Raw genomic sequence first — 70,411 nt, 5'->3', positions numbered from 1 at the left:
ATCACGCGTTTGCTGCATATTAAAATGTAATAAATGAGCCTTGTGTTGCTCCAGCAAGGGAAGCGCGGCTTGGATCTCTCGTCTCGGTGTGTATATCTGGTGCCTAACATTGTTCTGATTTGGATACTTTGGAAGATGATGATTCACACTTCAGAGGTTCTTCACCCTCGGTTGGGCATGACCTCGCGGTTCCTTTTCCTTGCAGTGGTCCTACCCGTGGCCATGGGCTCTGTCTGCTGTGAACAGCATTTCGCTGTGTGCTCACAGGCTCTGGTTGTCACCATGACGTGGTTGGGTTTTTCAGGTCAGTGCTGTAGTGTCCTGGTTTCAGCTGGGACAGAGTGAGTTTTTTTTCTAGTGGTTGTTGTGCTTCGGATGTGGTATGAAAGGAACGTCAATAATACATATTGTTTCCGTTGTTGCCAGGTGATGTTTATAGTTTCAAGGACTTCTTTTTCAGCTTCCCATAGAAGCTGAGAAGAAGCTTAGACAGAAGGATGGAATGGTCGATGGAATATTCTGTACCATAGACCTCATGCTCGGTATATAAATGGGGGTATCTGGGGGGTGGGTACTCACCATCGCCGCTCGGGACGGTGCCAATTCACCGGGGGGTGAGAGCGACTCGTGTCATTATTTGTTATTGTTATTTTCCTTTTCTGATATTGTCTTTATCTCAGCCTGTGAAGGTTTTTTTCCCGTCAGCTCCTTTTCTCCCTCTCCTCCCTACCCTTCTGGGGAGGGAAAGGGGGTGAGCGAGCAGCTTGCCCGGTCCTAGCTGCCGGCTGGGCTTAATCCACCCCATGCAGGCACGGCAGAAACACACGCACGGAAAGTTTTTATGCATGCAAATAAAGGGATCTGCAGGGAAAGGGATGACTGCTCCGTGGCCAAGCTAACACAGTGGTTTGTGCCATATATTAAATTTCCTCTACCCGGTGCCAACTTCTCAGCCCTGCCAGGCAGCAGCTGCTGCCCCGTCCCGCTCCTGCGCACCCCCTGCCGAGGTGTCCACGTCCAGGCGGAGTGGAAAGGAGAAACGGTAGCTTCGGCGGTGTCTGTCTTCCGAAGCACAACGTGACTTCCAAGATCTTTTCGTGTTTGGTATGATTTTGCCCACGTCGTTTTTCCATACGCGGCCTTTCTCTAGCAGCAGGAATTCAGCTAATATCGTAGGCCCGTTACTTACAAAAAGAAGCAGCTTTTAATTGTGGTAAATCCTAGGGCCGGGTGAGGCCGTAGCAAGGGCAGTAAGGGAAGTAGAGACCAAACTGGATGCAGAAAATGGTTGAACCCTGCTGCTGGTACTTATGGAAGGACATCGCAGGTCTTTAAGGCAGAGCTGGGTGGAAAGAGGAGATGCTGGAGGAGGGCAAGGAGAGATTTCTTTGGAACTGTAAGACAAAGTTCCTCGTGTTAATCGATACAGGAGCATCCTCTTATCTGAAGAGAAGGAAGTTGCTAGAAAACCAGACCCGAGCAGTAGGTCAAGTCCCACCTTGCTTAAGTCAACAGAGTGTTCTACTCTCTGTGTGTGTGGTTTCCACAAACGCACAGGATCTTCTAGGCCGGTGGGAAGTTAGTGAATTTGATACTTCTGTATCTTGAATCTTCACAAAATACCGGTCAGGTCCTGTCTGAAAGAAAGAAATCGCTATTTCTTGCAGATCTTTCAGCATGTTCCTCTTGGCCCTGGGGGCATTATACTTCAGGCAGTTGGGAGCTATTACAAGAACGTATTGGAGTTTGGAGTTTGAAAGAGAGAGCTGTAGAAAGATAAGTTGTTAAAGATGCTCATAACGTTGTTAAAATTTTATTTCTACTGTGGGATTGTCTGCCTAGATTCTCCTGAGCAGCATCCAAACTGAAAAATGACTGATTTTGAGTCTGTCTTTCAAACTTGGAGCGCTGGTAGGAGCTTCCAATTATACAAACAAAGTTGAATCTAATTCTCAGCACTGTAATCTCTTTTTGACTCAAATTTAGGCATGATCTTTTTGCCCGTTTTTGAAGAAAAATGCAGCAAACCGTGAATACAATTAAGCTAGGGAGAACTAGAAGCAAGTTCGTACTGAAGTGCTGAATAGGCACAGAATGAGCTGGGAAAGTCGATACGCTTTCACCATGGTACTACAACAGCAGCCCAGCCCTGGTGAGGTTACGTCTCTGAATGGGACGAAATAATGGCCTCTTGCAGTAATTGTTGTTGTTCTGACACTTTTCTTCACCTGCAGAGTACCTTTATTGCACAAAAATGCCCCGTTAAAACGGGACGCTGTCTTTGAACAAGGGGCTGTAATGTTTTTCGGATTTTGAAAACGGCGTTAATAAAAAATAACTGAGATTGAGCACTAAAAAAAATTTCTCTTGGACATTAGAAAATAAAATTATATGGAAAGCCAGCCAAGAAAATAAAAAGTCAGGTCAAGCAAGACACAGACTAACTACACTACCTCAATACTTTTATAGCGGTAGAAGTAGTAACGAATATGAAAGATGAAGCTATAACTTAAGACACGCTGCAAATTAGCAGCAGATGCTTATACCAGCTTGCCACAGGATGTTACCACATAAAAACAGAGTTCCAGCCTAATAAAGGCAAGCTTGGTGGTGTAGCTTTTTAAAATTCATAATCATTAGAAGAAAGCGTTAAATTACTTAACATCAGAAGTGACCAATAAATAAGAACAGTTAATATGGGCTTTCTCAGACAGCATCCAAGACAGCCAAAGATGTTTTCTGGTGGAAAACATCACCTCAAAATTCAGTGGAGAATTTAATTTTTCTGTTTTCCACACAGGAAACCTGAAAACAGTTTTCACTGCCAGTTGAACTAGCATTGCCATTACTTTTGGTTTCTTTTGTCTGTTTGCTTGAATGAAGATTTTTAGCTAAATTTTTATTTTTTTATTGATTTTAATTCAAACCTAAAGTTTCTCAGTGGTTTGTTTGTTGGGTTTGTTTTGGTTTGTTTTGTTTTTTTAAACAACTGTCCAATATTTTTGCCTTAGGAAAAGAGACTTGGCAATTCTTTACCTGCCCAAGATCTCCAACAGTACAAAATGGTACAAACCGGTAGAGCGCAGCCCTCTTCACAGCCCGGGTGACCCAGAGCTGGAGCAGAGGTGTAAACGGAGAGCGCTGAAGGGCCGAGAGCTGCCTCTTGAGGGCAGAGAGCCAACCTTCCCGAGTCCCGCTCCTGCTGTTACGGGAAGGGAGATGTATGACAGAAACTTGGGGTGAGCAACATAGCACATTCCTCCTCACTGAGCTCGAGTGTTTCCTCTCGTTGCGGGGTCAATCCCGTTTTCAGCTTGTTTTCAGCTTTTTGCTTCGGGCCGGCCCCACGCGGCGCATGTGTTTCACAAGGTGCTGCTGACCCGGTCCCTAGACTTTTGCGGTGTGACCATGTTACCTACTTTCGTGAACTTTTCACTGGTTGGCCTTTACTCTGCGACTGCTGCAGGTGGAACTACGCGCTAATCTGTTTATGCCGTCTTCCTGCTCGGAAATCTATGGGAGAAGAGGGTTTGATAAAGGCTTTGAGTAAACTCCGTTTGGGTATAACAGAGAAGGGGAGGTTATCTCGGGTTATCTTCGTGTCTAAACTCCAGTCGCTGCTGTGTAAATAAATTACCTTCCTCAATGCCAGGCCAAGTAACTTGAAGGAAAGTTTAAAAAATAAACCTCACACCTTTGAAACAAATTGGCCAGAAAACAAAATGAGAGCCAAACAATTGATAGTATCTGGGAGGTGCCTCTTAGCGCAGCTCCGTGACAGTTATGGAAGCCTCCTACGTTCCCCCCCCCCCCCCCCCCCCAGGGCCTCGCAGCAGGCTATGTGGTTCGGGGCACCGGTGAGCAGGGACAAGCGAAGTGGGGACGCAGCAGGAGGTGTGCTGCATGCTTTTAACACCTCCCTATGGGGGGTGTCTCTTGTCGCATGGGTCGGTGAGCACGAACAAACAGGGCTCGTGGCACAATGGAACTGGTATTTCTAAGCAGGCATCCCTCCTCCTCAGCCCCTTCGTGTTCGGAGTATTTTAACTGGTGGTGCGGTGGCGATAGCCATAGCTGGAGGGCAGAGAGAAGCACAGGAGGCTGTACCGAGTGTCAGAGGAGAGGTATGGCCCAGCAAGGACAGGGACTGCCATCTCCTCCTGCCTGACAGCACGAAGCTGGGAGCAGTGATGCTGTGGAACAGGCCTGATGTGCCCACAGCTTTGGAGGATCACAATCATTGATACTGTCTCTCGCAGTATCCTTCTGGCTAAACTGTCCGGCACACCGCTAGACAAGTCCATCATACGTTGGGTGAGCAATTGGCTGACGGGTCTGGCTCAAAGGGTTACAGTAAATGGGGTGACATCAGGCTGGTGCCCACTCACCGGTGGGGTTCCCCGGGGCTCAATTTTAGCCCTTTGTGCTCTTTAATGTTTTTATAAATGATCTGGACGCAGGAATCGAATGTACATTAAGTAAGTTTGCCGATGATACTGAACTAGGAGGAGCTGCGGACTCCCTCAAGGGCAGAGAGGCCTCACAGAGACATCTGGATAGACCAGAGAGCTGGGCAATCACCAACTACATGAAATGTAACTAGAGCAAGAGCCGGATTCTCCATCTGGGACAGGGTAATCCTGGTTATATGCACAAATTGGGGGATGAGAGGCTGGAGAGCAGCCTCACGGAAAGATCTGGGGTTTGGGTTGATGGCAAGTTGAATAGGAGTCAACAGTGTGCCCTGGCAGCCAAAGGGACCAGCTGTGTCCTGGGGTGCCTCAAGAACAGCATCACCAGCCGGTCAAGGGAGGTGACTGTCCCACTCTGCCCTGCACTGGTGCGGCCCCACCTCAAGCTCTGTGTGCAGTTCTGGGCACCTCACTAATAAGAAGGGCATCGAACTATTAGAGTGTGTCCAGAGGAGGGTGACCAAGACGGCGAAAGGCCTTGAGAGCAAGCTGAGGTCACTTGGCTTGTTCAGCTTGGAGAAGAGAAGGCTGAGGGGGAGGTGCTGGTCTCCTCTCTCTGGTGACCAGCTATAGGACACGAGGGAATGGAATGAAGCTGTATCAGGGGAAGTTCCGATCGGACATTAGGAAAAGGTTCTTCACCGAGAGGGTGGTGGGTCACTGGAACAGGCTCCCCAGGGAAGCGGTCAGGGCACCAAGCCCATCAGAGTTCAAGGCACGTCTGGATGATGCTCTAGTCATACGGTTTAGTGTCAGGTAGTCCTGTGAGGAGCAGAGAGTTGGACTCGATGATCCTTATATGTCCCTTCTATGATTCTATGATTCATTTAGCTCAGCATGGACTTGCGGGGGAGGAGGCTTTTAAGTTTCCCTGTGTTCAGGACTTCCTGACAGACTCAGGAATACAATTATTTGGAAAAACAAGGACCTTAGCCAAGGAAAAACATTTGGAAAAACAAGGACCAAGACTTTAGCCTCTCAATTTGCAACCTAAAAGATTTGGCTTAGCTTGGCAGGAGGTTACTGCAATCTTTAAAGCAGTTAACAAAGCTTCATAGGATCCATTTAGTAGGTTCTGCGAAAATGTATATAACGAAATGTAACCTAAACTAGTCTCTGGCAACTTCCACGGGGACCTGCTGTGTCCCTTTTGGAAAACAAGAGGAATTTGATGTAGCCTTTTGGAATCCAGTTCTCTACTTGGTCTGCTGCACTCTTTGCTCATACAGAAATCTTTTGATCTGAATGTAGCTGCAAATAAAAAAGAGGATGTTAAATCTGTTAGGCGTCGCACGTGACAGATGGTGGTGTGGTTTAACAAAAAATTAGAAAAAGTCTGATATTTCCTTCCTGGTCTAAATAGTCTGATCCACAGAAAGCTTACGAGGCATAGAAATATGAAATTATTTGAGGTTTTTTAAAACAGAAACTAAGTAATAGGATTTAATAGGAGAAAATAAAATAGTTAAAGAAGGAAATTGATTATATTTTCTCATTTTGAGCAAATACAAGAATTAAACCATCACATTCTCTTACAAAAGCTGTATACACCCTCTGACTACCAGCTTAGGCCAACTATCAGTCCACTGCAATCCAACTTCTATCTTTCCTCTGAAAAGAGAGAGGGAAAAGTTTGTTTATAAAGAAGGTTTTCTTCACTGAGTGAGACTCTACCTCTGACTGTATCCAAGTGTTTTTTCACGAAAAGAACTGAAGGGGGACAGGAAGAATAAAATAGATAGAAAAAAGTGTTTTGCTGAGGATTGCTCCACATGATTTTTAGGCTGCAGTGGCATTTCATACCAGTGATGACTTTTGTTCACAGGCACAGCCAAACTACGCGTGCGGGACTTCGTTCCAATACCAGAATGTGGCTATTGAATAAACAGCCTTATTCTCAACTGCCGCTGAAAAAGCCCCTCGCCAGGGCAAAGAGCTGTTGTGCCCAACACTGAAGGGTTCCTCCTGTGCAGGTGCCTCCTTGGCAGAGGGCACACTTAGCACGCTCCCTTGCCAGGCGTTTCCAGTCGGTTTCACGGATTTCATGGAGTTTTAGAGTTGGAAGGGAGATCATCTAGCCCAACTCCCCTGCCAAAGCAGGATTGCCCAGAGCACATCACTCAGGACTGCATCCAGGCGGGTCTTGAACATCTCCAGAGAAGGGGACTCCACCACCTCCCTGGGCAGCCTGTGCCAGTGCTCTGTCACCTGAACCGTAAAGAAGTGTTTCCGTGTATTTGAACGGAACTTCCTGTGTTCCAACTTGTGCCCATTGCCCCTCGTCCTGTCACTGGGAACCACTGAAAAGAGCCTGGCTCCATCCTCCTTCAACCCACCCTTTAGATACTTGTACGCCATAATAAGGTCTCCCCTCAGCCTTCTCTTCTCCAGGCTAAAGAGTCCCAGCGCTCTCAGCCTTTCCTCATACGGGACATGCTCCAATCCCTTAATCATCTTAGTTGCTCTTCACTGGACTCTCTCCAGCAGTTCTCTGTCCCTCTTGAACTGGGGAGCCCAAAACTGGACACAGTATTCCAGTTGTGGCCTCACCAGTGCAGAGTAGAGGGGGAGAATGACCTCCTTCGACCTACTGGCCACACTCTTCCCTATGCAGCCCAGGATTCCATTGGCCAAAGAAAGAAGGTCCCCAAACCTGGCTGAGGTTTGAAAACTTGGCCGAGGAGGAGGAGGACTGGTCCCGTCACCAGGAAAACCAGCCCGATGGGTTTCAGTACTGTTCACACAGCTTGGTTTCTTCAGCAACTGTAAACACGAGTAATCCTTTGGTAGAAAATAGTTGTCGCGGAGCTTCTGGAAGAGGAAGAAGTAAGGTATTTATAGAAATGGCTTGAGGTCATCTGAGTGTCTTTGACCAGTGTGACTGACCCGGGCTCCGAGGCTCGTGCATGTACACAAGCTAAGCTTGGCATCTCATTAGAGGGGTGTGGGGAATGGAGATAGTGTTAGTCAAACAAACAAGTTACGCTTGTTATCCTTCTCCCACAATTAAGCTTGAACTTTGTCTCTCTCTCACCGTCCTGCTGTGAAATGGGAATTCCTGTTGTGATTGCACGTGGCTTAGGTTTTGTGTATGTTGGTTAAATGGTGTCTGGGTTACATATCAGTCGGTCCAAACTGGAAGAAGCAGGAGCAGATGCACAAGGAATTGGTTGAAGAGAGAAAAGGAAATAGCCAACACACACACAAGCACACCTTATCTACTGCATCTGCAAATCCTTCTTCATTCATGACACAAAGTAAGTGTGGTCAAAAACCTTAGAGGCTGGCAGATTTCAATAAAGGTGAGAAATTAGGTATTGTGATCTCACAAAAGAGCTTTCCAAATGTATTGAAATCCAATGAAGACAGATACAGCGGATGATTGACTCGGAGAGAGAGAGAGTTGCAGAGGACAACTGCAGGGTTTGGATGACATCATGGAGCTTTATTATTTCATTATTGTAAGGTTTTATAGCGTCATCACAGCTTTCGTGTATGTGATGGACCCACGGTATTGTCTAGACGTGGGATAGACTCTGGAGCTAATAGTTGCTGTGATTTCTTGTTTTAATGGCTTCTGTCAAGTCTTCAATGTCAAATGCTGTCTCAGCAGAAGAGTTGAGGGAGGAAAATGCTTGGGTTCTTCACCGGGTTTGTTTTTTTTCCCAGAAGAAAAGTATCTTCTATTTTCCTGGCATTAGTCTGGCAAGAATTTGCGTTTCCCAAGCCTGCGGAGATGACCTGTGTACTGCGCTCTGCCTGCTGAGCCTGTGAAGTGCCATACTATGTCCAAACTGCATCTCCAGGCTTCAGAAACCTTGGTATCTTTTATCTGCCTTTTCCTGTTTAATTGCTTCTCCATGGCTGTCAAAGCCTTGTTTTAATTTTTTTTCCCCATAATTTTAAATGATTTCAGGGTGTTAGAAGCTTTTAGTTGTTCTAGTTCACTATTGTTTCTTTCTCTCATCTCCAGCAGGCTTTTGCTTTGGTGTTGATTTTTTAAGCACTGATTTATTTTTTTTTTCTGAATTTCTCTTTTTCAGGAATCTCACTTGTATTACTACTAGTGTTCACTAAAGTAGATCTCAGGACTTTCAGCAGAAATGTTTGTTGTACCAATATTAAAACAGGCCACCTCCGGCTGCCTCGGTTCACTCAGAGATGAGGATAAGCTATTTCTCTTGCAGCTTTTAGAGGAAAAAACAGTTTCAGCAGAAGGGCCAGATAAAGAAAGACCTGAGTCCTTGCTTCAGCCTAGATCTCCATCCTCTTCAGTGGTGTAACAATATTCCAACTGCAGAGGTTTACTTAATTTCATATGAAAAAAGCAAAAAGCCCGTTCACCTCATAGGCAGGAGGCTGGTCTAGAGGTACCTCCCAGCCTCCTGAGTTGTTCTCTGATTCTAAATGGTGTATTTCTCAGTTCTGTGCCAGAATTAATACAAATGCTCAGGTTAAGTTGAAAGAAAAAATGGTGATTACAACAGAATTTAAAAATGTTTTGAAAAGAAAAATGAAAGATTATGTTACAACATTTTCCCCCTTTTAAATTTTTTTTTTTTTGAATGCTCAAGATTTTTTGCTGAATTCGAGACTATTTAGTCCTTGGAAAATCAGTTCTAATGAATCTGCTATTTAGCAAAGACGTGTCCCACCTCCAGTGACTTCCTCCCCGACACTTTTCCCATTATAAAACAGACCAATATGATCTAATCATCTGCGAATGTAGTTTAGCTTGTTTTGTCTCCAGTGGGAAACTACCATCAAACATTAACCATTAACTTAATAAATAAATGTATTAAAGTGATAAAAACTTTAGACTTACTAGTTCGGCTTTATCACCTGCTGGGATCAACAGCTTTCCAAATGGCTGGAGAATGTGCCTCTTCTGTTTGGGCTCCCATGTAAACACGAGGCTTAGATTGTCTTCAAAGGTTGCATCCTTGTCCTCCCCGCTCTTTGTCCCTGCCTGTGGTTACCCGTGTTCAAAGGAGCTTAACCCAGACTGGAAGAGGTGCAGAGAAGGGATGTCAGAATGACCAGAGGAACTGAGATGCGAGTAGAGGAATTTGGTTTATTTACCTTGGAAATACCAAAGACTGAGAGGAGATATGATAGGTCTCAATAGACAAGGGCAAAAGGAAGGATGGGAGGGAAGAAGGGGAAAGGGGACACAGCAGCAAAGCAGGAAAAGCAAGCTAATAAAGCACAAGTACAGCTGTTTAAAAAAGTACGTTTGGTCTTCAGAGGTGTCAGACTGTGGGACAATGCTCTATCTGGAGTAGCAGGGGGAAAACCTTAACTGGTTAAATTGAAGCTTGATCATTCTGAGAGGGGAATGGTATGACACTACTGTCCATAGCATATTGGATTGCATGACCTAGATCTGCCCTTTCCAAAATTCCTGCTTGGTGTCTTCTGATACCACAGTGACTGACTTCTTCCTACTAAAGCTGACTGGGATAAACCCTTCCAGATCATCCATTCTAACAAATCTTTATAGAAATGTTTACTTTTTTTTTTTCTTCTGACCCTGTAATAATAATGCTTGATACCTTCTTTTGTTAAAGAAGAAGATCCAAGTGCCAAGTTGGTAAATATTCGTACTATTTTGGAGCAAAGCTAGCAAGTTAGCCATCTGCAGCCTGTTTTATCATTTGTGACCTTAGTGTGCCTGTGAAACCCCTGACCTGGTTCAGAGTGCCACGTTGTGATTGTATTCTTCTGTTTGCAATCTTTATCTTTCTAAGTGAAAGGCCTAAAACAGGTGTCCATGTCAATGAATATTGTGCTTGAAATTTTCAGACTAGTGGGGATGTTATCTGACCTTGATTTAGGCAGATAAGGAAGGACTGGACCTCGACCTTTATATAAACAGCCAGCAGCATAGCAGTAAATCTGTGTGCCAGTGTGGCAGATTGAACTCTTCTCTAGGGTTCAGTTTCCGCTCCGCAACCCACACCCGGCCGCTGCGTGCCCATGGAGAAAGCGTATTCATTGTCAAGTGAGCCAGTGAACCCTGAAAAGCCTTAGGAAACGATCAAGATGTACCAGAGTGTACCAGAATTTCTGATTGAATTGGCATCACCAATAGCCTTTTAGTCTTTGATGGGGAAAATGTTTCTTTCGGGGCACCATCAATCTCCTTGTAATCTTGTTGAGGTCAACAAATGAGAACATCTATTTGTTTAGTGTCTCGGCCAGTTACCTCACACACACCCAGAATAAATCCATGTCATTTGAATGCAAATGAAAAAACACGATTGTCTTCTCATCAGTTAAGCAAGTGGGTAAACCCAGCCCTCTTTGTTTGGCTTTATTTTCTACCATGATATTTCCTCCCCCTCCTTCAACGTTCACTTAGGTAGGAAGGATACTGGTTAAAGAAGTTTGAACACAAAACTGGGTAATTTAGCCTGTAAAGCAACACTATATACGGGCTAAAGCCAAGAAATGGGAGGACACTGAAACATCTGCACTGGCGCAGGTTGCCCCGAGAAGCTGTGGCTGCCCCATCCCTGGAGGTGTTCAAGGCCGGGTTGGACGGGGCTTGGAGCAACCTGGGCTGGGGGGAGGTGGCCCTGCCCAGGGCAGGGGGGTGGGAACTCGATGATCTTTGAGGTCCCTTCCAACCTAAACCATTCTATGATTCTATCTGAAAGAGGAAGCCAGCCACTATTAACCCCTTGTTGGAGGGACTGACGTTCATGTGTTGTCTCTTCTACTACCAGTGCCTAGTTTAACATCAGTGTCATCTTAACGCTGCACACATACCTGGAGCCCTTCCTCAGTGTCCCAGTAAAGAAGGCAACCATGACTTACACCCTAGGAAGATTCAGGTAATGTCTCGTTCTACTTCCAGGCAGGCATATCAGAATAGAGGTGTCCAAGTTACATGCCGAACAATTCCTCTTTTCTGGAACCACATTCCAACATCAAAGCTCATTTTCCAGGGAACAAATGAAAAATAACAACAGCAAAAAAAGCCCTCAGCCCAAAGCAGAATGCAAATTTTCGCGTATCTAACAGAGCTGTGTCTTACAGGAGTGTCTGCTACCTGCAGAATCTTGTATAAGCAGGACTGGCACATCCTCCGAAACCTGGATGTTTGCGGGCGCCATAACAAACACCGCTGGAACCGATGCTTGTGAGGTTACTGTTTGGTTGATATCTAACACTAGAACGGCCTAAGTGAAATACTACCTCGAAACATCTGTAGAACAGAGTGACGTGGGACTAGTTAATGAAATTTTGCAAAGCGATGATCAATAAACATAGACTCTTACAGTTTGGGCATGTATTGTCAATTCTTAAAGGAAGTTTAACACTCAAATTACGGTTTCAAATGAATCTAATCTCTCCACATTGCAACAGCTCTGGAGTGTTTGTGCTAAGCCTTGGAGTATCAGCTCAAGTGTGCCTGGAATGGGATGGAATAACGGAAGGAAGTTTCCCAGGATGTTTCCCAGCCCTCCCGGCACTGCGCTGTGCAGTTGGGGAAACGACCGCCTTGTTACGCGATCGTCAGCAGGAGGGGACCTGCTTTGATTAAAGCGTCTAATCACATTCCTTAATCGAGGCAGGTCCTCTCCATTCAGCAGCCTGGAAACATCGTGTGCATACCTCAGGCTGCTATAATAAGACAGATCTGCCTGCTTATGCTGGCGTGGGAGGTACGGCTGCAAAGCATGTATCTGAATAAGCAAACAAATACAATCTCTGTGCCCATTGCTTGGTTTTGAAGTAGCCGTTCTGTATGCTAAAGTTACTATTTTTAACTCCTTACTGGCTACCGGGACACAGCGATAGATCTGCACAGCCTCTTTACGCCGTCCTAAAAGCAGTTTCACGCGCTCAGTGCTGCACGGAACCGTCCTTTCCATCACAGACAGAAAATCTGGTTCTCTCCTTCAGCTTTTACAACTTTAAAAAATAAACCCAGAGAGGAGATGAGCCTTTGGCGATAAAAAACTGAACATCGTACAGCCATTGCAACCGGATTTTCACTCTAAACCAGAGTGTTTCTCACAGTTAGTCTTCCACGGCTCAGTATTTGCCATTCATCATGGATTATACGTTAACTTTCCAGGGGCTGCTCAAACCCTATTTTCAGTAGTCGCTGCTGCTGCTGTGACGCGTCCTGGTGTTCCCTGCCAGGTGCATCCTGGTCCTTGTGTCTTGCTCCATCGCACAGGGAGGACGTCAGCGCAGTTTCTTACTTTGCATTCCTGTGGAAGCTTTACTCCCTGGCTTGCCGGTCAAGGAGAGGTTTGTAACGAGGGAGTGCGGGAGATTACAGGATCGCCAGACCAAGATTATGCAAAGCAACTCAGGGTTGAAGAGCAGTTTGCAAAGCTTCACAATCCGTAAGCGACTGGATGAGTGCCATCAGATGTTGGTAACTGCCCCAGCCTGAAGGAAAAAAGTGCTTTCAGACTGCTTTTTTTCACCTGAACGTTAAAACCAGCGACGGAAAACGCAGGTTCTTTGAGAATAAAAAAATAACGGTGTAAACCTCGACACGTTATGAAGAAAATTAAACCTCTTCAGCTTTGAGGAAAGTGGAGTGTATTTTTTTTTTTTTATCCCCTGGATTAAAACATTTGTAGAAGTGGGCATCCTTTCCACTGCAGAGCAGCTGTAACCTGGGGAAAGCAGTTGTTAACTCTGGGTATATTAATCCTTTTAGCAATTCAGCAGAGCAGAAAGCGGCAGCATTCTTCTAAACTTTTCCCAAAATTTAGGAATGGTAGATGCACATTTTTTTTTCTAGCAGAACCGTATCTTTCAATCTCTTCTTATATCTGAAGTGAAAAAAAAAAGCTTTCTCTGTTCATTGTGCAGTGATGCTTGCTACGGAGGGAGAAGAGGTAAAACTCCGTTTGCTCCACCTGCAGCCCTGATCCCACATAAATCATGAGCACAAAAATGCTGAAACGAGATGTAAATGAGCCAAGCTGCCAGGAAAGATGAATTTTTACCCTGCATAACTAATAGCAAATTGTCTTCCGAGAAATCCTTTTCAGATGCATATCTGTACTGAGACCTCACATCAGGCACTGTACTCGGTCCCTTAACTTTCTGCACTGAGCCTCCTTGAAGTATGATAGAAACTTTGGCCCTTCCCCAAAATAAATTACCAGCCCAGAGCAGCAATTAGGCGCAACTGTAAGCCAAAACTGTAATCCTAGAAGCTTCAGGCCGGGATGCTGCCTGGCCCTGACACGTTTAAACACTGGGGGCCCTGAGTATGGGCAGGGGAAACCAGTTGGCCTGGAAAACCCTGAGGTTCTTCAGAAGTTTTGTTCTAGATCGCCGAGTGGCTTGATCCAAATCAGTGTTTCAGGAGGAAACGGCATCCCTGTGGCTGCTGGGGCAGGTGCTGTGGGAGCATGCTAAGAGGATGCAGCTCCAAGCAGGTGTTGCCACTGCCACCTTGATAATGGCACGGCCACCTGAAGGTGGGAGAGTTGTCTTCACACCCCTTTCACCCAGCCAAGGCTCTGGCCCTTCCACTGGGCCGTTGGGACCAGATACGGCTGTTCTTGATGGTGCTGGAGAAGAGGACGGTGCTGGGCTGTGAGGATGGACTGCTCAGAAGAGCCTGAATCTGACCCACAGGGAGAGAGCCTCGGGGCCTGGAAAGGACAGCCAGGGGAGTGGCCAGGTTTGCGGCAACCAGGGTGTGCGTTGTGGGTTTTAAAATAACTTATGGTGTTTCTAGTTAAAGCTTTTTCTAATCAGTTATGGATTATCTGGGGGATGGTCAGCTTTCTCCCCTGCTAGAGGGGAACAGAAACGCACTCCCTGGCTGTAGAGGGCAGGAGGTCCCGTGGTGAGGGTAAAGGAAATGATGGGTTCTGAGATTCGTGGGTCCAGTCCTCGTGTCCACTGCAGTTCACACGTTTTCTGCTCAATAGGTGCTGCATAAAATACTCGAGCAGCTCTACCTCTGCTCTTCTCTTTGTAAAAGGAGTGTAAGAAGACCGATTTCTGTTATAAAGGCTTTCCAAGTCTAGTGATGGAAAGAGCTGCAGAAGAGCTAGATAGCAGTGGGAAGAATACATGTCATTCGTATTCTTTTGAATGCTTTTTTTTTTTTTTTTTTTTTTTTTTTTTTGAGTTCTGAAGGTGTTCAGCCACAGGATTGTTGTTTTACTGTCCCTGTAACGTTGTTTTCTTGGGGGCATGGGGAAGTATTTTATTGCAGCGGATATTAATGTATGAATCCTGCTTTTTCCTTTTAGACTTAGAATTGTGTTATTGTAACACGCGACTTTTTATGGTGTTATTACTTGATATGGGGTTACTTTTGCTTACTTGAGAAGCCCCACTGACTGGGATGAGCTATTTCTGGGAGTAATTGCTAACCTGCAGGAACAGATATCACACAAAAGAAAGCGTTGATGGAGGTATTTCCTTTCCTAAGATGTGGGGCAGGGCTAACAGCCCGGCTTTTATCCTGTTGTGAAGGAGGACAATCACGAGGATAATTCTCTTGGAGATCACATAGCAGGACTGCATGTTAATAAGTAAAACTACCTCAAGGAAAGGTGGACCGAGCTGAAAGGTGGTCTTTTTTTCCTGTGCGGTAGTCAATGCCTGTGTTTCAAAGCTTCACTGTTAGTCAGAAGCTTCTCAAGAATATGCATTTGTGTTATTGTCTGTGAAAAACTCTACGTGTGTAACTAGCAAGATGGTATAGAACTTAAAAAAAAAAAATATCAAACCCCGCCAGCTTCCAGCATCTCCTGGCTTTCCTGAACACCACGAATATTGGCACTTGATACTGGGAAAGAATTTGAAACTCAAACTGCTAATGAGATTGATGAACTCAGTTCAGCGCATCTGAAAATTAGTATTGTACTCATTCCTAGGCATTATTTTACTCAATTAAAAATGACTCCTTAGTTTCTACTGGCCACACCTCTGAAATATTTCCCAACAGGCAAGTCATTATATTCCAACACCTATGCGCTCGCCAATCATTAAGTTTTGATAATCGCACTCTCCCAGGTTTTAGTTCTTCTGTGCTTTATCTCTTCCCTTTGATTAGTTGCATCTGTTGTTACGTCTTCCCCGGTACGGTACCCGAGGTTTTGCGTTCACACGGTGTTTCAGTCACTCAAAGACAAGTCGAACGTGTTCGGAGTGGCCTCTGGGATGGTCAGGGAGGGGGCAGGAGGAGTGAGACCTGCCCCATGCGTCTGATGTTTGGCACCAGGCTGCTTCGCCCGGGGAAAGCTGAGATGCTCTGGACCACGTGTGGAAGCGGAACTGGAGGAATGAGGAGCCCTTGGGCCGCAAGTGCCGTTGTTCACTGCGCTTCGGTAACTCTCCTGCAAGTCAATATTTCAGCAGAGGTTTGCAGAGGTTTGCGCCGGTGATGTCAACACTGAGCCTCTATTTAACCCCACTTCGAACACCTTAGTGCTTTTTTTAGTTGCTTTGCTCCTTATTCTAGATGGAGCTCCGTGTTTGAGAAGCATCATATATTCCCATATGGCAACTGTAGTAATATCTGACGAACCGACAAGTTCTCAGGGACTGGAGACAGCCAGCGCTACAAGGAAGGCTGTGTTATCCTGGAAAGAGCTTTCGTTTGAAAGAGCGAAGGATTTGAGGAGCACGTTCTGTCCGAAAGCTCCTGAAGAGACTTGAGTCTCTTCTCAGGTTCATTTCAATGAAAACTCAAAAAGAATAAAATCACTTAATGTGGAGAACAACGTACCATAGATACAAAACTGACTGACGATCTTGCAAAATGGCCTTGAAAACACCTCGATTACTTCTGTGGCTGGAGACTTGTCTCTCCCTCGTGGACAGTAGAATCTTCTTCCAGACTCAGTGCAGTACTGTAGAGCCTTTCCGTTTTACTGGTAGATTTGAGCGAGCTTATTTCTGCCTTAAAAAAATTTTTCCCACATGCATATGTAAAACTTCCCCGTCGCTCACTTGATTTGTGCGTCTTATGTTAAGTGCAGGTTGCAGCCTGCTAAAAATGCCCGAAGGCAAATTTCCTTTCCATATAGTTTCAAGTCTCCGCCCTCAAATATTAAAAAAGGGATTTTCCTGGGAGCATGACTTAGGAGGCTTACGCGTTTTGCATCTACGGCACTTTTGCAACCGTTCTGTTGTGAGGAGCTAACCTCGTGAAGGAGCTTTCGGCTGCCTCTTTTGGGTTGGGGTAACAGCCTGCCCGTGGAGGCAAAGCAGCTCAGCAGGAGTGACCTTGCTGCGCTCCTCACCTCTGAGGATGACCACATAGATGAATCCAAAAGCGCTAAATTGGGGGGGAAAAAAATCTGATCAAGCACTAATCATTGCGATTAGGCCAATACAGGTCTTTAATATGGTAACATAATGCGTACTAGAGCGTAAGCGCCTTTTACAAATATTGTGGAGGTTTGCCTTCAGACAGTGCCACTCCCACAAAGTAAAACTATCTGATGGGAATCTGTCAATTTTGGTGAAACCCTTGGGGGAAAATATTTAGTATTACATTAGTGAACCAAACTCTTCAGGCATTACTGAAAATTTTGAAGGCCCCCTTTCTAAGTTTCTGAATCACAATTTCTTAGCGTTTCCTTTCCATTAAGCCTTTAATGAAAATGAACTCATGGCTTGAGGTGCAAATGGAGTAGGTGCGCGCTTCCTGATGGCCCGTTGAAGGACAGCAAGGAACGTCCCGGCTGGGCAGGAAAGGCACGAAACCAATAAAGGAAACTGGATCCAGGAAGGAGGATGTATAAATGATCATCTCTTTTTCCCGTGAGCAAAATCTCACCCCTCACTCTGAAGGGATCAGCAAGGTTGGAAGAATCCGTGTCGTATCTCCATGGTCTGAGGCACGCAGGCTGTTGGATGGGGGCCATCAGAACTAGGCAAGCCAGCGTTGGCATGAGGCCTCTTAAGTAATTATTTGTGTTTTGCTATAACCCCTGACAGACTGCTCCCGTAAGTACATCTCTGAAGCTGCAGATGCCTACTTCAGAAACAATTGCCTTTTGTCTCCGTAATTTGCATTGCCTGTGCCCTTGATGATGCCACCATCACCCCTCCATCCTGTCTTCTGAGCAGGAGGGCCACTTCTTGCTGTACCTTCCCTCTAGATACACTGCCACCTTGCTTACAGCTGGAACACAGTGAAAGAACTTCTCACCAGATGGAGAATGCTGCTGTGCTTTCAGGGGTTACTTGAATAATGATTGATTTTTGTTGTTGTCGTCGTTGCTAGGGGTAAATTCTTGTTCTAGATCACCTGCAGTTCAGCTCACCACCAAGGAAACTGGCTCGCTCGTTATCGCTTGGTCTTGAAATCAAGGCAGACGCTTTCTTAAGCAGAAAGCATTAATTTAAATGTGAACTGTGGGGCTTGATTCTGCTCACCTCTAGAGGCGAGGGTAATTCCTGCTGCTGCAGGAGCCAACAGCCTAAATTTTCCTCCTTGCTTCATCTGTCATTCTATAGCAGTCCCATCTGGCTTCCTGATCCTCTCTTCTAGAGAGTGCGATGTGGCTGTGGAGTTCTGGATGGAACTAACTACATGCTGCTGAGGGATGGGTAGATGGTTTAGGTGATCTTCCTCTGATCCTGAAGGCCAACGTGGTGTGGAGGTTTTGTTTGGTTTGGGTTTTTTGCTTGGGTTTTTTCCCCTTCTTGCATGTGTTACTGCCCTTTGGTTACCTGATGGCTGTCTGTAGCTGTAGGGAAGCTGCTGTGCTCACGCTGGGGCAAAAAAAAAATGTGAGGAGGCTGTTTGTGTCAGCCAGCAAATACGGGTGCGTAGTCCCTCACTGCCATCTGTGGCTTTGTGGGAAGGTACCAGCATCCTTGTCACGGCCATCTAATGCCCGCTGGCACATGCCTTGTTCTTCTGAGGTGCGGAGCAGGTTCATAACACCACAGTGGGTACCATGCTGGAGAGGGTCCAGCAAAGGGCTACGGAGATGATGAGGGGACTGGAGCATCTCTCTTGTGAGGAGAGGCTGAGGGACGTGGGGCTGTTCAGGCTGGAGAAGAGAAGACTCAGGGGGGATCTTATCAACGCTTATCAATCCTGCAAGGGCGGGTGCCGGGGGATGGGAACAGTCTTTGTTCAGTGGTGCCCAGTGACAGGACAAGAGGGAACGGGCACAAACGTGACCATAGGCAGTTCCATCTCAACCTGAGGAGGGACTTCTCTCCTGTGCGGGCGGCAGAGCACTGGCACAGCTGCCCAGAGAGGGGGGAGTCTCCCCCTCTGGAGCCATTCCAAACCCGCCTGGAGGTGTCCTGTGCCACTGCTGGAGGTGCCCCTGCTCTGGTGGGGGGTGGCACTAGGGGAGCTCCAGAGGGCCCTTCCAACTTTGACCACTCTGGGATTCGGGGATTCTATGGCGCAAGTGCCATGTAGCTGCACTCACAGGCATACCCCAACAGCAGCTGCGTGTAGTTTGATTCCTGGGACAAGCATCTCCACAGACAAGATGAGTTGGTCTGTAGGCAGGCAGGCCCAGCTCCGTCAGCTTTTCATGGAGCATCCTCGTGCGCTGCTGGTGGGTTTGTCTGTTAGCCTTGCAGGACAGCAAGAATTGCTCCTGCGCTTGGGCTCTTTCGTATTTTGGGCTCCCAGCTAGGGCAGACGTTATTTTGAACTACGTGATTCACGTCAGGCAGGTGGACACGTCCACGTGCAGCTGCCCTTGCTGCTTGACCTTCCCTGGATGGGAGAAAACTGAATTTGTTTTTAGATTGATGACTGTTTTTTCCGGGATTTGTGCATATTAGACATGGCGAGGCTGTGGGCATCTCTCGCGTTCCCTCTTGCTCCTCTTCCAGATCGCTTTATCCTATTCTGCTATTGCAGAAGATACGGATTAAGAAACAGAATTCACTCATCATATTTGTAAATAACCACACCAAATACGTCCACTTCGCCGCCATAGCTGTGTTTGTGTTAGCTAAGGGCAATACCCAACATCTGATAATAGCACTGGTGCAACCAAATGGAAAACACGGGTATCTCGCTGTTCCTAGGAACTGTTCCAAATCGTTTGCTGGGGTTTCAGCATGTTAAGGTTATCATTAATGGCTTTTTTTTTTTTTTTTTTCCCCCCCCCCAACTGGATTAACAGAGTGTTCAGTAAGCGGAGTTCATAGTAATCCAGTGTTGCTTTCCAAAGGAAAAAAAAAAAAAAAAGTTATTTAGGTACCTCGGTTACGCTGCTGGTCAGGAGATGGGATATCTCATCTCTGGCAGAGCCGAGCTGCCTTTGGTTTGCTGGTGGTTATCTCTGCATTTCTACCTGAGACGTCCCAGCTGTAACTGGCTGGCAGGGCGCGAGCCCTGTGTGTGGCTGGGCTAGCCGCGAGGAACCGGCCTCCGGGGCTGGAACCGGCCCCTGGCGAATGCAAATCCGATTGCCGCGCTCTGGGGCTGCGGAGCTAACCCCGAACAACGCCCCGCCGCAGGCGCAATTCCCCCTTCAACGATACTCATCTTCCCCAACCCTGGAATTTCGACCGCGCTGTGGTTTTTCTTTTTCCTCTTCGAATGCAGAAAACGCGTTAGAAATGCAACTTTCACATGGTCAGAAACGGAGCGCATCCCAGGAGTGGTACCTCCGGTATAGTTTTACTTTTAGTCATCTTGAGTTACACAGAGAGAATGCCACAGTCGGTGACTCCGCAATGTTTCAACATACACTTAATCCTAATAAGGAGGGAGAGGCTGTGGCTAACAGGTTGTTTTTAATCTCATTTCGTTTCTAAACAAGTTGATAGCCAGTTCTGAATCACGAGGAGCTCGGAAGAGAGCTGGGCGCTTTTGTCAGGCCCAGCGTTATTTACAGGAACGTTTTTGTTTCCCCCTGGGGAGATAGTGACCCACAGAAACTGAAGTCACCCAGAATCCAAACCAAACACGTGCTGTCTCATTTTATTTCGAATTCGTAACTCGGATCAGGATTATCAAAAAGGTTGATTTCGTTTATGTACAGTTCGGATAGGCTATGGGAGAATATTGAAGCCATTTCTCAGGGTGTCCTGGTTTTGGGTGGGTTTTGTCTTGTTTCATACAGAACTGGCCTGAAGGTTCGCATTCGGCATTGGGGTTTGGCTGCGCGAATCCAGAATTCGCGGGCGGCCCGTGAAAGGAGTGTTTTCCCAAATTTCTAAAACAGAAGGCTCCCGGAGAACTTGGTGCACAGGGTGATAAAATACAATCCGATTTTACCTTTCGGATGCTGTCCCCCACACTTCTCACTCCTGGTGTACCTCTCGGTCATGACTAGATCGAGCGGTGCCGCATAGCGCTTTACTCAACAAAAAATCCCACTGGTTGAGGACGGAGAGTGTGTTTGTCACGGACTGGATCTGGAAGAGCGGTGGAGAAGAGCAGTTAGGAATGGAGGAGAGCAATCAGGCAGCTGGTCACCCAGTGTCCCCCTGTGCCCGCACAGGGAGCGCGCTTTGGCCGGTGTCCTTAGGGGGTGTCGGGGGAAGGCCACTTCGGTGGGCGCAGCAGAGGAGCGGCTTCAGAGAAGGTCTTTAAGTCGTTGCGCCTAAAATTCCTCCTCTGGGAGATGGCTTTGCTTTTATGAGCTGCCCTTGCTGGGCCTGTGGGGTGTGTGTGGAAGGTGTGTTTGGAAGCTTCCATACTGGTTAACCCCTTGTGCCCTTTGCTTTGGTGCATCTCCTGCGCCCGGGCTCCAACAGGTTAAGGAGGAAAGGGGGGGGTGGGTATGGCTGGGGGGGAGCATCTCCTGTGCCCGGGCTCCTTTGGGGAGTGGGTTAAGGAGGAAAGGGGGGGTGAGCATGGGTGGGGGGGAGCATCTCCTGCACCCAGGGTCCAGTGGGGAGTGGGTTAAGAAGGAAAAGGAGGGTGGGCATGGGTGGGGGGGAGTATCTCCTGTGCCCGGGCTCCAGTGGGGAGTGGGTTAAGGAGGAAAGAGGGGGTGGGCATGGGTGGGGGGGAGCATCTCCTGCACCCAGGGTCCAGTGGGGAGTGGGTTAAGAAGGAAAAGGGGGGTGGGCATGGGGGGGGGGGGGGGGGGGGAGGGGGAGCCTTGAGCAGTGTCTCTGGGTGGGGGTGAGGTGGGCGAGGGGTGCTCAGGAGAGGGTCGGTGTGCGCTGGGGAGGTGGCAGAAGGCGAGGGGGCGGTGGGGATGGGGGGGGGGGAGGAAGAGGGGCGGCAGGCAGGGGTGCGGGGGGGGGGGGGGGGGGGGGGCGGGAAGCGGTGCGGGGAAGGCGAGGAGGGGCGGGCGTGGGTGTCTCGGAGGGGAAGTGGGCAGGAGGGTGTTCCCGAGGATGTGGGCGAGGGGGTGCCCCGGGGGCGGGAGGGACCGCGGGGCCAGTGGCCCCGCCCGGGCCGTGGGGCAGCCCAAGGGCCGCCGTTCCCGGCAGGGCGGGGGGGGGGCGGGCGGGAGGCGGCTCGATAAAGGGGGCGGGCGGCGGGCGGCGCGGGCAGAGAGCGGCGGAGCGGCTCCGGTACCGGCAGCGGCGGCCATGGGGATGCTCAGCCTGCCGGGCTGCCTCTCCTGCGGGAAGAAGAAGGTGAGGTGGAGGGGGGGGGACTGGCCCGAGACGGCCCGACGGGTATTGGGACACCTGGACAGGTATGGGGAGATCTGGGAGGTGGGGTATGGGGACATCCGGAGAGGTATGGGGACACCCGGACAGGTATGGAGACACCTGGGCATGTATGGGGACATCTAGGAGATGGGGTATGGGGACATCTGGACAGGTATAGGGACACCCGGACAGGTATGGAGACACCCGGGCATGTATGGGGACATCTGGGTGATGGGGTATGGGGACGCCTGGACAGGTGTTGGGATATCTGGGAGGTGGGGTATGGGGACACCCGGACAGGTATGGAGACACCTGGGCAGGTGGGGTATGGGGACACCCGGACAGGTATGGAGACACCTGGGCAGGTGGGGTATGGGGACACCCGGACAGGTATGGAGACACCTGGGCAGGTGGGGTATGGGGACGCCTGGACAGGTGTTGGGATATCTGGGAGGTAGGGTATGGGGACACCTGGGCATGTATGGGGACGTCTGGGAGATGGGGTATAGGGATGCCTGGACAGGTATGGGGATATCTGGGAGGTGGGGTATTGGGGACATCTGGACAAGTATGGGGGCACCTGGGAGAAGGGGTATGGGGACACCTGGATGGGTATGGGGACATCTGGGTGGGTATGGAGACACTCGGACAGGTATGAGAACACTCAGACAGGTATGGGGACACCTGGACAGGTATTGGGATATCTGGGCAGGTGGGATATTGGGGACATCTGGACAGGTATGGGGACGTCTGGGAGGTGGGGTAAGGTGATGCCTGGACAGGTATGGGGGATATCTGAGAGGTGGGGTATGGGGACACCTGGACAGGTATGGGGACATCTGGGAGGTGGGGTATGGGGACATCTGGGTCGGTATGGGGATATCTGGGAGGTGGAGTATTAGGGACACCTGGACAGGTATGGGGACATCTGGATCGGTATGGGGATATCTGGGAGGTGGGGTATTAGGGACACCTGGACAGGTATGGGGACACCTGGGCAGGTGGGATATTGGGGATGTCTGGGCACATATGGGGACATCTGGGAGGTGGGGTATGGGGACACCTGGAAAAGTGGGATATCATAGAATGGTCAGGGTTGGAAGGGACCTTTGGAGATCATACCTGGGCAGGTATGGGGACACCTGGACAGGTATGGGGATGCCTGGACAAGTGGAGTATTGGGGACACCTGGGAGGTGGGATATGGGGATGCCTGGACAGGTGGGGTATTGGGGACATCTGGGTAGGTGGGATATTGGGAACACCTCACAGGTATGGGGACACCTGAGTAGGTGGGGTATGTGGACACCTGGGCAGGTATGAAAACACCCGGACAGGTGGGATATTTGGGACACCCAGGTAGGAGAGGTATGGGGCCACATGGACAGGTATGTGTGCACCCAGGCAGGTGGGGTATGAGGACACCCAGACAGGTATGGGGACACCTGGGCAGGTGGGATATTGGGGGTGTTGGGATGCGTGGGGTAAGGAGGGACCTGGGCAGGTGTAGGAGAACCTGGGCAGGTGTAGGAGAACCCAGGCAGGTGTGGGTACCTCTGAGCAGGTAGGGTACAGGGGTGCCCAGGTAGGCATAGGGGCACTCGGGCAACTGGGGTGCAGGTACCTGGGCAGCTATGGGAGCACCGGGCAGGTAAGACATCGGGCAGGTAAGATCAAGACAGGTAAGGGAATATAGTGGCACTGGGGTAGGTAAAGAGGGATGAGCTGGGATGAACACCTGGGCAGGTGTGAAAGGCACCCGAGCAGCTGCTTTTAAAGTGGATGTACAGATATGTGCTGGTGTGAACATCTCAACAGGCATGGGGGCATCAGGGCACCTGCAGGGGCGGGATAGGGGAGTCCCCTGGAGGCGCTGCCCCCAGGAGCTGACAGCACATGGACGGAGCAGGGCAAAACTGGTCGTGAAGATTGTCTGGGCCCTGTGGTGGGAGCCTCTCTCGCAGGTCCATGCTGTCCTGATGGGGATCAGCTGGACTGGCAGCCCACCTGGCTCTGCCCACCCTGTCCAGCTGCCTTGCCCGGCCGTGCCAAGGAAAAATGAGGATATGACCGCCCCGCTCGCCTGTGGGGCGATGCTGAGCCTTTCCTCTTCTTCTCTTCCAAGGACTTCAGTTTGTCCAGTGAAAAGGATGCCCACGCCAGTAGCGGCGATGAGAACTCGGAGCGTGGCAACTGGTCAAGCAAAGGCGACTACCTGCTCTCCATGGTGGGCTACGCCGTGGGCTTGGGCAACGTCTGGCGGTTTCCCTACCTCACCTACCAGAACGGCGGAGGTACCTGTATTGCAGGGACGGGACGGGTGGGGGCACCTTGCTGTCCCCGAGGGAGAGGAGGGCCAGCTCCGAGGGCCAGCCCTGAGGCTGGACACATTTGGTCAAAGCCGGACGTGAGCATCACCCTGGGAAGCGGGACGGTGCCCGCTGATGGGAACGGGAAGAGGAGTAGAAGGCATCGCGGTGCTTTTTGGGTACCATCTGAGGAAGGAAATAGTATTTAGTTTTAATTGCAAACTTCCACCTGAGAATTCCAGAACTCTTCTGATTTACTCCCGACCAACCGTCGCATCTTTTTGTCAACGTGCCAATGTCCTCTACTTACCAAAATAGCTGTTCTCCCGCCCCAGTGCTCACCTCCCTGATATGTTTATAGAGAGCAATTGAATCCCCTCTGCCCCTTTGTTTTGCCAGGCAAACAAGCTAAGCTGGAATAATTATCCAAGCTCAATAATTATCCCCATCAGATAGTTGGGAAGCGCGAGGCAGAGAGAGCCTCTACCTGCTTACACAATGGACTGGTGGCAAAGCCAAACGGAGGCACTGGCTTCCCCGGCTGCTATTCCAGAGCATTGTCTACCTGCCAGGCAACCAGTGGTAATTAAAGAGAGCGTAAACGCCAAGTAACTGCGGAGGACTGACTTGTAGGTACTTATTTGCTCTGCCTGACAGTCGTTGGAAGTCAAATCCTGGACTATAAAAGGCAGCAGAGCCCACAGAGCTGCCCGTGGGACACAAGGTGGCATTCTCCGTCCAGAAGTTTTATTGGAGCGAGCTCGGCAGGGTTGCGTTACTTACAGTTTTCTTCAACAAAACTGTGAAAAAAAAAAAAAAAAAAAAAAAAGTCGGGACATCGGCCCTTCTACTAGATGTTCGTTTTGTTGTGTTTTGCTTTTTTTTTTTTTTTTCCTTAGCTGCCGCAGCAGAAAGCTTTGCATTTAAAGCATACTTGTGCTGCTGCCTGTATCCTGCCCCGTGCCCCTTGCCCACAATTGATGCAGGCAACTGTTACATCCTTGTTTCGAAACACAGGAGTAATCCAGTTTATTCTGTGGGACTATTTACTTCCTTAAATTACAGCAGGTATTTGCAGCTCCTTGCAGAACTGGGTCCTTGATTGCTTTAAGTTCACCGAGAGTGAAGAGGTCAGATTTCCGCGGGGATGTTGGGTCGTGTTTAGGAAACCTGTGCTCTCACGCAAAGCGGTGCCAGTCCCCTTTCACAGAAGAGGACTGTCATTGACAGCGGGTTAATGTGCGCTCTAAAATGGCCTTGAACAAGAGCCACGCTGAGATGCTGTTCCCCACGAGAGTCAGCCAGCCGTAGAAAATAACTGTCATGCTTTGATGTCCAGTAGCTCCTGGACCAGGGCAGTTGCAAACCGCAGCGAAGTGACATGAAGGAATGGTTCTGTTCCTTTTTTTTTTTTTTTTTTTTTTTAACTGAAAAGCCGGAAGATCAACTAGAAAGCCGACAAAGCCGACGGTGCCTACAGCTGAGCAGTGTTCCTGCTCGTAGGAGAGCTGTCCGTCTTTGATAGCTTTTGTAAAATCCTTTTAATTCTTTAAGAGAAGCCATCCCATGTAAATCACCGGTTCTCCTGGTGATTGGCGTTTCTTCATTGCAGGTACTCTTTAGTCTTAGGATTTAAAAAACAAATCTCTGCATTCTGCAAAAAGCAAAAAAAAAAACCCACAGCGGGGGGTCCTCAAAGCAGGACTTGGGGGGGAAAAAGGGGGGAGTATAAAATGTGCTGGAACAGTGGTGAATACTGAAAGAGTCATTGTTTTCTCTGTGTGTGTGTTTGTGTTTTGTTTGTTTGTTTGTTTTGGGTGTTTTGTTTTGTTTTGTTTTGTTTTTTTCCCCCTTCCTTCTCTCCTCTCAGGTGCTTTTCTCATCCCGTACACCCTGATGTTGGCCTTAGCTGGCTTGCCCTTATTCTTCATGGAATGTTCCCTTGGGCAGTTTGCCAGTCTTGGGCCAATTTCTGTCTGGAGAATATTACCATTGTTTCAAGGTCAGTATTGTTAAGTTTCCTTAGAACTTTTTTTAATCTAGTAATAAAGAGAGGTGAATTAATGATTTCTTCCCAAAGTTACTCATTCTGAGAAGCCGGTTTCCGCGTAGGGAATACTCCCAAGGTTACAAGGTCACTATTATGTTCCCGGCTAGATTTTCCTTATTCAATTAATAAACAGATGCGTGTTAAAGATTGTCAATTGTGAGAGGCTTTGGCCGTGATTCTGCCGGTGCTCTGCAGCACAGCACCCGCCCTGCGGCCATCCGGGCAGAAGGAAATCCTCACCCTGTTTGCTCTGTGAGGCAAAGCCTCCGTTAAACCCCTGGCGCTGCCTGCGAGAGACTGAAAACCAGTTTTAGACGCTCACTTTATCGCTGTTTCTTTACACTTGACGTCCTACGCAGTTTGCGAGGCTCACGTTGGTGGGGCTAATTCCGGATTTGGCTGCCGGCGCTGGCGTGGGAGCGTGGGTCTGGTTGCTTTATGCAACGCCGTGCATGCACCCATCCGACCCGCTGCCGGCGGAGTCCTCTGCTGGTGTGAGAAAACAAGCTAGGCTCCGGCTTCCTGAGGTGAGGTGCCTCTTGTGATGGGAGAAAGGGGCAAACTACCGCTACAGAGCGCAACTATCTCCGCGTTTGGAAACCACTAACCACGCGCCCCACTCGCCCCTATCCATCCATCCATCCATCCATCCATCCATCCATCCAGGTCCTGTACCGATGGGTGTAAAGGACGATGCAATTGGTCTTGTTTGGCCTCTTTAGCTATCGGAGGAATTAACGTAGGAACAAGGAAGTTTTTCTGATGCAGTAAGGCTATCACTTGCCACCTTCTCCAGAAACAAAAGGCGTTACAGCCTGGCCGGTTGCCTGAACTCTTTTTGCCGGTCTCCGTTCTGCAGCGCAAGCAACCTTTCACGAGAGCGGCTTTAAAGCAAAAATCTATAGGCACAGCCAATCTCTTATGTGTCTGTGAAGATATAAAGTTGAATCTAGTCTCCAAGAGGATTAGGAGAGTTTGGCAGACTTTCCCAAACTCGCTGGACAAAGTTCATTTTGACAAAGGAGAACAGTGTTATTGGCACAGATTTACTGGTCTGGGCTGCTTCTCATTGATTGCAAAACCATTCATTACAGCAGGATCTTTAAAACGGCTTGGCCCGTCCCAGTATAGTTTCTTTTATTTTGCTAAGCAATCAAAGCTTCCCGTTGAACTGGGATAGAACAAAATATTGAATTTCTCCTTTAGATTTGGCCTTAGCGACTAGTCCAATTTTTCTGTGCTCTTGATTCGAGCTCTGTGTCAAAACCACAGTTGAGGTGGTCGGTTCGGATGACAACCCTCATCTCACGGCTTTACCCTTTCCCTGTTTAGTTGCCGTTAAAAATTATTTAAAAACCAAACAAAAAACAACCTCAACTTCTTCCCAAGTAGCCTTTTAATACTCAACTGACAGCCATTCATTATTTTATTTTTTTTTTTTTCAACCCAAGTTTGGGGTAGTTAAGACATTGTGTCTTTCTCTTTCCTAGGAGTGGGCATCACGATGGTCATCATCTCAACGTTTGTGACGATCTACTACAACGTCATCATCGCTTACGCGCTCTATTACTTATTTGCCTCGTTTCAAAAAGTGCTGCCGTGGTCAGACTGCTTTTCCTGGGCAGACGAGTTCTGCAGCAAAACACGATTAGGTACCTTCCTTAACAGACAGGGCTTGATATCACCGGTTTGGATACTCGTACTTTTCACTGTTTTCTGGGAGAAATGACAGGAGCAAGACAGTGACCCGTGGCTTGAAAAGTCCTTCATGGAGTTTCATCTCCGAGAAGGGGGGAGTGACGCCTGTCTGCTTCCCTGCCACCAGTTCTGGGTGCGTGGGGAAACGCAGAAGGAACTGGGCTGAAACCTCCTTGTTGGAGCCTTTTTATTCTCCCTTAAAATATAAGGGTTCCTCTGGTATGTGCGGTCCCCGGAAATGCTGTATTCCCGTTCCATCAGGCTTCATGGCGAAGCACGTGCCTTCCTGACCTGAAACAAGAGTATTGCCATAGCTTTTATCAGGAGTTCTTTCGTTGCCTCCCCTGTGGCCGTGGTAATCCTGAGCACCAGCCAGGCACTGGTTTCGCACTTTATTAACTCTTTTGAACATATCTCTGCGCTATTGTTCTTGATGTTTGGCAGCGCATGTACGGCCAAACACTTGTTATCTCGGCAGTTTCCATATCGGACCAGTTTAAGGCAAAGGTGAAGTTGGTGAGATAATTAGTAGTTAGTAGCGCTGCCGTGTAACCTCTGAGATTACTAAAATAACAGGGACAGGGTCACAATGGATTACATTACTTAAAGCGCTAATGTGATGGTAACTCTCTTAACCATGTATCTGAAAATCTCTTCTAAGGTTCATAGGTTTCATAAAATGGAGTTGAGACGCTTTATGTAACAAAAAATTGACGCCTGCTTACGGGCTAAACCAAAATATTTTAGCTCAACGTTTCTAAGTGCTGGAGGAATACGAAACTGAACGGAACCTGTCTTGAAATAGGCTTCAACAAGACTTTTCCAGTAAAAGCTGATATGTACATGCTGATATATACAGTTCTTTACTGTATATTCTGGAAAAAAATAGTCCCAGCCCTCCAAAAAAACCCCAAACAGCGCTCACCCCCTAAGGAAAATGTTTAAAGAGCTCTAGTAAGCCCTCTGCCATAACGAGATGAACTCGCTGGAGGATGATCTGTCTGTAATCTTGGTTGGCACAAGGGTTTTCACGGGGTAATCAAGGCTGCAAGCTTGACCGTCCTCGGTTCTGATTTCTGCCGGTGAAAGGTGGAGCTGAGCCCACCAGGTTCTCGGTGTTTTGATTTGCGGTCAAAGTAACAAAAGTCACGGCTCACAGTGCAGTGAAGTGGTAGTTCAGGTTTGTTTCTCGATGTTGTTAGTAGGCACAGTGAAGCTGCGACTGTTTAGAAAACATATTTGCTGTAATAGTCTGATTTTTAGAATAGCCATCGCTGTGTTAACGGTCCCTTTTGCCTGCTCGCTTTCAGTAAGCGACTGCAACACAACCTTAGATGGAGAAATCGTTCACGCAAACTACTCGTTCATCACCAGCAACAATCTCACGTGTATAAATGGCACCACGAACTACAAACCAGTGCAGTTTCCCAGCGAGCAATACTGGAAGTGAGTAAATATTCTGAAGAAATTACTAATACCGCGTTTATTATGCGTTGTGGTTTTGAACGCGCCTTCTATTTTTGTCATATCTTGTTGTCCAGAAACAACCAAGTCAAGGGAGGGGGGAGGGGGGCATGTAAATCTGTGCAGGGGGGACTTGAAATGTTATTGATGAGCCTGGGCCCTTAAAATACATAAAAAAATAGAGAAGCAAATGAGTCAAGCGGTAGCAAACTGAAAAATAATCCATCTTGAAGAAGTCCTCTTCCCTGGAGCCCTGGTAGGGACTCGTTGGCATCTTCATGTAAAGCATGTAGTTTATTTCAGGAGTTACTGTGCAAAACATACTCACCTTATTCTGAATCTGTGCCTGTTGTGAAATTGCCATTTCTTTAGCCACGTGGTTTCAATCTCATGTTCCTCGGGTTGCCGGGAACTGCTTCGTCTTACGGTCTCTTGTCTTGCCATCAGAATTTCATGGTTAATGCGCAAGAGCTGAGGTAGGCCTGATGGGAGATGTATGGAGAGCTGAGGGCTGGTAGACCTTAAAAATGCGGTTACGTATTCAGGTTTTCGATGCCAATCACGCAGTTCTAACCGCACACTCATGGAAGAGGCTGCGGTGTCTTGCAGTACCTGCAGAAACCGGCTCGCTTTCCTTCAAGCAGTGGCTGAAGAGGAGAGGTGCTGTCACCCTCTTCTCATGGCAGCGTCTTGTGCTTTCAGTAAAGTGACTCTTCAGCGCTCGAGTGGGTTGGACGAGACCGGTCACATCGTGTGGTACCTGGCGCTCTGCCTCCTCCTGTCCTGGATGATCGTTGGAGCTGCGTTGTTTAAAGGAATAAAATCTTCTGGAAAGGTAAGTTGGGAAGAGCAAGTAGCAGTCTTTGGGCCTGGTCCTGCCCCTCCAGTGCCAAGGTTAGCGCAAGGCAGATGCGGTCCGAACCCACTACCCTCTGCTGGACTCGGCATTGGACCCCCTTTCTGCTCCTTGGCTTCATAACTGTTACGTAAAATCCGAGTAAGGTGCTGACGACACAGCAATTACTGAACCCGCGGGTCTCGGCACCGCCGGGGCTGCCAAGTATTTGGGGGATCTTGCTGTCACGCAGGTGATCCCAGCTGAGTTTTGGCAGTCACCCGGCCTGTTGTGATGGGCATGTGCCCGCGACTGCACCCGCGCGCGCACACCCTGGGAACACCCGGTAATTATTTGCACCTCCGGACTAGTTGAGATGTTTGGACAATACAGGTCAAGTCCTGCGAACAGATGTGCGTGTGCGGGTTCCTGCCAGATTGTGAAATAGGGTTTTTGCTCAAGGTTTCACGCTGCTTTCAGGGAGCAGCTCCATAGGTGCTTGTTTTCAGACTCTGGCTCTGCCGGGCTCCCATTTCCACGTGCCTGAGCACGGCTGCAAGGAGTTTTCCTTGGGCTGGGTTGGCTCCTCTCCAGACTTCAGGCAGGCTGAATTTTATTCTTTCCTGCCTTAGGCCCTTTCCCTGGTTTAGTTCCTTCCTTCCCATACTCCTTTCTTACCTCCCCGTTGCGTCTTCATCGCTTACTTCTTCACTCTCTACTGCCTTCGTTCTTTCTCTCACCGTTTCTGCGCTGATTTTTTTTTTTCTTTCCCCCCCTTTTGATTCCTTTTGTCATTGTGCCTTTCCGTGGTTCCTCGCTGCCTGTCTTGCTTTCCTCAGTCTGATTGTCTTCTCCTATTCTGCTTTCTATTTGGAGCTTTCGGACCTCCATCTCGGCACTTCGGGGTGGAGTATCTGTGCTTTCCCAGCCACGGTCGTTCTGCCGCGTGGCTCCTCTCAAACTTGCATTCTTTGGGTTCCCGGCAATTGGCTCCTCCTGTTGTCTCTTCTCTCCTGGCATGAAGGTAAGCCTCTCTGAGGAGTAAGGTAAGACCCAGAAGCATCTAGCTGGGCAGGAACAAGGCAAAGATGAAGAGTGGAGAGAATTGACTATTCCGGGCAAATATAAGGGAGATCTTCAGAAATGGCAAACTCGCCAGAGGATGGTGCAATGCCATGGCTTGGTGTAACCAGCAGTACCGGGTCAATTATCTGGCTGCGTAACACAGAAACTAAGACTCGAGAAACAAGACTATTGTTGAACGTAGCCTGTGTGATAATAGCACTGCTTAGCCCTGCTCCTGGCTCGGATCCCATCGCGCTAGAAATTGTGTAGGCAAACAACAAAGGTCTGTGTCTGAGAGAGCCTAAAAGTCCTTGTTCCCAGTAAAGAAAGCTTCCAGCATGGCTTTTTTTTTTTTTTTTCCTTTTTTTTTTTTTCTTCCCTGTCTCAGCAGGAGATAATTCCATCCTGGTCACCTAATTTTGACCAGCTTTCAGTTCACATTTGCTAGAAGCATTGCCCAGCAAGAGACCTCTGGGGTAGTTGAGTCCCGGCCTTGCTACAGCAGTAAATCATGTCCGAAAACACATTTCTGAAACTGGTCAGGTGCTATCTGCAAAGTGGATGTGTGGCTTGGGCCTTCTGCTGCTGCTGGAATGCAGCTCCAGAACCAGCTGAGCCAGATGGTTTAGTACCTGGTGCGCGTTGGCTTCCCTGGTCGCCTCTTTTTCAGTTGTACCGGCAGACCTCAGCCCAAAACCTGTCCCTCCCTCCTGCGTGGGGGTCGGTGCAGCCCCTCGCTTCTAACCCGTGCCCCTGCCCTTCTTTCTGCAGGTCGTCTACTTCACCGCACTCTTCCCGTACGTCATCCTCCTCATCTTGCTGGTGCGAGGTGCCACCCTGGAAGGCGCTCTGGACGGCATCGAATACTACATCGGGAGACAGTCCAACATCACCAAGCTGATGGAGGCCGAGGTGAGAGGCAGCATCAGCCCCAAGAGCGTGACGCGCTTCTGTGGTTCTATGGGCTCGTTGCTTACAGAGAGACTTCTCTTTTTTTTTTTTTTTTTTTTTTTTTTTTCCCAATCAGGTGCTTCTTCATGTCCTGCCCCGCTTTTTGTATCTGCAGCTGGGTTCTGCTTTTTCAGCAAGCCCCAGCTCTGCCAGAAGTCCAAGCCCCTAGTCTAGTGGCCTAAACCACGACATCTAGCTACTCGCAATGTGAAAAATAGGCATCCCCCGTCCCCTCCCTGCCACACCGGGCGGTGGGGACAACTGCGGCATTGCCTCCGAGCAGCTCTCGGGGGTCACACTGCAGTTGCGTCCCAGCAAGGCTTGCTGAGAAAGTTCTTGCCGTGGGATCAAGCGTTGCTCTTGCCTGTGTCCCGCTTGCTTTGGTTGCTGATAATTTCGAGGGACTTTATCAGAAGGTTGAAGGGACCCCTGAGTTCGAAATTCAGGCTCTGCTTTGCCCAGAAGTTCACTTGGGAAACAAGGTGGACCGGGAAGGGCGCTTCGTGCAAAGGCAGCCTGGATTTTTTTTTTTATTTTTTATTATTTTTCTGGCTTATGCCAACATTAGTTCAGCTTTACCAAAAGCAAAGATTAAGCACGATGTTTATTTGTGGTATCTTCACGTGAGCATTTGGCACTGACAGAGGGGCTGCAGCAGAGGCAGAAGTGTTTTTTCTGGGTCACGGTGTGAGGAGCACAAGCGGGAGAGGACGTGGAAGTTTTCACTCCTGTAACCCTGTCCTGGTTTTCCTTATTCGTTGGCACCGTGACAAGAGTCATATCTTGACAACCCACGTATGTGAGTGAACTGAATCTCTTCTTCAGGGCCAGCCCGATTAAGATTTAGGTATTTGGCGACATACTCGGGATGTGACCTTCGGAAATCGTAGAAGATCCTGTTGGCACTTTGGGCTGCGAGATCACCAGTGTGCTATATCGCACCTACTGTGAAATTCATATGCAACAAGATTAGATATTCAGGCTAAATGTAGAAAAATCCCTGGAGCTTCTGTAGGGGGCGAACTTAAATGTTTATGATGAGTACCGTAAGTGATACGGTAATTCCCATGTTCTTATTCCTGGTAGGTTTGGAAAGACGCAGCCACCCAGATATTCTACTCCCTGTCTGTGGCGTGGGGCGGGCTCGTTGCTTTGTCTTCGTACAATAAGTTCCACAACAACTGCTACTCGGATGCTATCTTAGTTTGTGTAACCAACTGCGTCACCAGCATATTCGCTGGGTTTGCGATATTCTCCATCTTGGGACACATGGCGTTTGTGTCCGAGAGACCCGTCTCGGAGGTCGTGGACTCAGGTAGGCTGGTTGTCACGCGCTGGATGTTGGGACTTGCTTTGACCAAGGCACGACAATAACCTCCTTCCTTCCACTACCTTCCAGGATTTGATCTGGCATTTGTAGCCTACCCAGAGGCTCTCTCCAAGTTACCCGTTTCTCCTCTATGGTCCTTCTTGTTTTTCTTCATGCTCCTGCTCTTGGGCCTTGACTCTCAGTTTGCCACCATAGGTGAGTGGGGTTTTCGGTAACCCGTGACTTTTCAAATGACCGTTACATTTCTTAATGGTGCTGCATCTGCTCAAACCCCACACTTCTTCCTTTGCAGAAACGCTTACAACCACCATACAAGATATATATCCCAAAGTGATGAAAAAGCTACGAGTCCCTGTAACCCTGGGCGTGTGCATATTGCTCTTCTTCCTCGGTCTTATCTGTGTTACTCAGGTAAGACATTACATTCTTGTTTTGCCTGTGGGTTTAGTTACGCTGCGAGCGGTGAACTCAAGTCAAAACATCCTCTCCAACCCTTCCCGTTCGGGTGGATCGATCTGGGAGACTCTTTGAATTCTGTCAGTGTGCAATGCGACGTGGCGTGGAGCAATTTGCTACATGCAAATAAGAAATTCCCCGAGGCAAGCTTGAAGAACCTGAGGTTTTCTGTGATCGTTGAGCCGAGATGTGCTTTTTAAATAGAAGGCCTGTATAAAGCCAGCGAACCATCGACCCGATTTGTTGTTCCTCAGTTTGGGGCCTTACCCGTGTGATCTCGAGCAGAGGCATACAGTGTGTGTGCAGCACTGGGGGTACTGCTAATAGACACCGACGGGATCTTTTTGTCCAGAACTGACTGCCGAACAGGACAGGATTTGAGAAATGGCCTAGTCGAGTCATAAAAACCTCACAAGCATCTGTAGATTGTATGGTTACTTCTCCTCTGTGTGTGTGTGTGTGTGTGTGTGTATACACACATACGTATATACATACACATACATATATACACACACATACTACATAAAAGGAATTCTAATTATACTGTGTAAATTTCTTGAGGCAATTGCTTTTAAGGATATGAAGGTTCATCACCATGACTCCATCTGGAAATGCAGATCTATCTATCTATCTATCTATCTATCTATCTATCTATCTATCTATCTATATCTCTCTCTCTATATATATAGATATATAGAGATATATGCGATCAGACTGATAATGTGAATAAGATAACTGTGACGAATAAGCAGTTGGATAGTCAAGCAAAGCGTGTCAGTTTTGAAACACGATGGCAGGGAAGCTTGCGAAGGACTTTAAGCCGTTTCACCCTCTTGCGTACAAAGCTTGTTTCCTGCTGGTGTCTAAAGCTGTGTTTAACCCACGTGGGAAAATTGTGTGTGTGTGTTTGTGTGTGTGTGTGTGTGTGTATGTGTAGGAGCACACGAGCCTACCAGAACTGCTAACTGGTCTGGCCGTTGCTGGAGCTCAGTGTTAAAACCTCAGCACCAGCTTCAAAGCAGTAAGTTCCAAACTTAACGTTTTGCTCTCGGCTGTCCCCATATGCTTTGCATATGCGTATCTCTTGTTATTAATCTGCAGTATTTCGTCAGATGTGCTTTTCAACCTGGTGTGGAGATATTGAAACGAGATAATGTTCACAAATGTGTACTTAGCCCAGAGAAATGGAAATTGAGAAAAACTCGGGCTAGTGATGAGTTAAACTGGCTTGAGCAATGCAATTTATTTTATTTGCAAAAAGCGGTCACTGGGACTGGGTACATTTTTACCTCTTTATTGTTTGCTCTACAGGCAGGAATTTACTGGGTTAACCTAATAGATCACTTCTGTGCTGGATGGGGAATCCTTATTGCAGCTGTCCTGGAGATAATAGGCATCGTCTACATCTACGGTAAATTACTTGCATTGAAACTCCGTGACTTGACTATGCAATCCCAGGCACAGTGTATATTAAAAAATTAATTACTGTAATAAAGCATTTATAACTTAATTGGCTGAAAAGCTTTAACGGTCACCACAGAACTGGAGAAGCTGACCTTGACCATTGCCTTTCTCCTATCCCTTTTGAGTAACCACACCTGCAAGGGAGGCACCCTCTTTACGGTGCACCCTACGATTGTCTTTCAACAGGAGGAAACAGGTTCATTGAAGACATTGAAATGATGATTGGCAAGAAGAGCCGTTTATTCTGGCTGTGGTGGAGAATGTGCTGGTTTTTCATTACTCCCGTGCTGTTAATGGTGAGTGTAGGTGACTGGATTGTGTTAGTGGGATGGAATTTCGTAATCGGATGTTGAAGAAGTTTCCCCCGTGAAGATGCAGGGCTGCATGTCCAAGCTCTGTGTGTAGACAGGGTATGGCTCTGCCAGCGAAGCAAAGTATGTGCTACCTGTGCTCTCCGATCCATACCGCTCCTCCTTGGGTCCTCTCCAGCAGGACCACTTGCTGGTGAGCTGGGTCTGCACTCCAAGGAGTAACACAGAGCAACCACATTGTCCATCTTCTAGCAGCTGGATTATCTTCATTTTGGACTGAGAAAATGTTTTGAAAACCTAGATTTTTTTTTTTTTCCCCTTTGAGTGAAACCCCAGTTTTGGGCTGGATCCCTGGCTTGGGTTTGTTCTTTGGATGTCCAGCTGTTCTCCTGTCTAACTGAGGCTTTTTTTTTTTTAATGTCCTGTTATGCGTGTCTCAGTTTTTCATTACTGCTGTACTTCTAATTGTGAGTGTAGATGGATGGATGATGTTTCTGTGAGAGAATTCATTAAGATCCCAAATCCAGGAGCAATGGCAAGTCACTCCGGCCAGCACGTTACTTTTAATCTGTCCAGACTACAGATTAGAAAACACTGCTCCTAAAATATCTTATTTCTGCAGCAATATTTGCCAACAGTTAATCTTAGATTCTTTCCCATATTCCTGTGAATAACAGAATGTGGGAACATATAAAACATACAGAGAAAGGTACTGGGCTCATCCAGCAACACACGTATTCTCCAGCGTAAGATTTCAACAGAACCCAGAGATCAAGTTCTGTTGAAACACAGATGTACTTAAAGCGTTAAAGTATATATCAGTGTCATCCTTCAGTCTTACTGCTTGGCCATGGCATGTCACCAAATCCTGCACAACCTTCTCATTCGCAAACCTCAGGAAACAAGAGGGAACAGTGCAGAATTTGTAGATAGTATTTTTTTTTTTTTTTTTTTAACCAACTTAGAAATATGCTGCAAGTTCAAGTTAGCTGGAAACCTGCTTTTCTCTTAATTTTTTTGTCATTTTTTATAGGCAATTTTGGTCTGGTCTTTGGTCACGTTTTCGACTCCCACTTATGGCTCGGTGTTATATCCAGCCTGGGGAACTGCTGTTGGCTGGTGCATGATCATTTTCTGTGTCATCTGGATTCCCGTCATCGCTATTCTAAAAATAGTGAAAGCTGAAGGAAACCTTTGTCAGGTAAGAGCATGAAAAAGCTGCCAGAGCCTCAAATCTTGTTTTCCTTGGCATTATCGGGAACGCCTGTGCTTTTTTTTAGGGACATGGTTTAGTGGTGGCTTTGGCAGTGTGAGGTTGATGGTTGCACTTGATGATCCCTTCCAACCTAGACAATTCTATGATTCTTCTCCAAGTTCAGTACTTTGAGGTGTGTGTTAATTGGATTTTTAGACCAAAACACACCTCTGGTAATTGCACCAGAGGCAAATTTACCCAACTGCGATCTGATAAGAGGATGGAGTCTGATTCTCCGGGAGTGCACCCAGACATTCAACAGTGATTTGCATGGTTTCTGTTGTTATTACAGCTGCTTTAAATACTCTGAAGAATTTATATCACTTTCTATCCTCATATCGTTTTCCGGAGTCTTGCCTCCAATTCCTTAGCGAAACGAGCACGAGCAAGGTCTGAGGTATGCTCTTCTCGCCAAGCTTTGCCAAAGAGTCCTGCTGGTCATGGCTCTGCCTACTTGTTTGACTTCAGTGCCCAGAATCCACTGAACCCAAAGACATTTAGAATGATTTAAAAAATAACTTTGGTGCTTTGTTTGCCGTTTGTAGAATTGCAGGGCGTATCTGGAGTTACAGCTTTACTGGACTTTAAAAATAGCCCAAACTAAGGTACAACATCATTGATTGTTGGTTTGTTTGTTGTTTTTTTTTTTTCTTTCCAGCGCATTGTAAGCTGCTGCAGGCCGGCTGCAAACTGGGGTCCCTACCTGGAATGTCACCGAGGAGAAAGATACAGCCATGTCATAGATCCCAAAAAGGAAAAGGGGCACGAGATTCCTACTGTGTCTGGCTTTGTATACACTCAACACTGAGCTGGCCATTTGGATCACAAATTTTAAACATATGTGCATTTTTGTTATGTTTTGTTGTTTGGTTTTTTGTTTTTTTTTTCTCTAACTATTAGAAAGCGACAATGCAAAAGAACAACACAAAGCAAATCAACCCTCTCTGCCCTTCAAAACCCAGCCCCCACCTGCAAGCAAGCCATATTGTTTCTTTTTTAGCGCTGTATGTTTGGGGAGGAAGAAGCAAATCAGATGCTGAGATCTCTTCAGAAATTTAAGTTGAGAGGGCAGGAAAAAGCATTGCAGGTTCCGTAGGCTGATGGACCGGGCGTGCTGCACCTACCCCACCCAGCCCGTATCCATCTGGACCGCAGGTACGGGTGTGGAAGTGAAGAAGGACACGTTCTGGTGCTCCTCGGCCGGAGGGAATTTGAACCAAAAGGTGCTGTGCCTGCCATGCCCCGATGCCCCACGGGCGGTGACCCCCCTCTGCCGTGCTTTGCCCTCCGCAGGGATGAAAGGGTGGGCACTGTTATCTCAGGGAACAGGAATAATTTTGCTCTGTCTAAGCCTTGCTCGGTGCTCCGAGGCTGCTCAGGATTTGACGGGGGGTGTGTGTGTGTGTGTGTGTGTGTGTGTTGCCACTCGATATTTAGATGCAGAGACAAAAAAACTGCCATCACAGGCAATATGGTCTTAACACGGTGAAAAGCAGGCTGCTTTCTATTTCCCGTTATTCCCCTTGGGATCCACGGAGAACCGTCTTTTGCGTCGTGCCCCCTGCTCGGCATTCGGCTGTCTCTAATTCCGTATTCTGTCGTTAGGATCTGCAGAATGAAACGGCAACCCTTTGATTTCTGGGGCGTCTGCTCTCCTACGCCCGCCAAGGCTTCACCTCTCCGTTTGTTCTCTGCATCTTTCCCTCAGCCTTGGGTTTTCCCTTCCAAAGGAGACCCCCCCCAAGTGCTTTTTAAAGATTCAAACAGTGTTATCAGTGTTGTGGTAGAGCCAAAAGAAGCAGACCTTTACCCCAAGTGAAGGTTCCAACTGCCTTGTTAGTGCCGTTACCCCCAAATTTGCTGAAATCGTGACATTGTTGATAAATTAAGAAGTTTGTAATGCATTTGGGAACACAGACTTACGCTTCTACCGAGGCAGGAGGGGGTCAGGGTAAGAGAACCTGACTTCCCTCCCAGTGCAAATGAATTCCTGATAAAGGAAAAAAGACCAATGGATTGAATGAGTACGTTTTGTGCGCTGAGGAACGTCTCTTACTGTGATAATGGTTCCTCGGGACCAACGCGGCAGGGCTTCTAGCTGTCATTTCCTCTCAGGGCTTTGTCACTGTTTCTGGACATGAAGGAGTGTGGATCGTGGCTTGTTGTCCAAGCCGTGTACCTTGGTGTATATTTTATACTGGCATTTTTTTTGTGACAAATGAACACTTTATGGCAAATAAAACTTGATTTTCTGTTTGTAATGGTTTTTGATGCTGGGAAATGAGTTTTCAGCCTTTTGTATGGAGTTGGGGGAAGGCAGTGGGCGGGAAGTAGCACCAACCCTTTTATAATCCTAAGCCTTTGGGAGGCTGAACTGGAAAGATTCAACCTCCAGGAAGCCTTTTCTTATAGAAGTTAGGACCTAGTTTTGGAGTGGGCTCAGAAAATAGAGAAAGCAATTGAGTGGGAATTTGTAAAAAGGACTGTGGGATGAGACCCTGTAACAGAAGCTGGTGAAGAGGACCCCTTTCCTGCACTCCAGCTGCTCGAGGGTCAGGGTCTAGCCACGAACCAGCAGCAAACAGCTCTGTTGCTGGCCCTGCTCGTGTGGAGAGGCTGGGAGGTGGAGGGAGGCTGAGCTGCAAAGCTGTGGTGCTCATCCTCCAGTGCATCATCCATTGGAGATGCCACAGTGGGCAGCAGTTCATCCCTGGGCAGGGACAGGCTCTGGGATCACAGAATCCCGGAGTGGTGAGGGCTGGAAGGGCCCTCTGGAGCTCCCCCAGCGCCACCCCCCACCAGAGCAGGGGCACCTCCAGCAGTGGCACAGGACACGTCCAGGGGGGTTTGGAATGGCTCCAGAGTGGGAGACTCCCCCCCTCTCTGGGCAGCTGTGCCAGTGCTCTGCCGCCCGCACAGGAGAGAAGTCCCTCCTCAGGTTGAGATGGAACTTCCTATGCTCCAGTTTGTGATGGATGGAGAGAGAAGTAATGGGTGAGAGCACTCCAAGAGGTGGTGGGGAAACAGGCTGGCCAAAACAGCTCCAGCAAGAATTTAGGACAGTTTTGGCAAAAGAGATGCTGAAGGCTAATACCAGCTGCCCATCCAGCACACTGCAGGAAGGTCCTGCCTCTGCCCACAGGACTCCGTTGAGGCGTCTTCTGCTCTGGACTTGTCTTATGGGCCTCTAGGTGCTGTTTTCATGATGTTGCACTATCAAAGCCTCCCAGAAGAGCAACAAAAGAGAACTTATCAAGGGCTGAGGATCCAGTTTGTGTGCTTTCTTCTTTCTCCAAGGTAAGAAAGTCCCCCAGTTCTGAAGGCAAGGTTTGCTCTTGTGGTCCCTGACAGAGCTGCATGCACACATCTATCATCTTCCCATTACATCCAGTTTCTGTTGCTCTCTTTGGATGAGCTGATTTACTCCTTATGTTGCTGACTGCTGGCATCTGCTGGGGAGCCTCAAAGAGTATTTAGGAGTTGGCGTTTGTATTACTCATCCATCACAGCTCCGTCCCAGCATTGAGGGTTGTTCAACAGCTCCTGAGGGTCACATGAAGTGGTGTCCCTCAGCATTGCCCTGGAGACAGCCTGGACCCAGCAGACCTGGGCGTATTCCTCACCCACACAGGCTGATGCCCAGCATCCTGGTGTTTGTTGGGTTGAAAAATCAGCAGCGCCAACCAGTGCAGCGTTCTGGGTAAGGGAGGATGCTCTGGGCTGAGCAGGTGGTTAAAATGCTGGGGGTTTGGGTTTTTTGCTTTGCAGGGAAAAAAAATAAAATGGTTCTGCTTTGGATGAAGCTCAACAGGAGTGAAAACAAAACTCTTGGAAAGAGTAGAACTGGAAAAGAAGTACGTTCCCTTTGGATGGGCTCAAGACTCAAGTGTCTTTTCAGTCAGAAAAGGGAACACAGTTGTGTACGGTTCCAAAAAGCCACATCTATAACATGGAAACATTTAAAGAGAAGTATTTCAACCGGCATTGGTGTGCGCATGTGAAGCGATTAATTAGGGGCCAAGCTTATGAAAGCAAATTTAAAACCCCAAAGTTATTTCTGTTGCAGAGACCATTTTGTTGGGTTTTTTTGTTGTTTTTGGTTTTTTTTTTTTTTAAATTTGACTTTACGCTTATGAACAAAGTATTTAATTTCATTTCTACCCCACCATCTGTTTGTGGCAGGACGCTTTCCCGCCGGGCTGTGTGGCGACGCGGTAAGCGGCAGAGAGCAGCCTATGCCCGTGCCTGCTGCCCCGCTCCCCGGAACAGGGGGGCTGCGAGGGGCCGGCGCGACCCTCACCCAGCCCAAGGATGCTGATCCCTGCCTCTGGAGACTCGGCCGGAAAGCTATGGCGTTTGGCACTTGCTCCCGCCTGGCTGGCGGCTGTTGAACAGCATCTGAGCTTTGAATCAGACTGACCGTATCCAAAGGTCTTTTTAAATCTGGTTCCAGATGCGTGACGGAGAGAGCTGGTGCTCCCGTTGAACTCCTGCGTGGCTTCCAGCCAAGCGTGAGGGTAGCAACAGGGCCGCTCCGGCCTCTGCAGGCATGGGTTACCTAGGCAAACCAGCTGGCCCAGTAAGTGGACCTTTTCCAGCCCCACACCGCAATTTTGTGATGCTTTGTGTCCCCGTCCCCCCCTCCAATTCCCAGTCCCCTGAGTTCAGCTGAGCCTCAACCTGTTCTCGTTCTCCATCCCTCTGGATCGCAGAATCATAGGCTGGTTTGGGTTGGAAGGGACCTTTAAAAGCCATCTACTCCAACCCCCCTTGCAATGAGCAGGGACATTTTCAACCAGATCAGGTTGCTCAGAGCCCCGTCCAACCTGACCTTGAATGTTTCCAGGGACGGCACATCTGGAACCTCTCTGTGGGTGATGAGGCCTTGCTGAGGTGTCCTCTTTCTGGCCTTTTTCTTTTTTTTAATTATTATTATTTTTTTGTAAGAAACATCAGCATAGACCCAGAAGCAGCGCGTTTGTTTTCAAATGAAGGTTTTATTTTCTTGTTTCAGCTTTCAATCTCATTTTCCATCGTTTTGTGGGTCTACAGCAGGGCTTTGAGGTGGTGTTTGGCTTCGGATCCATGGCCGTGTTCGATGTAGGCACCGTGGTTCCGCAGTCGGGCTCTGAGGGATGGGGCACAGTTGTGTCACGCAGTTGTAGCGCCATTGTTTGGAGAGGGATGAACGAGAAGCTAGAGGCACCCGTGCGTGAGCAGAGCTGGCTTGTGGGGAGGTGCACGGGAGCGCCGAGGTGATTGCACAGCCCATCGGTTGTGGGCAAAATCATGTATTTCCCGTGAGTCACCTTTTGGAGGGGTTGGGAATGCTTCACAGAGTCTGATCCAGCAGAACAATGTTCAAACTGAAACTGGTTGTGAAACAAATTAATGTCTGCTGACCCCCAAAAAATTACCGGGGCAAAAGGTTCTACGTTGTTGGAAGAATCTGGTGTCAGTGATTTTGGTGATGTTTGCTTTTCAGTCCAAACTGTCTTTGTTTTGGAAGATTAGCAAATACAGACAACAAAATACCAAAGAAGGAAAATGCTGAAGTTGGAGCAAATTATTTTTTAAATTCCAAGAGGTATTTTTTTTAATCCGAGCTGTTTCAGAAGGCAGGTGAGGAGGAAGTTGACATTTTGACTTCTTGATTTGGAATGAGGAAATTGTTGTTACAATTGTCTGAAGGACGAGAAAAATCTTTTTCCAATTTAGCGCTCTGATGCAAATAGGGCAAATGCTGGCAGAACCCTTTAAAGAGGAAAAAACATGTTACCTTAATTGTGTTCGGGGTTTTTTTGTTTTTTTAAAGTCATCTTTTAAGGGGATTCGAGGAGCCAGTCTCTAATCCCTGGTTCCTGTGAGTGCCAGGGAAGCTCTGGATCCTCTGTGTAGATAATATAGGGGGGGAAATGAACTGAAATCTATGGGCTGTAGGGAAATAGCACTTCATGAAGGGAATGAGGAAAGAAGACAATATATAGAACTAATTGTTCCCATGTGAGAATTTTTCATTGTTTTTTTTTTTTTTTTGTAGATTAGTTGTCTAAAAATATGGGGTAATTGGGTATGTGAGCACACAGCGCAGAAGACCAGCTCCTGGCTCTGGTTCTCCTGGTCTTCCGTCTTGCTCCAGTGGGGGGTGTGTGTGTCTCTCACTCAGTGATGCAGAGGGAAATGAAATATGTGTGATCTGAACTGCGCATGGGGAGAGACTTTCCTCCACTGTGCACCGGACCTGGTTCATCAGCCCATGCTGACTGCAGCTGCAGTTTCGTGTTGAGTTTTTTTGGCCGGACCCAGTTTCCGAGGTCCGTGTTCCCACAACCCCTCCAGCTCTGGTCTGGGTAACTGGTGAGCAATGCTATTGAGCTTACTGCTGTGCAAGAAATAATGACCTCAGTTTAAACTAGTTTGTTGTAGTGACTTGTTTAAAATACAAACCAAAAAATAAACGGTGCCGGTAGTTTTTTGTCACAGGACTATTTAGTATATCCCCTAAAGGCTCGAGCCATAGAAATTGGATGAGTCGGGGACAGCAACCTCTGAGCAGGCAGGGGAGGAGGTGACGTGGGACTGAGAAGCTGTGGTGAAAGGGAAGATGGAGCAACAGGTTAAACTGGATCTTCCGCTCAAGGAAACGCGGTGGGAAATGGCAGCCTTACCTGGGTTGACTCTGCTCCATCAAAGGCAGCCCGACTGATAGCGCAGTCACGGCTATTAAAAGGAGGTTTTCTTCCTCAATAAGACAATCTCAAGAAGGCCCGAGATAACTTTCTTGAACTGGCTTATCGGTGTGCGATAACTCAGCCTATTAAGAAAGAAGCACGGAGCCAGCGTGGAGCTGAAGTGTACGTGTGCATCTGGAAAGTGATGTGTGGCTCCCCCAGCACAAAAGGCAGAGCAGAATTGAAAAAGTGCAGAGAAAGGGCCAAAAGGCAGTCTGAGTGTTGGAATAGGCTCTGCTCTGCGAGGAAGTAAAAGGAATGAGGATTTTGCTTGGCAAAAATCAGGGCTGGAGAGCAGAGCCAAGAGCCACCTATGGAAATCATGAAAGGAGTGACAAAGGGGACTAAGCCATTCACTATTTCTAATAATTTTAGAACCAGAGAACTTACCAGGTGGCAGCTTTAAAGTGAGAGGAGGAATATTTTGTCCAATGCTCAGCCCAGAAGTGGAGCTCCTTGCCAAAAGGGTTTGGTACTGAAAGGTTGAATGCCTTCAAAATCAGTCATAAAAACCAATTTAAAAACCAACCAAACAAAACGCTCTCAACAACCAGTGCTTCTGGTTCAGGAAACTTTGAGAATACTGGGAAAGCGGGTCTGTAATGCTTCTTATGCTCTTCCCTGGGTGCCTACTCCAGGCCGGTGTCAGAGACGAGATGTTGGCCTGGACTCGACCTTTGGTTTGATCTCTCACAGAGAAAGTAAACCTTGAACGACGTGATTCGTATTTGCAGACTTTAACTCATTTATAAGAAAATGCAGATTGTTGTTGAGAGGAACCTATTGAATTTCCTCTCTTGTGTGTGCTCTGCCTGATGCAGACAGATTTACGTTCAACAGAGCCTCAATGCGATTTCATCTGGACATCCCTGTAGTGCACAGTCTCTGAGTTCCAGACTTCCATTATTTCTCTTCAAGCAATTAGGAAAGCAGAACTTCTTCTGGTGCGGACTTTCTTACCATAACCAAAAAGCGAGGAAAGTGTGACTAGCTTTGCTGCGGGCACCAATGACACCAGCTTCCCTCCCCAGGAAGGATAATAAAAATAAGGTCAAGAAAGTTGACAGAATCACAGACTGGTCAGGGTTGGAAGGGACCTCTGGAGATCATCCAGTCCAACCCCCTGCCAGAGCAGGGTCACCTACAGCAGTTAAATCTATTTAGAACTGCTAGGCACAAAGCCACCAGTGAAATCCTAGGAGAGATGGAGTACAATGTTATATTGCCTACTCAGGCTAAGTCACAATTATTACTGCATTTTTGCTTTTCCAAGATATTATTTCCAAGATATTATCCGTTTTCAATGGATTTTAAAGTTAATTCACTTTAAAAGATGAATCGTGGAATTTGCAAGAAAACAGAGAGCTAAAGTTCACTGCCACAACTGGATGCAGAGAAGAAAAAGAGAGAGGCATGCAGGGCTCCAACCTGCCTGTCTCTGGCCTCGCAGCGTGGAGCGCACCCGGTCGCTGAGCCAAGCCTTGGCCAAGAGCCACCGCCACCAGGGCCATCAGGCACAGGAGGCTCTCCAGCAAGGGACGGGACGTGTACGCAACCCCATTTTGTAACTGCCTGAAGTGCTGCGACCTCCCACGCCGTTCTTCAACCCTCTGAGGACTCCTGCGGCCAGGAGACAAACGTCGCTTCGCGGTGATGAGAAATGGGGTGATCCTCTTCGCAAATTGAGGGTTCAGCCTGGGGGAGGCTCTGACCCTGCGAGGAGCATCCAGCTGGTGGGGACGGTCACGGGGAGGTGGCCAGTCCTCCTGCTCCAGCTCCGAGGAGTCTCCGGCTGGCCGGAGCGCTGCAGTTATGGTGGGAACCGGGGGCAGTTGTGTTGGCGGTGCACGGTACAGCAGATCTGCTCACCTCAGTGCTCAGAGAAGGTAGATCCTCTCTTGCAGCCACAAAACAAAAAAAAAAGCCTGAAAGGCAGCTTGTAGCCACACATGTGTGTTAATAAAATACTACCAGCATGAAGACAGGTAGAATTTCCCCAGGTATTACATGACCAGAACGATTAAGCTCAAGAGAATGACCACCGGGAATTTTAGTCCTTAGTTTTACTTTGCGGAAAAAGAACAAACACTGATCATATGTACAGGACAGATTGGGAAGGAGTAATATCACGGTGTATTTGATGCAGCTGTCGATCAGAGAAAGGGGAATGCTTAGAGGAAAATTTAGAAATATGTAGAATCCTGTGAATTAACACTGGTTCTTTGACAAAGGCTAAAACAATGAGAGGGATCTGCCGTATTCCACCGGTTCAGATAGAGGTACTGGGCTGTGAAATGACAGAACAAACTAAGGTGCCAGGCAGAAAGGCTGCAATAAGAGACTTTGATTGCCAAAGCATCGGCCAGATGCCGGAGCTGGTGACCTGGGAGAAGCGAGTGGGAGGGTGAGTCGCTGGAGGGGGCCTGGGTCCAGCTGGAGGATCTGACGGGGCAGTCCCGAGTGCACTGCTTCCTCTGGGATCCTGGGAATGATCATTTGGAATTGATGTCTGCATGAAAATCAGTTTGGGAGGATTGTTTTGAAGTTTTTCATCTCAGAAACTAGATAGCGATTGGATATAGAATTAATTTGATTACTTTTTTTTTTCAACAAAATTATTAAAAACATTCCAATGAGCATCTATGTCAAAATGTTTCTGGCAGGCTTTGGCTAGCCGGCTCCTGTTGGACAGGGACACAAGAGCCTGGCCGTTCCAGCGTGGAGCGTCCAGCCGTGTTCCCGTCCCCCGGCTGCCAGGCTGGACAAACCTCAGGGCTGCCCGATGCCCGTGGCCGGCTCCGGGCTTTGGCCGGGTGAGAGCTGACCACGCTGCTGTGGGAGACCTGAAAGCATGCCACTGGAATTCAAACCCTGGGGCTGCTCGTAAAACCCTGCCCTGAGCTTCCAGAGAGTCAGTTTGGTGCCATCAAAGGAGACCTGTCTGCTTGTGCTGGGAAGATGCTCCGGGCATTAAGACACTGGGCAATGGTACATTCCAGTTTGGAGACACAGACGCTGATTAAACCCAAGATTTACAAAATAAAATCAAAAGGATTGGGAGTCTAGGGGGAAAAGCACCGGCAAGGAGAAATGTCAGTGAACTGTGAATCAGCAGAATCAGACTTTCCAACCGCTCTCTAGGAGTTTTGGCAGGACTGACTTCATTGAAAGAACTAAAAGACACAAGCCTCGATAGAGAAGCACCTCCATCTGCTCTGAGAGCTGTGGTCCTCCAGAGCTCTGCAAATGCTAACGGATATGTACTGTGATCCGCCCTTTCATCAGCCAGAGTACTTTCCGAGGACCTTGGCCGGCTTGTGGCATAGTCTCGCAGGGGTTTCATAGATGCTCCTTCTGCATCCCAAACCCACACAGCAATTTTCCAACTTCAAAGCTTATCCTTTTATGAAATATGAATGCACATTCAATTTCTCCTTCATTTCACCTTTTTGAGGGCACTGGTGGTGCTTGAAATGTGCCTCCACGCTGTGTGTGTACGTGTGCGTGCGCTGGATTTTTACCGATGTGGATGAAAGAGGCAAAGCAGCCGTGTTCTCCGTGGCATTCTGTAACTGGTCGTAGCAGGCGGCCGTATCCCAAACCGCTGCCCGCTGCACTCCTGGGACAATCCCTGCAAGAGCAGGGCTTGCTCTGCTCTTGCCAAACCCTGGTGCCGCCTCTCGGTACTCCCCCCCTCCTGGCACTGGGGGTTAATTTTTTTTTCTTTGGTCAGTTTTATTTTTGTAATGAATGTATAAGCTATTTTCTTCTTTGGGGCCAAGACACTACCTTCAATACAGAGAATCAAGAGTTTTCTACATTTAAACTCCACTGCATCAACGTGGCCGTATTGACTCCGGTTACCAACGACAGCGTTGCTTAATGGCTCCAGTGCCAAAAAAGGTTCAGGACAGACTTTGGAGTTGGTTTCGACAATAGAGTCACCTTTTCATTCTGGGAGTGATGAATGGTTTAGGTGTGGTAATCAGGAAAATAAATCCTCTCACTGGAAGACAGATGAGGGCAGCATTTCCCCGTAACGTCAGGACATGCATGTTCCTCTCCGAATAGGTTTTCATCTGACGCTGGCTGTTAGTGTCTAAGCTCCTTCCGGAGGAGCCTTGCCAAATGTTCTGGTTCCTCCTGTGAAATCTGAGGGCCACGTTGCTTGTGAGGTATGCAGAAAATGTAGGGGAAAAGAGAGAGGCAGTCTTTGTACCTCTGAGAACTCATTTATGTTAAAGAGGTTTTTCTCCCCTTTTCTAATGGTTTCTTTAGCGTTGCTTGTCTTGTTGTTTGTTTGGGGTTGTTTTTTTTTTTGTTTTTGTTTTGTTTTGTTTTGTTTTTTAATAATTGTGTACAGTGAATGGTATATTTGGTGTTTCCCTGTTTTTTTTTTAAAGAGAGTAATGGTCACAGTAGCCAATGGGCAACAGTGCTGATGAAAAGAAAGTGCCACAGAAGCGGGGCAAGGTCCTGCTACTGTGTTTTTCCATGCCAATGCTGTTGCCTCTTCCTCTGTTCATGTCTCCCTTGTGTCATGACCAGGCCCAGGATGACATTTAACTGTCAGGACAGTCTGGGAAGTCTCCAGCTGATATTGTGGGTCCTGGAAGGATTTCCCCAAAGAGCCAACTCTGGCCCTTGCGCCTATCCCCAGTGTACGCAGACCACGCGGCACATCCCCTATTATTCCTGGGATTCAGAATTCAGTTTACTCCCCCGGGGCAGGTAGGAGCCACGGCGTTCCTACACCCAGGGTGGCTCCGTAAGACCAAGCCAGCAGTGGATAAAACCCCTCTCTCGTCTCACCGCAGTGCTGCAGTGGACGAGTTCATGTTATACCTTTCGGACTTTTAGCCGAAAGTTGGATCCTCTGGTCCTGCTTAGCATGCGGCAGCGCCGAGCCGCACTCCTCCCGCTCCTCCGGAGAGCTGAGATTCATCAGCCCGCGTGTATCAGCTCTTGCCAGGGAAATGGAGAATAACGAGGCCTGGTTCAGATAATGAAATGATCTCCCTCTCACATCTGATGACACTGCTGCTTATTATTTCCTCGGCGTGTAACTTTGCTTCCCGGGAAACTTGTTTTGTAAATGCTAATGGCTGTGCAGTTACGGCCCAAAGTTGCAGCAGCCCAGGGGCGCTGAGGGAGCCCGGTGAGCCGCGCCGCCCGTTTGTGTGAGCGCACATGCTTCGTTAGCTATGGCGGGGATGGGGACAGCCCCTGCCCCTTGGGAGGGTACAAGGAACAGCACCGGGAGAGGTGCAGCCCTCGGCATCCATCATGAGCAGCTTCTGCCCTTTGTTCAGGTATCGGTGCTGGGATTGAGCCTTCCTAACTGCCCTTCTTCTCTGGCACTGAGTTTCTCAGAGAGAGAGCTGCTGTGATCCCTCTCCATTTGTAATTCGTTAGCCAAGAAAAAGACACATTTCTTCTTTTTATTCCCTTTTTCTTGAGTAACTTTCTTGAATAACCAGAGCAGTGCGGGTTATTCCGGACATCTCATATAAGAATACTAAAACTGTTTTCTCTATGCTGCAATGACTTTGCTTGTACATCTTAGAATTAAATCTGATTTTTTCCATGACAGCGTCTGCTTGGCAGCCCAGAGTCACCCTAAGTTAAACAAACACAGCCAGAAATCCTCATCTTTAGCCCCAAAGAGATGACTCTGCACCCTGCTCTTTTTCCTGTTTCTAGAACACAAGCCCTTGAGGTCTTCCAGTTTTCCTAGATGGACTTCTCACCAACCTCTGTGAGAACTTGGTGATACCATCCCCACTTTAGCAGTTTCTTTCTCCAACTTACCTTTTCTTGTTGTTTGTTTTTTGTTTTGTTTTGTTTTTTGTTTGTTTGGTTGGGTTTTTTTTGTTTGTTTGTTTTTTTAAGACTCTCCAGTTCTCCAAGCATAGTATTCATACCTATGAAGTTGGGCAAAACCACCAAGAGGCCTGCATGGATGAACAAAGAGCTCCCGGAAAAACTCAAACAGAAGAAGGAAGCCTACAGAGGGTGGAAGCAAGGACAGGTAGCCTGGGAGGAATACAGAGAAATTGTCTGAGCAGCCAGGGATCAGGTTAGGGAAGCTAAAGCCCTGACAGAGTTAAATCTGGCCAGGGACATCAACGGCAACAAGAAAACCTTCTATAGGTATGTTGGTGATAAAAGGAAGACTGGAGAAAATGTGGGCCCTCTCTAGAAGGGAACAGAAAACCTGGGTATGGAGGAGGCTGAGGTACTCAACGACAGCAGGGCGAGGGGGGGATTGTGCCCCTCTGCTGCACTCTGGGGAGACCCCCCCGCAGTGCTGCCTCCAGCTCGGGGGGTCCCAATGGCAGAAGGACACAGAGCTGTTGGAGTAGGGCCAGAGGAGGCCCCAGAGATGCTGGGAGGGCTGGAGCCCCTCTGCTGGGAGGACAGGCTGGGAGAGGTGGGGGGGTTCAGCCTGGAGAAGAGAAGGCTCTGGGGAGACCTCAGAGCCCCTTCCAGTGCCCAAAGGGGCTCCAGGAGAGCTGGGGAGGGACTCTGGATCGGGGGGGCAGTGATAGGATGAGGGGTGAAGGTTTTACACTGAAAGAGGAGAGATTTAGATGAGATATTGGGAAGAAATTCTTGACTGAGGGTGGTGAGACAATGGCCCAGGTTGCCCCTGGAAGCTGTGGCTGCCCCATCCCTGGAGGTGTTCAAGGCCAGGCTGGACAGGGCTTGGAGCAACCTGGGCTGGGGGGAGGTGTCCCTGCCCAGGGCAGGGGGTTGCAATGAGATGATCTTTAAGGTCCCTTCCAACTCTAACCACTCTATGATTCTGTATAGCCATGAAAAGCTGTCTTCTTGAAAAAATCCCTCTTTCAGTAGGACAGGTCATCGCAATGACATTTCCATGACATACACAGTCCGGAAAACACAGAACAGCTTTGTGTTATTGCCAGGGAGGTAAAGTCCTAATTACGTAGGACGTAATTTCTTTTCCTGCAGCTCCTAGCCCTCCTGTAGTCATCATATATCTCTTCAAGATGACTCTCTCATTTCTGTCCTCCTGGTTATTTCTTTACCGCGCTGCGGAGGAGCTCCAGTAACTGCCCTGGACTCCCTTGTGCAAGGCAGTGCACAAACAAGGAGCAGAGGAGTCACCAGCCCAAGTCTAATCCCTACAGCTGCATGCATGAGCCAGTCCCTGAGAGTGCAGGCAGATGCAGCCAACGGTTCAAACACGGCACCAACACAACACTGTTTCACCAAAGCCCCCGGACCGCTATGCAAAGCCCAGTGTGACAGGAGACCTCCTGCCCTCTTCACGCTGCAATGGGAGGGATGCTGCATCTTTTCGGAGGTGCATTTCCCTGATGGTCCCTTTGGTCACATAAAAGCTGCTGGGAGTAAATCTCATCCTCCAGGTAGGCTGTGTCTCACCCAGGAGCATTTGGAAGAGTTTTATGGTCTCTTCAGAGGGATTATCAAGACACAGTTCATAAATTTGAGGAGGCACCTGGCCCTGTTATGGACTACTGTGCACTGTTGGGACAAACTCTTCCCAGGGTAGTGCCTCCCCCTGGGTTACCCGGGATACATTTGCTCCTGGATTGATCGCATATGTATTCAGGCAGTCACTAAAAGGGGAAATTTGACCCCACAGCGCAGGGGCTCATAATGATCTCGGCAGGTTTATTGGCCTGATCGATAATACACGACTTCTCTGCGGGAGCTGGAAAAAAAATGTTAGTCATCCTTATATTAAAACAAGTGTGGGGAAAAGACATTTCCACAAAGAATTGTTCAGTCTTTTTAAATTAGGTTTCTTTTTTCCCTAAACTATTGACTAATGGAGTGAAAAATTTCTAAATGCCTCTGTTTTTGAAGACGATGCCATTTTTTCTCAGGAAAGAAAAATCATTAAGTGACAAGTGAACAGCGAGTCTGTCCTTGTCAGTGTGTTTCTCAGGCTCAGCTGGGCAAACAGGTGCGGAAAAGGTTTAAATTAAATGGTTCTCCATACTCCGAGTCAAAACGTAAATTGTAAGGATTCTCACGGTTTTGTTTTCCTTTCCAGGTTTTGCGCTTTTTTGCTCTACGGTCCAATTGCGTGTTATTCCGGCAATTAGAAGCCTGGTGCAAAGCTCGTCGACGCGTTCATTTCCTCCCGTTGTAAAAACTGCAGTTTCGTCACAACACCCTGACAGACCGCCTCGGAGGATTTCCGGCCAGCCCTGGGATCTTGCGTCCGGCTGCTCCTCCGCGATGAAGCTGGACGTGGGCAACCACCCCACCTTTCAGCCCATGGGTGGGCGGCTGCTCCGTGTGCCATGTCACCCTGCGCTGGAGGTGACACGCCGCTCCATTGCCTCTGTGTGATCGTCCCAAACCCTGGGAAAGGTCATACTGGGGCTTTGCCAGAGCAATGACTGACTTTTATTTTGCTGCCGTGAGCTTTGTCCTTCTGCCACCGGCTCTGCACTTTGTACCCGGGGCACGTCGGACCCATCCCAAGTCCCTTTTTAGTGTTTGTGTGCAGAGGGTAGCGACTCTAGGTCCAGCTCACAAGCTCTGCTGAATTTGGCTCCTATTAAGACAATTCATAACTACGTTCCTGTGTCCAACAAATATTCTATTACAAAATATTATAAATTATTCTATTATTATTATTGGCTAAAAACCTGGAGCGGATGGAAGGGCACAAAGCAAGTGTGGCTTATGGGTCCTCTTAGCTACAGTAGCGTTCCTTGTTTGTAGGCATTTCCATGACCATCAGGAGAGGTAGGAATGTGTTCTTGTGATGTTCTGGAGGTGAACACGCCTTAAGCAGCAAATCATCCAGGCTGTTAATTGGGGTTTAACTGCCTTAAGAGTAAATGTGCTCAATGGCAGAGGGGATGACTCTTCCTAGATAAGGATCATTTGGAGATCCTTATCTTCGCAATGGTGGGCGTGGGCACTTCTGCTCAGACCTGACACCCTCGGGGCCAAATCCCGCTCATTCTTGGTTTAGTGGCAGACAGAGAGAATAGCTCAGACCTGTTTTTACCTGGGGTAAATGACTGCTCCTGTTGTAGAAAATACCACGTGTGTTACATCAATTACCTTTCCCTATTAAGAGGCTGATGCCAAAGGCTCATATGGTGTAAATTAGGCAAGATTTACCAGACTCAGTGGAGGTTGTGGGTTGATTTTTTGTGATTTTTTTTTTTATTTTTTTTTTCGGCAGTGTGGCTTAGTGTCTTATTTATTGTTGCTGGGCAAGATTTTTCAAATGGCAGCAATACTGTCAAATTTGAAGGAACAGGGACAATATTGGTAGAAAATGCAGGACCTTCCAGTAACTGGGTAGAGGAATCCTGATTTCCTTGTTTTTAAAGCAAAGCCGAAGTTTAACACAGAAAGAGGGGAGGCACTCCATTGTCTCTGCTCTCTTTTAGCAGATGTGTTTTATTGATAACACTCAAGATTATCAAAAAAAGAATCTGAAAGTCCCAAAGGGATTAAAGCCTCCTGCCGGTGCTTGTTTTCAGAGCTCTTTAAAAACCCTCTGAGTCTGGTTTTGCTGTAAGATGCTGTGACTGTTCTCTTGGCTTGACTTGGCCATGGTGAGAAATAGTTCAGGAGCTTTTAGTTTCTTGGGATTTGCAGTTGAGTTTCCTTAGGGTAGACAATTTCCCAATATGGGGAGGATGGGACCCACCTCCTGGAGAGAGCTGAAGCCCTGGGATTGCTGCTCCCTGGGGACCCTGGAGAGGAGGGACGGGCTCTTGGGCTGGGAGTCTGCAGGTAGGTGAGATATTTCAAAGCAATTCATTGCTCTTGCTGTGTTAAATTGTGCTGCTGGAGGATGCGGAATTTTGTGGAGGAATATTTCCTGAGTCACTTAGAATTTCATGAGCCACGAGTCAGTCCAGGATTGCTTGTTTATCTCATCTAGGAACCAAGCCAGAGCTCTGCTGCATATTTAATTAGATGGGGGGGGGGGGGGGGAAGGCAAAGAATTTTAAGATAAGATTATCTTCTGCTCCTCATCACAGCCCTCCTGTAAAAAGTTTGCATGGCATGCAAAGCAGGGCCTGGTGGCAAACCAGTTGGTTTTGAGGACACTGCAGATGAAAGAAAAGCTTTACAGAGTAATGCTTTTTTTTTTCGGTTGAACGCTCCTATGGATTCTTTTGTGTATATGACTAAAGAAATTTGTTGTGCAACTTTAGGAAAATTAACCATGAGATGTAAAAAGGTGTATGCGAACCTGGGGCTTCTGGAGGAATAAAGTCTTTCATTCCTGTGGCTGTTGAAAGCAGAAAAAGAACAGGTGAGGAGGACCCGAGTCCAAGTTTCTCATTGCTGTAATAGGCTGACAATAATCAGAATTAAGGTACTGGGAATGACAGTGTAAAGTCAGTCAGAAATCAAAGAGCACGGGTTTTATTTACAAAGAACGATGTATTTTTATGTCGTGACCTTTCGGTTCCAGTTCTGCAAAGGTTTTTGTCTACGTTTAGGGCAGGAGGGTGACTGGCTGCGGAGTCAGCTGCAAGAGCAGGCTCCACGGTGGCAGAAGGGGTGTGAAGATGGTGCGGAACCGGGATGGAGCCCTGTGAGGTTTTGTGTTTAGTTTTCCATCTTCCCCTGCTGGCGATAGCGTGCAGTTAAGTGTTACAACTACACGTGGCTCCCCGCACCGCAAAGAGAAGTGTCAAGAGTCGGCAGCGCCGCTGCAGCCGCCAACTGTCCTCTGCTCTCTCCGAGCCCGTCTGCTCCTCTGCAGATCTCTGCTCCCCTCCTGCCAGAAGGATGTGGGAGGAGGATGCGGTGGTGCTTTAAGCCCGGTTTTGCTATTTCTGCATCTCTGAACAAGTTGTTACTGCTACACCATAAACTCCCCGTCTGTGAGCTCAATGGTCATGAAGTGATGGTTGCGCTCGGCTAATGAGTCACCGATGGGTATCAAGCGATGGGTGGGTGAGGGGAGCAGACGGATGAGCCTCACGGGGATGTTTTGTAACCTGTGCGTGTAGCGGGCTGGACACAAAATCTTTCTAAGGAGGACTAAAGCCATCATGCTGCACACAGGGCTGCTGTGGTCCCAGAGCGTTCTGCATCTCTCTGCTGTTCAGGAAGGGATTCAAGATGCTCTGGGCCAGAGAGATCCACAGCGCACGTGGGAAAACTCGATTGCCTAATGCAGTGGTGTATATAGCTTTTTATTAGCTTTCATGCACTGCAGTAAAACTCACCCCGGCATTAAGCATTCACGGTGCCAGAGAAACGAGTAAAATCCAGGAACGAGCAACTGCCTTTGTGGTTTCCTGAGGACCTCTGTGTCTTTGCACTTCTAAATGCTGGCATAATAAATCCTGAAGCTTTTTTTTTTTTTTCTTTTTTTTTTTTTTTGGCTCACAGCAGACATGATTAATACAGCTGTTAGCTGGTGTGTCTTCGAGAGGAAATAGTTGGCAACCCCCAGGTGGATAAGCACCGGAGGCCTGAAAACCCCATGATTTTCTCCATGTTTGAGAAACTAAGAGATAAAACACAAATGTTCTTTCTTTTTTTTTTTTTTTTTTTTTTCTCTTCAAATACATAATCAAACATGACGTAAAGACTCTTGCAATAAGCGTTTTGGAGAGTCCCTGTTAAAGTGGAAATGCTCCGTGCAGCTGGAGCCCCTGTGGGGTTGGGTGGCTCCGAGGGCCACGTGAGCATCCCACGGCCGCCCACCCTGCCTGGGGACCCAGGGATGTCCAGGTGTACCATGCCTTTTTCCCGCTCAGCAGCTCTTCTGCAGGGCGAGAAGGGGGCCCGCGGGGATGCTCGGGGGTGCTGAGGCCTATAAACTTCACGCCATAAACGCACCTCTCCTCTTCCTCCCGCCCGTCTTCCCCCGGGGAAATCCTGAGCAGGACACAAACATCCTCAGTGACTTTGCCAGGTTTCCTTTCTGCTTCTTCCAGCATAATCACATCCCCGCATTTCTGCTTGTTTGCAGGTCTCATTTGCAGCTGGAAGCTCAAACCACCGTTCATTTTCTGTATGGGTTCCTAATCTGCAAATGGATCTAATTTGCTTTACCAAATTATAAGCAAATTAAGCCAAACGCATTGTGTTATGTCCGGATGCGTTGTAGAGCTTTCACGAAAGAGGAAAAACCGCCTCCGTCATTGCTGCGAGTTTCTTCTTTCCTCACTATCAATAACTTTGTGTTCAGGAAAAACATAAAACATCTCTATAAATGGTATTTTCCTCGGGGCCAGGAGCCGGGTAGCTGGAGCTGCATCTGTCTCATATTTTTCGTCCTCTCAGCCCTTAAAGAATATTCTTGCCAACATCCCGAGCTCTATTGCCTCGCAGTTCCTCCCCTTGCTCTTAGACACACTTTGATTACCTGCAATAGTGCATTTGATAGCGTTACTAAACAGTTCTGAAAATTTTCCTCTCGGCAACCGCTTCTTCCCTTTCCAATGGAATTTTTTTTTTCCCTGGTTGTAAATCAGCTTTAGAGCCTTGTATGTCTAAGGAGAGTAAATACCCCACTGCTCCAACTGAGACAAGTATTTTGCATTTCCGTTTCCCGACCCATCAGGGAGAATTTTGTGCAAAACGCAGGAGAAATGTCAAAGTGATAAAATAGCATTGTTTTCGGTTCATTCTCTGGTTAAAACAGCTGATGTTATGGAAAACATCCAGCGCTATCCAGACATCGTGGAGACTGAATTCAAAGGGAGCAAATTCTTTATAGGTACTGCCGCATTTCAAATGCGATTTTACTGACTGACAAATACTACGTCACCTGAGGTTTTTTTGACGTAATTTCTTAGTTTACTGATTTAAACCTGAAATATATTTCTTTGCCAGGAAAGTTTGCAGCCTGCATGCGAGATGCCCCCCCCCCCCCATCTGCATTTACAGCCACAAACGTCGGCTGTAGTTTCCTTCTGCCCAACTGCATTTATTCTGAGAGAGCGGAGACGTTGCTCCTCTTCAAAAAGTCTGTTTAACGCGACTGATTTGTAAGATTATATTTTACCTGAGAACAATTAAGAACTCTTAATGGCTTAAACGGCTGTGACAATTAGCAGTCACTAAGCCGATCTTTGGGGAAATATAGTACGTTCTCCTATTTTAGTCCTGCCAGAGTAAGGACCGAGGAAATAATGTGAATCCCCATCGCTGCCCTGAGTGGCTCCTCGGGGTGAGAGCCCGGGCTGCGTGTGCGCTGCCGTGGCGGTGACCTCTGCCCGCCTGGCTCGGGAGGTGTGTCATTTTGGTAAACACGGGCGATAAATTCGACTAGTCATCGTGACGCAAGCGCAAACTCTTGGCAGCCCGGGTGGAAACGCGTGCTACTCCCTTCTTCCAGGAAGAGGTAGTTTTCTGTTCGTAACTCCCCGAAGAAGCCGTGTGGGCTCCTACCGGTCCCGCTGAGCGGTCCCAGGCGGGTGGCGAGGCGGTGGCCCGGGGCGGGATGCTGGGGATGCTGCTGGGGCGCAGCCCCGGGCTGTGGCGGCGGGTGGCTGGGCCGGTCCTGCGCCCCGCCAGAGCCGTCGGTGACAAAGCGAAGGGCGCTCAGGACGCGGCGCTGCGGACGGCTGATCCAGGTGGGTAGAAAGGCGTGGGTCGCTGGTTTGTGCTGCAGCACGGAGGGAAAGGGTGTTTGTGGGAAAGGGCGAGAAAATGACCTCCGTTCTCATCTGTGGCTGTGTTACTGCAGTGCTGCATCTCCTGGGGTTGCAAACCCGCCCGAGACACGGGGCAAATTGAGAGCTCTGACGAGTGCAGTGCACAGGGATAAAGGCTTTTTTTGAGGGTTAAATAGTCCTCCTCCTATGGCAGCAAATACGAACTGATACTTCACGTCAGAGAACCTGTTAATTTAAAAAAAAAAAAATACAATAATGTTCCTCCTCCTACCCAGCTGCCAGGTTTCCAGAGGAGGACCGGTGCACGTCCCCCCATGTGCAGGGCGGGTGCAAGTGGCAGACCTGCACCCCTCTGCTCCCCGCCATGCTCCCCGCCGGATTACATCCACAACCTTGCGTGCCTGTGGCAGGCAGTGCCCTGGCGTGGGCTGCTGCCACGTGGGCAAGTTCCCCGGCGTGGAGACTCTGTAAGAGAAATAGCAGAAGCAGGAGATTAAATTTACCCGGTGGTCTGGGTGCCAAGATTTACACCTGGGATTTTTCAGCCATTCACAGGTCCTGGCATGCATGCGCAGGCCCGGGGCCAAGGCACTTAATGTAATTTCACCATCTCAACACAGGCAGAAGCATCCCCGAATCCCAGAGCGGTGAGGGCTGGAAGGGCCCTCTGGAGCTCCCCCCATCCCACCCCCCGCCAGAGCAGGGACACCTCCAGCAGTGGCACAGGACACGTCCAGGCGGGTTTGGAATGGCTCCAGAGGGGGAGACTCCCCCCCTCTCTGGGCAGCTGTGCCAGTGCTCTGCCGCCCCCACAGGAGAGAAGTCCTTCCTCATGGACATCAAGGAGATGCTCCCTGTGCCCTGTGATCTCCCTGCAGCCAGGCACCAGCAGCAGCCAGGGAGCGTGGGATGCTCAGACTGGTGGCATATTCATCTCCATCTTTCCCTGCATGCCCTGGTCACCCACAGGGCACGCCTAAATACCAGTCCCACATTTGCAAGGCGATGACCACCTGTACAAGAGTGCAATTCCAAAGCCAGGATTTGAGCTAGTCCATCGCTTACCCTATTTTTGCAGGGTCTCCCTGCCTCTGCCCTCGTTGTGGCCTGTCATTGGGCTTGTTCCCATCAAGAGGAGCCGGAGTCCCTTTCTCGTGATGCTCAGGGTGATGCCATGCTAAATGCCATGCTACATGGCATCACCTTAGTAGTGTGGTGGGGTGTATCGTATCATCGTTAGACTACAGTAAAGTGGTACCCAGCTTGTGTGAGAACGAGTGCCGCCCTCCCACCGTCTGTACTTTAACAGAACTCATCTCTCCATGAGCGCTTTTAGAAAGAGATGCTGTGGAGGCGTTGTTAGAGCTGCTTTAACCCCCCAGTCTGGCCATTTAAAAACGAGGTGCCAGCGGGGTGAGAGCATGCTGCGGGCTCGCGGGACTTCAGCACCGCATCCTTGCCCCCCTTAATCAGGCAGGTTAAAAGAGATTTTTAGTTTAAAACCCACCTAAACTAAAGGAAAAAAAAAATAATAAATTGAGCAGAATGGAATAAGTTGCAAATATAACAAAGCACGTCACACCAGTTGCTGAGTCCTTTTGAAATGAGAAAGTGCATTTTGGCTCTCACAGGATAGAGAAGTGCCATTCTCAACTCTCAGTCCTTTTCCCCTGTAACGAAAGCTTTTTTCCTCTCTAAGTTTAGCTCATTGTTTTCTTTTATAAAATCCCTTACAGGTTACAAAGCGTTCAAAAATGACAGAAGGCCTACAAATTTCGATAAAAAGGTGTTAGTATGGGCAGGACGCTTTAAAAAGAAGGAGGACATTCCCAAGCACATATCGTAAGTAGACCGGTTTTCTTCTGATATTAAATTATTTTTGCCTGAATGATGCTTTTGGATGTAAACGTACAGATTATGGCCCCAGTTTGCATTACTCAGAAATGTGCCCTCGTGGTGAGGATTAGCATTCCTCCATGCTGACGGGGCCCGCTTCTACCGGTGTCCAAAAATAACTCAAATTTTTGGGAGCATGCACTTTTTGTCATGCCCTGTGAAGCAAACTGGATTCACTTGTTTTAGATGTCATAAGTTTCAGACTAAGCTGAAGAGTCTTTTGCAGGACAAGTGGCTTTGTATCTTGGAAGTCACCATGGCAAAATGTCATCCCCTTTGGGTTGTTGCATGCTTTGTTAACTTTTACTGATTAGCAATTAATAACAGAATCCCCGAATCCCAGAGTGGTGAGGGCTGGAAGGGCCCTCTGGAACTCCCCCATCCCACCCCCCGCCAGAGCAGGGGCACCTCCAGCAGTGGCACAGGACACCTCCAGGCGGGTTTGGAATGGCTCCAGAGTGGGAGACTCCCCCCCTTTCTGGGCAGCTGTGCCAGTGCTCTGCCGCCCGCACAGGAGAGAAGTCCCTCCTCAGGTTGAGATGGAACTGCCTATGGTCACGTTTGTGCCCATTCCCTCTTGTCCTGTCACTGGGCACCACTGGAAAAAGACTGTTCCCACCCCCCCGGCACCCGCCCTTAAAGGATTTATGAGCATTGATAAGATCCCCCCTCAGTCTTCTCTTCTCCAGACTGAACAGCCCCACGTCCCTCAGCTTCTCCTCACAAGAGAGATGCTCCAGTCCCCTCATCGTCTCTGTAGCCCTTTGCTGGACCCTCTCCAGCAGTTCCCTGTCCTTCTTGACCCGGGGAGCCCCGAACTGGACACAGTGCTCCAGATGTGACCTCCCCGGGGCAGAGCAGAGGGGGAGAATTACCTCCCTCCACCCGCATACATTTTAAAAGGAAGTTGGGGCTATACGCAGCTTTGGTGGCAGACATCTCCAATGAGTTCCTCACCTCCGGGCTGTTGTTTCACCCTCTTGTCGAGGTATTTTGCCAAAGGATTGTCACTTGGTTTTGAAGCCCTAATGCTGCCTGACTTGTGACATCCTGGGGGCTCCTCCAGCTGCCCTTCCCCCTGCAGGTGTAAGCAAATCCATGGCTGGATACGATTTCACGGATGACTCATTGCCACGCTGCAGTCTCTTGCAAGCGTGAATTGCCGGATAAATGCCATGAGTCACTCGTGGAAGGTGGCAGAGATCTCCCAGCAACGGCTGTGGCTGTTCAGCCCTTTGGGGAGACAACCCCACATGGATGGTACGATAATATCTGCTCCAACGCAGCTCAGCCTCCCGCCGCAGGAGGATGCTGGTGGGGCTGGTGCCTGGCAGAGGGCTACCGCTGCGGTGGGACGGGGCTGCAAAGCACCGCCTGCAGTTGGCATGGGCATGCGGCCACAGACCCGATCACCACTCGCTGTGCCTCTTCACTCTCTGAAAACTCTCCCTTGCTCTTAGCCAAAAGCTATTAGCCCGAGGGTGGCATTGCCTGGCCCTGGTGGCGTGGCCCCGGTGTCCCTCACACGCAACAAAAGAAGGCAGAACAGGATTTTTTATTCCTGTTGTTCCTGACAACTGTTGGGAGTAGCAATACCCCACCTGTGTGGGAGGGTGGCTAAATCTTTCCCCCCGTAGGCTAATTTTTGGAGTCCTCCTCTAAGCACTTGCAGAAAGAGAAGGCTGAAACCCATTGTACGTTACTGGGCAGTGACTGAAAGCCCTGAGGATTCGTTACCCAGCTCCCCATGATCTCATTTCACACGCAGGAGGGAAACTCTGCTCTGTCCTCTGCAGGTCTGAGGTCCTCGATGCAGCAAGGAACAGCGTCAGGATAAAGATTTGCTACATCATGATCGCACTGACCTTGCTGGGCTGTTTGGCCATGGTAATCACAGGCAAAGAAGTGAGTATTGTTTCTGGGTGAAACGAACCGATTCACTTAACATATGGTCTAGATGTGCTCTCTTTGTAAATAAGCACCCGGGTGACAGATATATTTGAGAATAAGTCCATATAAGCAATGTTTGCACAGGGTCCGTATCACCCCATTCTCCAGAGGAGAAGTTGGCATGGGGAAGTGCAATTTGCTGGTTGATGTGTTCCTTCTGACCCACTTTGCCATAAACCTGTGCAGTACAATGCTCTGTGTCATGGTATCTCAGCAAGAGGCCGCTCCAAAGGTCATGGAGGAGCTCAGACAACATCAGTGGTGCCTGTTCCTGCCCTGCATCCATGGGCCATGAGGCTCCTGCCACCCTGCCTGCCTAGCCTGCGTGCCACCACGGCCACCAAGAGCCGTGACACTCGCGTCTTCCCATTCCACCGGTGGGGAAGGAGGGTCTTCAGCCTGACTTCAATGTCCCAGAGCACCTCTAAACGATTTACACTCCTCATCAGAGATACAAACGCTGAAAATTTGGTAAAACAAGGAAACACATTAACTTCTGTCACTGCAAAATATCAAAAAGGACAGTGGGGTGTCAAAGCAAGTGGCGCGAATGTGGGGAAATTTAGCGGTGGGAAACGTGTGCGTGCAATGATTTTCACCGTTTCGTTTCAAGGCTGCTAAAAGGGACCACACGCTGCTGAGGATGAACACAGAAAAGAAGGCCAAATGGAAGGCTGAAATGGAGAAAGAGCAGGAGGCAGCTGTTGGGAAGCCACAATGATCGGGAACGGATTTCTTTTGACAGCAGGAGTGAAGTGATTCGCACACGTGGCATATGCACTTCTCTTCATTTAACTCTTCGGAGCTTTTTCACTGAACCTCTCAGGGCAAAGATTTCACTGCTTAAAAACTGTTCCCAACAAACTGGGAATCTCCTATTGAAACTCCCATGGAAACTTCCACAGCTGCTTTCTGTGGCCTCTGGTGTTTGGCACTGGGTTCTGCTGAAATACAGAAGTCTCTTCTAAATGGGAAAGCGTGGGAAGGACAGACGCGGGAGTCCCCAGCTCAGGATCGGCTTTTCACGGTGCTCCTGATGCTCAGCGTGGCCATGGGGCTGTGTCCTCACAGCTAGGAAGGATGCGGCCCTACACCAGAGAGCATCCCATTCTGTGTGCTGCCTCTACGGCGAACCGCCTTGGCCAAAGTGACCTTAGGGAGAGGGGAAAAGGAGTCTGAAACACATTTTGCAAGGCCAAAGAGGTCAATTATCTCTACCTCTGAGCCTGCTGCCATCACTGTCCCCTCTCCCTCCCCCGCCCCTCACGGGGTCCTGTGGATGAGGGAGAGGGGGGACATAGAATCATAGGGTTGGAAGGGACCTCTGGAGATCATCTAGTCCAACCCCCCTGCCAGAACAGGGCCACCTTAGAGCAGGTTGCACAGGAACGCGTCCAGGTGGGTTTTGAATGTCTCCAGAGATGGAGACTCCACCACCTCCCTGGGCAGCCTGTGCCTGTGCTCTGCCACCCTCAAGGTAAAGAAGTTCCTCCTCATGTTTAGGTGGAGCTTCCTATACTCAAGTTTGTGCCCGTTACCTCTTGTCCTGTCGCTGGGCACCACCGAAAAGAGCCTGGCCCCATCCTCCTGGAACCCACCCTTTAAGTATTTATAAGCGTTGATCAGGTGCCCCCTCAACCGTCTTTTTTTCCAGACTAGAGAGACCCAATTCCCTCAGTCTTTCTTCATAAGAGAGGTGTTCCAGTCCCCTAATCATCTTGGTAGCCCTTGGATGAGGATCGTGTGTGAGGGGGATGTTGCATCTGTCACAGCTCACCGTTTGCAGTCCTTGGCTCCAACTCACCGCCCCGTGCAGTGCGGTTTACCAAAAGCCGTGTCTGCTCCCTGCAGCATGACATGAGCATGAAGAGGGGCTGAGAAGATGGAGGGGTGTGAGCAGACCTTGACGACCCATTTGGGGCAAAAGGGGCTTTGGGCCAGAGGAGATGGCAGTATGTGGAATGGTATCATGGGCACGTGGAGTGGTTTGGTTGCTGCAGGGCAGCCCGGGGAACCCGTGCCCAGCACGGGGAGCCTGGCCCGCGGTCACCTCTCGTCCTGTTGCACCTCACTGGTTTTTCATCTTCTGCTTCCAGTCGTTGTCATGAAAGTTCTCTAGCACTTGCTTAGTTGTGATTTTAGTCAGGAGGAATTGTTAATACATGGTTTGCTAAAACTGGATTCTTTTTAATCATCGTAGTTCATTAATTCATAATAAAACAGCTGTCCAATTACATCTAAAACAAACGCATCTCTTCACAGCTTCATTTAAAGTGTCACCAAACTCTCTGGGATGATGTTTAACAGATGGCAGACATCCTAATGAAGTACTGAAACTTTCATTTTCATGAAGTGATTAAACTTCAAGACAGGCCCCAGTTGATGTTTGTGGGCGCTGATGGTCTGAGCATCGTTCGGAACCCCTCAAGACATGTACGACGGGCTGGTGGAGTTGGGTGCACCGCATGGGGTGCCAAGGGACGTGGGGTGCCAAAACTTAGCCATCTTACCCTGGCTGCCATAGGAGATTTCAGATGCTGTAACCACGCTCAGCCTTCGTGCAGTGTCCTGAGCATCACACCAAGGTTGGCCTTTGGAAGGTTTATTACTCGGAGCAGTTGCACTTGTGCTCCAGGGCGGGCCTGGAAACTCCTGCTCAGGTCTCTGAGGTTTACTGTGTCGAAAATCACATCCACTCATTGTTGGTGCGTCACTACCCGAACAAGCTGATGGCAAGGACGGGCTGGGGCATTGGCAGGCGGTCGGCAGTTGTTGGGCTCTGGCATTCCGCCTCCTGTGCCTGTGGTCATTGGGCAGCTTTTTCCCTTTGATGCTCCTCAGGAGCGCTTTTCTCCACGTTGCGCGCCCGTTTAGGATGAGGAGCGTGTGTGAGGGGGATGCTGCATCTGTCACAGCTCAGCGTTTGCACTCCTTGGCTCCAACTCACCGCCCCGTGCAGTGCAGTTGACCAAAAGCCATGTCTGCTCCCTGCAGCATTCCTCACGAAGTGCATCTCGGGGAAGTGAAAACAGTGGTCTAGGACAAGCATAGAGTGAACAAGTCTCTGCTGAGAAGGCACTTTTGCCTGCACAGGTAATACAGGCTCTTGCATTTTACATGACCCGGTTTTCTTGGTTAGTGCAATAAACCTCAAAAATTACCTCAAAGTTAGTGTTCATTTGGGGATAAACTAAAACAGCTCTGGTCAGACCCTTAGATTTATGGTTGTTTTTTTTTTTTTTTAATTCCTAATTGGCTTTCGTGTGCCCTTTGTAAGAAGGCATGTGTAACACTTACAGAAACCCATTTCACTGTTTGTAAACAAATCCACATCCATGTTCTGAGCTTCCCTCGCTTAAGCAGGAAAGGAGATGACCATAACCATACATAAAACCCAAGTAAATTGTTCTACTCTCTGCTCTGCACTTCCCTCTGCCTGGGAAAAAAAAAAAAAAAAAAAAAAGCTGCTTCAGGTGTGAGCTATTATCAAATCCTCTTAAACAGCCCGGGTCTCTGTTGACTAGCATATAAAGCTGCCGCGTTACATATCGTCATCATTATAGAAAAGGAAAAAGCAATTCCGCCACCCTGAGCCGCTGCTGATGGGCCACTTTTGAACCGTCAGATGACCCAGGTGCTTTTGGGGTCTCACAAAGATATATGACTGTTATGCAGGGAATAATCCTTTACCAGCCCCGGCTACATGTTTATTCATTTTAATATAGTAATATTCCCCCCCAAAAATCAATGGGACTAATGGCTGGCTCGCGCTCGGCGGGTGGCTGCCGGCGCTGGTGTCGCACAGGCTGGGCTGGAGCCGTCCCCCGTAGTGATTGGAGATGCCACCAGACAACATTGCACTGCCGATGCCTCTCCAACGCTGGGACTTATCGCTGCTTGTTAAAATCGCTTTCCCTCTGTGTTTGCAAAGTCCTTTGACTCTTCTTTTGAAAAGCTTCTAATTAACACAGCTTCCTGAATGTATAATTGGCTGATCCTCACCACCTTAGGGCTGTGGTGGGTTTTTGAATTTCCCCTCCCATCTATATTGCTTCAGCATCACACCTGATCCCCCAGTCGTTTCAAAAAGGGATGGGAGTTGTCCTTAGGTAGGAGTTATTCTTCCCTTTTTAGTAACACACCCCGTAGCCCAGCCCTGAGGCCAAGGTGAGGGGCTGGCTCCTCTCCAAGGCAGAGCATGGAGCTGAAAGAGTGCTGGTTTGCTGCGATGCTCGGGGAGACCAAGGGTGAGTCCTTTCAACTCTCACCTCCTCCTTTACTGCTCTGCACCAGGAGCAAAGAATGTGTCCTCCCTTGCAGGATTTTTGCCATGTTAATGAACTTCTATATGGAAATGGTTAACAATGTGCTGGTGGCTGCTGCCGTGGAGATTTGCATTATAATAGCAATTACTGGGGAAGATTTTCCCTAGTAGCTGGAGTTGATCTAATTCTGCTTCTGTTAAAATCAGTGCTGCGGTTGCTCCTGGCTGTGGATTAAGGTTATCGTCCACCATTTTTTTTTTTTTTTTTAAGTTTCAGTGATTTCCAGAGACTCGCCTTTCCCAGGGAACCAGGCTGCTGTGGGGCAGAGCTGGGCGCACCGAGCTTTCTTCTGCCAACGCGGTGAGATCGAGCTCATCCGGGAGGCTCTGTGTCATGAGCATCCCAGTGCCTCAGAGGAAAGGTGTGAGATGAGAAAATCTGGGCTTGGGAGATCTCAGTCCCTTCCTTACTCGTTTTACCTCTTTTTGACCTGCTCAAGGGGTTTGTAGGGGCACTTGATTTCTCTTCATCCACGTGCGGCTCTTTTGGGATGCAGCAAGGCTGACGTGATCCTGCACTTGCAAAGGACTTTTTCTCTGGGTGCGGATGAAATCTTGCCATTCAGAAAGGTCTCATTTTAAAGACTTCCCTGTTCCTTCAGTGCTTAGTCTCCCACCAAGCTGGGAAACTGCTGCTTATTTTAAGGCTGCGTGCACCCAGCTTCAGCTTCCAAACATCGGATGTTGTCTTCGATACGGGATACGAAACATCCCATCTCAACTCTTTGCTGTGTGCAACCCGTCGCCCCTCGGCTATTGCTTGCAGTTGGATTCCCGCTATGTTCAAAAGGCCTCTAGTTTCTGACCATTGCTTGGTGGGTATCACTGGCCGGTTAAGTGATTGACACCATAGCGAATTTATTCCTGTATCAAGCGATTCACTACATTAGTAGCCTCTTCATAAGCAATCCCAATAGATTGTTTGTTTGTTTGTTTTAGCACAGAATCAATAATCTAGTACATTTGCAAAAAGAAAGGATGTAAAAGCTCCCCAGACTTTACTAACCACCCTGGAAAATTAAAAAACAGTGGTTGTGCATCAGGAACTTGTTCTCCTCCGTCTGTGCCCAAGATGCCAGCACCTGCGGGACCAGCATGGCCAGTCAGTGGCTGCAAATCTGCTTTTGCTCCTGGGACTGCCAAGGGTCAGTCCAAAGGAGTTTCGAGGTCAAAGGTCTCCTCCGGGTGAGATGGCGATGAGGGTTTGGGTCTGTAAAGGGACCCACTCCCTCTTACCACAAAGATGTTTCCAGCTTGGAGCAGCCTCATGCTTTCTCCTTCGCTCAGCGTCGCTGCGGCAAAGAAGCTCCGGCTGCTGCTGGCCCGCAGGTACCTGGGGTCCTCGTGCCCATCGTCATTTCAGAGATGGCTTAAACGTCACTCTCCTCTTTGGATTTGGCACAAAGTCCTTCTTGCCTAGCGGGAAAGCAAGGCCAATGTTCGATAATTTGAATTAATTAATGGATCATTCATTAATGCGCTGAGGTAGCGTTAAAGCAATTTTCCATGGTTAAGTAGCTTGATGATCAATAGTGCTGTATGATTTATTGCAAAACCTCCGTGACAATCGCACGAGGAGTAGGTGCCTCCTGAAGGGCTCTGAAAGGACCTGACGGTTTAATTTCTTTGCTCTGTGAAGGATCCAGACACAACCTCAACACTACATTAGTCTCGCTGGCTCCCCACCTTGTCTGGGCACGAGGCAGCTCCCGACATGGAAATCCAGAGCTGGGGTCTGGCTCTTCCTCTGCAGCACTGGGGTCCTCAGTGGAGGGATCCAAACCTTGAGCTATTTGGGTAGGGACTGCCTTTTCTGGGTGTGTGAGGGCTTGCCATAGGGAGGAGGACATGCTGGAACAGGATTTCATAGGGAAGAGTGGAGCTCACTCATGGCTTATGTATGCTCTGCAGCGTGAGCAGGGTTATCAGAAACCCCCGGTGAGGCTCGACCAGGAAACCAAGGGATTTGCGTCCCGGCCTGTAATACGCTTCTCCCAGATGATGTACGCTCCCGAGACTTTTTCTAACTGAAATGGAAGCCAAAATAGCCCAATGAATCAGTCATATTCTAATTACAGTCATTCCTAATGGCTCATGTTTCTCTTTGCGCAGAAGGTACGAAGGCAAACACAACTCACGTGGCGCACTGCGAATGGCACCGCCGTTACGCCGAGCTCCCAGCTCCCCGGTAGCTATTTTATCATCGTCTAAGCATTGTCCTGCAACAAATTTCAAACAGCAGGGCTATAATCTTTACCAAGGCCATCCATTAGGGCTGTAAAGATGTCATTAAAGCAATGCTGCTCCAGGGGGGTGGAACAATCTCCAGCACGGTTTCAGACTGTACTAAGGGACTGGAGTAAACCTTGAAAAGTAGGCAGTTAAATATCCCATCGTTTCAGTGCTCTAAGCCCCATGAGAGGGCAATTTTGCTTGACAAACAAACCTTAATGCAAAGCAAAAAATACAACTATTGCGTGTCGTTCTCTCCCACTCGTTTCCTTTTTTTTTTTTTTCTTCTTCTCCGGGGAGCCGTTGCGCGGGTGGCGCAAGGGATGCTGTGAGCTGGGGACCGCTGGGCACCCACTGCTGCGGCACGAGCCCACGCACGGGCAGCGGGATGCTGCGGGGCTGCCAAGCGCTGCGCAGCGAAACCCTGCGGCGATGGGCAGGCGCTGCCTGGGCAGCGGTGGCATCTAACTTGCCCATTCCCACAGCCTCTCCGTTGCTGCCAGGGTTTAGCGTTTGAGCGCTTTTTAATCCGCTTGTGGCCTTTGCTGAATGCACCAGGGAGGGGTTTCGAGTTCATCTCGGGTGAAGTCCAGGTGTCTGTGGGCTTCCACGGGTGACGGCTGGATGTGCAGTGTCTCCTGCTGCTGGGAGGACGCAGGTGTCCTGCCAAGAGGGGCTTTGGGAGCCGCGGAGGAAACCTCGGAGGGTGAGGAGCAGAGACGGCTGCCACTCAGGTGGCACTTTGCATACAGCTCCCCAAAGGCGGCTGATTCCCTCCCGGTGTCCTTTGCTGCAGGCCATGCTCTGACCTGGCACCTGGGTGCTCTGCAGCAGATGGTGCCATCCTTCCCAAAGCCCGGCCGTGAGAGCCCAGCTGCTCCGGGGACACCGGGGCAGCACAGGGGAGGGCTGCAACCCCACCACCCGGGGCTTTTGCCTGCCCACGGGGTGACGGGGCTGGGAACGGGGTGCCTGGCTTGCCGACAGGGGAGCGGAGCAGTGCGTCCCCCCTACTGTCACATCCCCCCTACTGTCACATCCTCCCTCCCCTCAACCCACCAGCGCAGGCAGTCGCTGCGGTTCATCACTCTCCAGACTTCCCACAAGGCACAAACTCTGCAATGTTCATCAGGTGGGATGTTGGCCGCCTTTTTAAAAAGTTCTTACTGTACGGTGACTGCCTTCGGGCTGGTCTTCTTTGGGAAGAACTAGGACAGAGTGTTCAGCAGAGCAGCTAGAGCCCAAATGTTTTATTTTGCTTCAATTAGCCAGAGAGAAATGATAATAATAACAGCAAAAATATCCTGGCAAAAGCGTGCCTGCACATGAGCCTGAGTCACCCATCTCCAGATCCACTTTCTGTGCGCAAAATTATGCGCCAGCCTGGGAACTGATTTGCAACATCCCTCAGGTTTTTACCTTTACACATATATTTACATAAAGGAAAGTGCAATCTCTGCAGCCTTCATCTCAAAAGTAGGATTCCCTTGAGACCGAGTGAAATAGTGTGGCTGCCTCATCTGAAGGAGGAATGATGAGAATTTTGCTCTCAGCCCGGTGGAAAGAAGCTGAAAATTTTGCACTGGGAAGAGGCAACCAAGACTCTACTTCCCTACTGGTACTGGGGGATGAAACCCCTGCCTCCCCCCCGAGAGCACACCACAAAGGCAGACAGGGCCGTGTCACCCCTTTTAGCGGTGGGGAAAACTGTACCCTGAGATGGGACAAGAGGAAGCGTGGGCTGACACGGGCATCACCCCTTTTGGGGCTTGTTTTGCTTTTAGAGCTGAGTTCTTAGGAGGAGTGAGGTTTAAGGGCTGGGGTTTGGGGTTTTGGGAAGGGGTCCCCCATCACCCAGGGGCCTGGAGATGCTGCTGAGCTCTACGTAAGACCCCGCCGCAGTGGTCAGCCCCTGCGGGGCTCCCCTGGGAGGGTACCAGAAAGGGTGTCCCTAATGAGTGGTGATGTTTAATATAGAAAGTGGCAGAGTACAGAAATAGTTACAAACCTGGAAGGGAGATGATGGCTGACACGAGAGAAAGGAGGGCTTCGCCTCCCTCTTCCTCCCTCCTCCCTGTTAAAAACATTTTCATCAACAAGGAAAAGTGATTTGAGTTGCTTTTGCACATCGGCCGGGGATGGTGACCTGGAAATTCAGGCGTCCCCCACGTGCAGTTATTGGCCCTCTGATGGAGGCTGGGGAAATGCTGGATGCTCTCACACAGCAGCCGAGCTCAGCGCTTCCCAGATAATGTGCTCCCTCGCTGCTCTGTATGCAGGAATACTACTATAAACAGCAATAAAACCATGTACTTAACAAAAAAAAAAAAACAAAACCAAAAACCAGGCATAGGAGCTCTGACATCCAGGCACTGGCGCTGAGATAATGGCTCTCTTGGAAACTGACCCTTCAGCATAGGCTGAACTGTTATGATTTCCAACTGCGC

General features: G+C 48.7%; 2 protein-coding genes across 2 annotated transcripts; both read left to right on the top strand.

Moving 5' to 3' along the window:
* Positions 1 to 21,959: 21,959 nt before the first annotated feature.
* Positions 21,960 to 38,306, top strand: SLC6A14 (solute carrier family 6 member 14; the record flags this gene model as incomplete). Its single annotated transcript, XM_082488038.1, has 14 exons — positions 21,960 to 22,007; positions 24,150 to 24,318; positions 26,204 to 26,335; positions 27,874 to 28,035; positions 29,392 to 29,527; positions 30,248 to 30,380; positions 32,217 to 32,357; positions 33,483 to 33,711; positions 33,796 to 33,921; positions 34,019 to 34,137; positions 35,494 to 35,593; positions 35,833 to 35,942; positions 36,991 to 37,158; positions 37,871 to 38,306. 14 exons carry the CDS (start codon positions 21,960 to 21,962, stop codon positions 38,018 to 38,020), a joined length of 1,923 nt encoding a protein of 640 aa, XP_082344164.1. The 3' UTR covers positions 38,021 to 38,306.
* An 18,978-nt stretch (positions 38,307 to 57,284) lies between these two features.
* On the top strand, positions 57,285 to 63,786 carry LOC309675939 (protein FAM162B-like). Its single transcript, XM_082488365.1, has 4 exons — positions 57,285 to 57,520; positions 59,299 to 59,404; positions 61,255 to 61,363; positions 62,022 to 63,786. Exons 1-4 carry the CDS (start codon positions 57,388 to 57,390, stop codon positions 62,127 to 62,129), a joined length of 456 nt encoding a protein of 151 aa, XP_082344491.1. The 5' UTR covers positions 57,285 to 57,387; the 3' UTR covers positions 62,130 to 63,786.
* The last annotated feature ends 6,625 nt before the right edge of the window (positions 63,787 to 70,411 follow it).

Source organism: Vanellus vanellus, assembly GCF_965231255.1.
Source record: "Vanellus vanellus genome assembly, chromosome: 10".
In the NCBI taxonomy this organism is placed as follows: domain Eukaryota; kingdom Metazoa; phylum Chordata; class Aves; order Charadriiformes; family Charadriidae; genus Vanellus; species Vanellus vanellus.
Note: the sequence above shows the minus strand (reverse complement) of the source record. Positions and strands in the feature narration are given on the sequence as shown.

Coding starts and splice junctions, on each gene's coding strand:
- LOC309675939 (XM_082488365.1), top strand. CDS start 57,388: ATGCTGGGGATGCTGCTGGGGCGCAGCCCCGGGCTGTGGCGGCGGGTG. Junction 57,521..59,298: donor GCTGCGGACGGCTGATCCAG/GTGGGTAGAAAG, acceptor AATCCCTTACAG/GTTACAAAGCGTTCAAAAAT. Junction 61,364..62,021: donor TGGTAATCACAGGCAAAGAA/GTGAGTATTGTT, acceptor TTTCGTTTCAAG/GCTGCTAAAAGGGACCACAC.